The 72089-nt window shown below is 48.8% G+C and overlaps 1 protein-coding gene across 1 annotated transcript; it reads right to left on the bottom strand.

Moving 5' to 3' along the window:
• Window positions 1-23572: 23572 nt before the first annotated feature.
• Window positions 23573-67984, bottom strand: LOC144487201 (uncharacterized; the record flags this gene model as incomplete). The annotated part of the gene is made up of 5 exons (XM_078205256.1): window positions 67734-67984; window positions 64085-64161; window positions 61675-61760; window positions 61398-61456; window positions 23573-23740 (listed from the first exon to the last, which is right to left on the bottom strand). Coding segments are annotated over exons 2-5 (333 nt in total), but the record flags the coding sequence as incomplete, so codon positions are not given.
• Between the last annotated feature and the right edge of the window lie 4105 nt (window positions 67985-72089).

Genomic DNA, 72089 nt, shown 5'->3' with positions numbered 1-72089 from the left:
ACATATTTCCCCTGCTAGTCCCCCTGACACTAAGTGGTGATTTATCATGGTCGATCCACCTAACCTGCAGATCTTTGGACTGCGGGAGGAAACCGGAGCACCCGGAGGAAACCCACACAGACACGGAGGGAATGTGCAAACTCCACACAGACAGAAGAGAGAATCGAGACAACGCTTTGAGTCTGACGAAGGGTCATCCAGAGTTGAAACATTTGCTCTATTCTCTCCCCACAGATGCTGTCGGACCTGCTGAGTTTTTCCAGCGTTTCCTGTTTTAATTTCAGATTCCAGCATCCGCGGTATTTTGCTTTTATCTTACTCTTCATCAAAGATGGCACCGTTTACAGATTAAAGTTTATGTATTGGTCACAAGTAGGCTTATATTAACGCTGCAATTAAGTTAATTTTGTTGAAACGTCACTTATTGCAAACGAGCTGCCAGAGGCAGTAGTGGAGACGGGTACAATTTTGACTTTCAAAAAGCATTTAGACAGTTACATGGGTAAGATGGGCTGCACGGTGGCACAGTGGTTGGCACTGCTGCCTCACAGCGGCAGGGACCCGTGTTCAATTCCAGCCTCAGGTCTCTGTCTGTGTGGAGTCTGCACATTCTCCCCGTGTCTGCGTGGGTTTCCTCCGGGTGCTCCAGTTCCCTTCCACAGTCCAAAGGTGAGCAGGTTAGGTTGATTGGCCATAGTAAATTGCCCCTTTGTGTCAGGTGGACGAGCATGATAAATGGGTGGGGTTACAGGGATAGGGTCTGGGTGGCATTGTGATTGGTGCAGACACGATGGGCCAAATGGCCTCCTTCTGCACATTAGGGATTCTATGATTTCTATGGGTATAAAGGGATATGGGCCAAATGCGGGCAATTGGGGCGAGCTTATTGGTGAAAACGGGGATGTGTGGACAAGTTGGGCCAAAGAGCCTGTTTCCATGCTGTAAATCTCTATGAATCGCCTGTGAAAATCCCCGAGTCGCCACACTCCGGCACCTGTTCGCATGTACTCAGGGAGAATTTAGCATGGCCAATGCACCTGACCAGCATGTCTTTGGACACTAAGGGGCAATTCAGCATGGCTAATCCACCCAACCTGCACATCTTTGGACACTACACAACCTGCTGTTCTGAGGCTTTATCCCGCTGGCAAATCAGACCATGAGGCCCTTAGTGTGGTGTAACATAACCGGTGTGTCGTGCCAAAATCAGTATTGTTCATTCTCAGTGTGTGGGCATTGCTGACTTTAGTGTCCATCCTTGGAAATTCATGGTTGGAGCTTTCTTACAACCACAGGGCTGACTCAGTCACTTCAGAGGACAGTTGAGTCAGCCACATTGGTGTGGGGCTGGAGTCACGTAGAGCTGAGCCTGGGTAAGGACCTCTCCCGAAGTACATCAGTGAACTGGTCAGGTTTTTACAACAACCCATCAACTTCACCGTTATTTTCACTGACTTATTTCCAGATTTTACAAACTGAATTCAAATATTTAAAGCCCCGTTCTCTGACCCAGCTCAACACGAAGGTGCCCGAAAATCTTCTTATTCTGCTCACACTCTGTACCCCCAACATTAATAAATCTTGATATTCAGAAACAGATTGATCCTTCGTGGGGTGTCACAGCGCCAGGGAACCGGGTTCGATTCCTGGCCTTGGGTCACTGTCTGTGTGGAGTTTGCACGTTCTCCCCGTGTCTGCGTGGGTTTCCTCCGGGTGCTCCGGTTTCCTCCCAAACTCCAAATATATGCAGGTTAGGTGGATTGGCGATGCTAAATTGCCCCTTAGTGTCTGGGAGACGAGCTCGGGTAAATGCATGGGGTTACAGGGACAGGGCCGTGCAGACTCGATGGGCTGAATGGCCTCCTTCTGCACTGGAATTCTATGATTCATCGTGGCATGAGTGCTAAATTTAGCATGACCAATTCACCTAACCTGCAAATCTTTGGACAGTAAGGGGCAATTAGCATGGCCAATCCACCTAACCCGCACATCTGTGGACACTAAGGGGCAATTAGCATGGCCAATCCACCTAACCCGCACATCTGTGGACACTAAGGGGCAATTAGCATGGCCAATCCACCTAACCCGCACATCTGTGGACACTAAGGGGCAATTAGCATGTCCAATCCACCTAACCCGCACATCTGTGGACACTAAGGGGCAATTAGCATGGCCAATCCACCTAACCCGCACATCTGTGGACACGAAGGGGCAATGTAGAATGGCCAATCCACCTAACCCGCACATCTGTGGACACTAGGGGGCATTGTGGAATGGCCAATCCACCGATCCAGTACATCTGTGGACACTAAGGGGCAATGTAGAATGGCCAATCCACCTATCCTGTACATCTGTGGACACTAAGGACACTTTAGCATTGCCAATCCACCTAACAGCACGTTTTTCAGACTGTGGGAGGAAACCGGAGCAGCCGGAGGAAACCCACGCAGACATGGGGAGAACATGCAGACTCCGCACAGACAGTGACCCAAGCCGGGAATCGAACCTGTGTCCCTGGTGCTGTGAGGCAGCAGAGCTAATCCAATTAGCCAGGCAGCAGGTTATATTAGTCTTGGCATTCTGCAATGTGATCGGATTCATTGAACTGTCATGATTTTTTCACTATCTGTTTAAATTTCCAAGGATTATCACATTAAAAGCATCTTAGGGAAATGTCTGAGTGAATAACCCATCGCCCCCATGACTGTTTTGGAGGAGTTGAATAACAGGAACTGAACTGAAGGATGTTTTTCTTACCATAGAAGTCAGATCCATAACCTGATGTGAAGAAGACAGATTTATGTTAAATCTTGGATAAAATTATTTCAAAATCAACATGCTGAAAGATATTTATGCCTTAAGAACAAAGAAAAGTGCTGCAGAGGAACAGGCTCTTCGATGTTCACTTTCCCATGTATCTCTTGGAATGGGATTGTTTTTGCTGTGTAAACAAGAGCTGATTGTATCGGGATGTTTAACACTCAAGCATCAGTCAATAAGTATAAAGGTTATTTATTCGTGTCAAAAGTAGGCTTACATCAACACTGCAATGAAGTTACTGTGAAAATCCCACAGTTGCTACACTCCGGCGCCTGTTGGGTTAACACTGAGGGAGTATTTAGCATGGCCAATGTATCTAACCAGCACTTCTATGGGACTTTGGAAGGAAACCGGAGCACCCGGAGAAAACTCATGCAGACACGGGGAGAACGTGCAGACTCCACACAGACAGTGAGGCAAGCCGGGAATCGAACCCAGGTCCCTGTGGCTGTGAGGCAGCAGTGCTAACCACTGTGCCACTGTAGTGGGAGTGGTATAAAGCAGCCTATCAGGAATCACAGTGTAGAACAATGTAGGGCATCTTACGGGAAAGGGGCAGCAGATTTAAAACAGACATGGGGAGAAATTACTTCTCTCAATGGGTGGTGAATCTGTGGAATTCATTACCTCGGAGTGCGGTGGATGCTGGGACATGGTAAATTTGAGGAGACAGACAGAGTTTTAATTAGTAATGGATTGGAGCATGGGCTGGAGGAGGGGGGGGGCTGTCTGGTAATGGGAAGGGGGGGGCTGCGTATTATCGTACTTGTTGCGCCCCTGATAGTTAAGGGTTTACCCGGCGATTGTCCAGAAGGCCTATTCTACTGGAGAATTGTGCTGTGCCTGCTACCATCTGACAAACTGATTTCAATCACTGACATCAGATCATAGTTACAATGAAAACATTAGGAGGGGGAAAAAAAACTCTTGTAACTTTGGATTTGATTTTAAAGGCGCAGACGGTGCCCCGGATGGGACAGCCCCACACGCCCTACCCTCACCCCCACCCCAAATAAACACCCCACTCCCCTCGGTATTCCATGTTCATCCAGCAGAAGGGACTCTTCAGTTCTGGGCAATAAAATGAAACAAAACTTACTCCAACTTGTAAATCAGACAAAACGTTTCAATAATGAAACTTCATTCCTCCAACACTCGAGGCCTCACCCTGGGCCATTCCCACAAACCCCAGCAGCTTCTGACTGATACTGAGTCAGCTGGTCAGCTGACCACCACATTATTTTTCTCATTGGTTACATAGTTTACTGGGTCAGCTGACCCTTACAGCTTGTTCCCATTGGTCACTGCAACAGATCCAATGTGGTTCTATTGGTTGTTACATTGGTTCCATTCTAACATGGAAGCGGCACGGTAGCACAGTGGTTAGCACTGCTGCTTCACAGCTCCAGGGACCTGGGTTCGATTCCCGGCTTGGGTCACTGTCTGTGTGGAGTTTGCACATTCTCCTTGTGTCTGCGTGGGTTTCCTCCGGGTGCTCCGGTTTCCTCCCACAGTCCAAAGATGTGCGGGTTAGGTTGATTGGACATGATAAACGTGTCCTGGGATGCATAGATTAGAGGGATTAGTGGGTAAAAATGTAGGGGTATGGGGGTAGGGCCTGGGTGGGATTGTGGTCGGTGCAGACTCGATCGGCCGAATGGCCTCTTTCTGTACTGTAGGGTTTCTTTAATCTTCTATGATTCCACTCAAACCCGCCTGTCCCACCACCTGATCCCCACCAACCCAACCAGCCTGAACCCATCACTTCCCGGTCACTCCATGACCTCAGCAACACTCAGAGAATCATAGAATCACACGGCGCAGAGGAGGCCCTTCGGCCCATCGAGTCTGCACCGATGCATGAAATGCCTTGACCTGCCCACCTAATCCCGCTTGCCAGCACCTGGTCCATAGCCCTGAATGTTATGGCTGTGCCAAGTGCTCATCCAGGCACTTTTTAGAGGATGTGAGGCAACCCACCTCCACCACCCTCCCAGGCAGCGCATTCCAGACCGGCACCACCCTCTGGGTAAACGGATTTTTCCTCACATTCCCCCCTAAACCTCCTGCCCCTCACCTTGAACCCATGTCCCTCGTAACTGACCCTTCAACTAAGGGAAACAGCTGCTCAAAGAACAAAGAACAACACAGCACAGGAACAGGCCCTTCGGCCCTCCAAGCCCGCGCCACTCCCTGGTCCAAACTAGACCATTATTTTGTATCCCTCCATTCCCACTCCGTTCATGTGGCTATCTCGATAAGTTTTAAACATTCCCAGTGTGTCCGCCTTCAGCACCTTGCCCGGCAGCGCATTCCAGGCCCCCACCACCCTCTGTGTAAAATACGTCCTTCTGATATCCGTGTTAAACCTCCCCCACCTCACCTTGAACCTATGACCCCTCGTGAACGTCACCTCCGACCTGGGAAAAAGCTTCCCACCGTTCACCCTATCTATACCTTTCATAATTTTATACACCTCTATTAGGTCACCCCTCATCCTCCGTCTTTCCAGTGAGAACAGCCCCAGTTTATCCCTGCTCCTTATCCACTCTGTCCATGTTCCTCATAATCTTGAACATCTCGATCAGGTTGCCCCTCAGTCTTCTCTGCTCCAACGAAAACTGCTCAAGCCTATCCAACCTCTCTTTATAAAACCTTGAGATAGAGGAACAGATTTCGGCCATTCGGCCCATCGAGTCTGCTCCGCCATTCAATCATGGCTGATATGATTCTCATCCCCATTCTCCTGCCTTCTCCCCTTAACCCTTGATTCCTTTATTGATCAAAAACCTATCTATCTCTGTCTTAAAGACACTCAATGACCTGGCCTCCACAGCCCTTTGTGGCAACGAATTCCACAGATTCACCACTCTCTGGCTGAAGAAATTCCTCCTTATCTCCATTTTGAAGGATCGTCCCTTTAGCCTGAGGTTATGCCCTCTGGTTCTAGTTTTTCCTACGAGTGGAAAAATCATCTCCACGTCCACTCTATCCAGGCCCCGCAGTATCCTGTAAGTTTCAATAAGATCCCCCTGATCCTTGTAAACTCCAACGAGTACAGATCCAGAGTCTTCAACCGTTCCTCATACGACAAGCTCTTCATTCCAGGGATCATTCTTGTTAACTTCCTCTGGATCCTTTCCTAGGCCAGCACATCCTTCCTTAGATACTGGGCCCAAAACCACTCACAATGCTCCAAATAGAGCCTTATACAGCCTCAGAAGTCCATCCCAGCTCTTGTATTCCAGCCCTCTCGACATGAATGCTAACATTGCATTTGTCTTCCTGACTGCTAACTGAACATGTAAGAAAAGCTTGGACGGGTTCATGGATGAGAGGGTGTGGAGGGATATGGTCCAAGTGCAGGTCAGTGGGACTAGGCAAAAAATGGTTCGCCACAGACAAGAAGGGTCAAAAGGCCTGTTTCTGAGCTGTAATTTTCTATGGTTCTATGAACCTACACGTTAACCTTAAGAGAATCTTGAACAAGGACTCCCTAGTCACTTTGTGCTTCTGATTGCCGAAGCATTTCCCCAATTAGAAAATAGTCTATGCCTCCATTTCTCCTTCCAATGTTTATAATCTCACATTTTTCCACGTTATATTCCATCTGCCACTTCTTTGCCCACTCTCCGAGCCTATCCAAGTCCTTGTGCAGTCCCCCTGCTTCCTCAATACTATCTGTCCCTCTGCATATCTTTCCATCATCTGCAAACTTGGCAACAGTGGCTTCATTTCGTTCTTCCAAATCGTTAATGTGTATTGTGAAAAGTTGTGGTCCCAGTACCGACCCCTGAGGCACACCACTAGTCACCGGCTGCCATCCTGAAAAAGACCCGTTTATCCCCACTCTCTGCCTTCTGCCAGTCAACCAATCCTCTATCCATGCCAGGATCTTATACTTAACACCACGGGCACCTAACTTATTTAAAAGTCTCCGATGTGGCACCTTGTCAAAGGCCTTTTGGAAATCCAAATAAATCAGGTCCACTGGCTCTCCTTTATCTAACTTCCTTGTTACCTCTTCAAAGAACTCTAACAGATTTGTCAGACATGATCTCCCCTTGACAAAGCCGTGCTGACTCAGTCCTACTTTATCATGCACTTCCAAGTACTCTGCGATCTCATCTTTAATAATGGACTATAAAATCTTGCCAATGAACGAAGTCAGTCGAACCGGCCTATAATTTCCCATCTGCTGCCTCTCTCCCTTCTTAAACAGCGGTGTTACATCAGCTAATGTCCAGTCCTCTGGTACCCTCCCTGCCTCCAGTGATTCTTTTGCTTTGATGTTGTCCTTTGCTTTCCTCGTCAGCCATGGAAGCTTCGTCCTCTCTTTAGCAGGTTTCCTCCTCCTTGGGATGAATTTCTGTTGTGCCTCCCGAATAACCCCCACCCCCCCCCCCCCCGAAAACTCCTGTAATTGCCGTTCCACTGTCTCCCCTGCTCGGCTCCCTTTCCAATCAACTCTGACCAGCTCCTCCCTCATGTCCTTGTAGTTATCTTTATTTAATTCAAATACCTTTACATCTGAATCCAGTTTCTCCCTCTCAGACTGCAGGGTAAATTCTATCATATTGTGGTCACTGCTCTCTCAGGGTCACTTCACCTTCAGTTCCCTAATCAAATCTGCCTCATTACACATCACCAACTCCGGAATTCCCGTTTCCCCAGTGGGCTCTGTCACAAGCTGCTCCAAAAAAGCATCTCTTCGACATTCCACAAATTCATTTTCTTGGGACCCACTACCTCCCGGATTTTCCCAGGCCACCTGCATATTGAAGTCCCCCATAATTATTGTAATATTGCCTTTTTATGTGCCTTTTCTACATCCAGATTTATTTTCTGCCCCTCATCCTGACTACTGCTTGGAGGCCTGTACATAACTCCCATCAGGGTCTTTTTACCATTGTTTCTCCTCAACTCTACCCACAGAGTTTCTGTGCCTTCTGATCCTGTACCGCTTCTTGCTATTGATTTCACGCCATTCCTTACGAACAATGCAACCCCGCCCCCTTTGCCCATCTGCCTGTCCTTCCAATAAGACACCTATCCTTGGATATTTAGATGCCAGCCCTGATCCCCTTGCAGCCACGTCTCTGTGATGCCCACAACATCGGAGCGGCCAATTTCAATGTGCGCAACAAGCTCATTTACCTTGATTGATATACTGCACGCATTGAGGTACAACAGCCTCTGTCCCGCATTGAGGTCCAACACCCTCAGTCCCGCATTGAGGTACAACACCCTCAGTCCCGCATTGAGGTACAACACCCTCAGTCCCGCATTGAGGTCCAACAGCCTCAGTCCCGCATTGAGGTCCAACAGCCTCAGTCCCGCATTGAGGTCCAACACCCTCAGTCCCGCATTGAGGTACAACACCCTCAGTCCCGCATTGAGGTACAACACCCTCAGTCCCGCATTGAGGGACAACACCCTCAGTCCCGCATTGAGGTACAACACCCTCAGTCCCGCATTGAGGTACAAAACCCTCAGTCCCGCATTGAGGTACAACACCCTCAGTCCCGCATTGAGGTCCAACACCCTCAGTCCCGCATTGAGGTACAACACCCTCAGTCCCGCATTGAGGTACAACACCCTCAGTCCCGCATTGAGGTCCAACACCCTCAGTCCCGCATTGAGGTACAACACCCTCAGTCCCGCATTGAGGTCCAACACCCTCAGTCCCGCATTGAGGTCCAACACCCTCAGTCCCGCATTGAGGTACAACACCCTCAGTCCCGCATTGAGGTCCAGCACCCTCAGTCCCGCATTGAGTTCCAACACCCTGAGTCCCGCATTGACCACCTCCCTTCTCATTCCTGTCACCTTTCTTTTGCTCTGCCTGAGGTTAGATTCCTGCCACCTTCTATACTCTCTGTTCTATTATGTGGGAGGCCAGGGAGGCCTGTTATCAACAGCTCCTCCGCTGATGGAGGGGACAGGGAACTCGACATTGGTTACTGATGACCGGCGGGAAGACGATCAAACGTTGGTGGGTTCATCAAGGCTTCACTCACCAGAGAGGATCTTAAAACTGGCTCCAGCCCCCAAGCATCAACCCCCAAGGGGTTGTCACTCCCCCTGATCAGGTCTATGTGAGATGGACATAAGGATCAGGAATGAACTATGGGATGTATTATATTGTAAATAAGCTGTGGATTCTGCACCAAGACTGGATGAAGTGAATCGAGAAAAATGTTCGCAAATGGTTTCAAATTCTGTTGCTGTACCGGGGGGTGTGGGGGTGGGTTGGGGAGGTGTTACTTACAGGGGAGAGTGTTATATCTGTTGGGGCTTTCTTTCAGGGAACGGGCCATGTGATCACAGGTGTGGGGTGAGCTATTGGGATCCTCCCAGATTGGGCAGTCAATATTTGGAGTGTTGTGTGAACAGACGGAATAAAGAGTTGTGTCCCTGACACCTGACTGTGGAGTCGATATTGAAGAGAATCCTCAGAACCACAGGACATAAACAAACAGTCTCGATCCCAGTGCTGTACAACTCTACCAGTAGCTTCAATCCTCTATGTCCCCATCTCACACTCTCCTCAAGGTGCTGCTGACTCTGTCCCGATGTCCCGTGTCCCCCTCTCACACTCTCCTCAAGGTGCTGACTGTCAGTCCCAGTGTCCCTCTCACACTCTCCTCAAGGTGCTGACTGTCTGTCCCGATGTCCCGTGTCCCCCTCTCACACTCTCGTCAAGGTGCTGCTGACTCTGTCCCGATGTCCCGTGTCCCCCTCTCACACTCTCCTCAAGGTGCTGCTGACCCTGTTCAGGTGTCCCGGTGTCCTTCTCCCACACACTCCTCAACTCACCCTTGCCTCCTTCCAACCTCACAAGAGAAAACGCTGAGAAAGTTTGATGTGAAGCTTCTTGATCAGGTTCTTCTGTTCATAACACTGAGAGATAGTTCGATCTGAAGCCTCAGATTGTACTGTACATAACGCTGAGAGATAGTTCTATCTGATGCCTCAGATTGTACTGTACATAACGCTGAGAGATAGTTCTATCTGAAGCCTCAGATTGTACTGTACATAACACTGAGAGATAGTTCTATCTGAAGCCTCAGATTGTACTGTACATAACACTGAGAGATAGTTCTATCTGAAGCCTCAGATTGTACTGTACATAACACTGAGAGACAGTTCTATCTGAAGCGTCAGATTGTACTGTACATAACACTGAGAGATAGTTCTATCTGAAGCGTCAGATTGTACTGTACATAACACTGAGAGATAGTTCTATCTGATGACTCGAGCTAAGACTGTACCGTCCGTAATGCTGAGAGATTGATCCGTGTGAAGTCCTATACTAAGATTTTTCTGTCCATGAGCTGTACATAAGATCTACTACAACCTGGATTAAGCAGACTATATCAACCCTGATTGACGTTAACTTCATCTAATAACCACGGCCATGATACCCATCAGACAATAAGATATAAGAGCAGAATGAGGCCATTGGGCCCGTCGAGCCGGCTCCATCATTCAATTCTGGTTGATAAGTTTCTCAAACCCATTCTCCTGCTTTCTCCCCGTAACCCTTGATCACTGTACCAGTCAAGAACCTATTTATCTCTTTATTAAATACATTCAATGATCTGGCCTCCACAGCCTTGTGTGGCAATGAATTCCACAGATTCACCACCCTCTGGCTGAAGAAATTCCTCCTCGTCTCAGTTCAGAAGTAAGAAGTCTCACGGTAGCAGGTTAAAGTCCCACAGCTTTATTTGGAATCACGAGCTTTCGGAACGCTGCTCCTTCATCAGGTGAGTGGGAAACTGGTGTTGTGAGACTTCTTACTGCGCACACCCCAGTCCAACACCGCCACCTCCACATCACATTTCTAAAGGGCCATCCCTTTCCTCTGAGTCTGTGCCCTCGGGTCCAAGTCTCCCCAACTAATGGAAACATCTTCCCCAAGTGCACTCTATCCAGGCCTTTCATTATTCTGTAAGTTTCAATGTTATCCCCTTCCTCATACTTCCAAACTGCATCGAGTATGGACCCCCAGTCCTCAGACGCTCCTCATGCGTCAAGTCTTTCATTCCCCGGATCATTCTTGTGAACCTGCTCTGTACCCTCTCCAAGGCCAGCACATCCTTCCTTAGATACGGGGACCACAATTGCTGACAATATTGTGAATGCGGTCAGACCAGTGTCTTATAAACCCTCAGCAGTACACCCCTGCTTTTGTATTCTCGTCGTCTCGAAATTAACACGAGCAGAGTGATCTCTGCTATATCGAATTAATATTGACCCTACATTATTTCCAACTTTCCATCCCTCCCTGACCCTCAACACCCCATCGAGGCTGTAACTGTTCTACGTTGGGTATAAAAAGTGTTGGATTGAAGGGGGTTAAGTGAAGCTGTTTGTTTAGTGACTGGAATTGATGTGAGTCTCCATGGATCTGATTAGTGTGCCTGGAGGGATTCCCCTCTTCTATTAATAAGGGATTCCGTTCAATGTGTTGTCCCATTGAGTCAGCGGGAGCGGCAACTCCGACAGCAACAGAGATCAGCGGCTGTGGAGAGAGAGGGAGGGAGAGGAGAGATCAGAATCTGGGAGCAATGGATTGGAGTCTTCCAACAATGGATCAGAATCTGGGAACAATGGATTGGAATGTTACGACAATGGATCAGAATCTGGGAACAATGGATTGGAATCTTGCAACAATGGATCGGAATCTGGGAACAATGAACCGGAATGTTCCAACCAAGGACAGGAGTTTATTCTATTGGATTTCTTGGTTTACTGATTATTATTGGTGGTTGACATCAGCTGATCGGATTCAATATCTACTGTACGCGATTCAATGTATTTACTATCCCCTCCTGGCGATTGTTGGTGTTCCGGGTAAGTCTCTGGCTGGAATTGGACCGGCCCGACCGCCACGGGAATCGGAGCAGGCGAGGGGCGGAGAATGGGAAGGTCTGTTGAACACGGGTGGGATTTTGCAGCTTGGGGAAGAGTGAGGCTGGAAAGGCCCGTCCCCTGTGTCCAGTTCCTAATTCTAGAAAGGCTGTTTAACTGTATTGATTTTCTTGTCATTTCCTGTACTGGGTTTGCTGCTCTTGTTGAATCTCTGTATCCGGTTATTAATTCTTTCAGCCACTGACAATTGTCTCAGGGTCTATGGGCTGGGATGTCTTCTGAGTGCTGTGACTTTCCATAGACATGTGACCTCAAACACTATTCCTTCGTGTGTAAAAGATTGAGACAGAATCCTTTTCACCCTCTGCATATAACACCAGTTCACCCACCCAATCACCAGGCCACAGAATTAATTTTATTGGTCATATCTGCACAGCAGGATCTCACAGAGAGAAAACATATTTCATTAAATTTGAAATTTATTCATCAGTGTCACAAGTATGCGAACATTAACATTGCAATGAAGTTACTATAAAAATCCCCGAATCACCACACTCCAGCGCCTGTTCAGGTACACTGAGGGAAAATTTAGCACGGCCAATGCACCCAACCAGCACAACTTTCAGATAGTGGGAGGAAACTGGAGCACTCGGAGGAAACTCACGCAGACATGGGGAGAACATGCAGAATCTGCACAGACAGTGGCCAAACCTGCAATTGAACCCGGACCTCTGCTGCTGTGAGGCAGCAATGCTATCCCCTGTGCCACCACAAGCTCTCCGAGAGCAACAGGAATACAAACACACAGACACACCCAAACACACATACATTAATACACACATTTGTTGATAGAAGCAATCAGATTTAGATACTCCCACTCACACACAAATTCAAGAACCAAAATTGCTGCAACACTCCAGAATAACGCACACTTAGGAACACTCGTCAGGTACTCTGTTGCTCACACACAAACACGCACACACACACATGCATACTGGTACAGACAATATAGACACACGCAACACACACACGATAGGGGGGCAGGATAACAGCTACTCCCTGTCCATTGATGGTGGGGTGATCAAGTAAAACCGCGTGACAGCCTGGAACTCAGGTCCACGTCCCATTTCTCACCTCTTGCAACCTTCACCGGCAATGGATAAACAGTGGATTCAGTCTCCTGCCCATTTCCGGCAAGAGGCTGAATAAATTATTTCAATCTATTTTAAAACAAATTTAAATGAAATTAGTGAGCCTGGGATGGAATTGTGCGCCACACTTGCCTTTGCAGCCTCACCGGGAGAGGTTGGGTCCGGTGAGGAAAACAGCTGGCCACATGTATGAGGACGAGTCATGATGACCTCGCCGGGAGAACTGAAGGCCATTGAGGACACCGGGCAAGGTCGAGGGCAAAGGTAGGTGCCCCTTGGGCAATGCCCACCGGGCAGTACCAGGGAGTGGGGCATGAGGTGGTGGGGTCTACAGGGGCGGAGCCTGAAGGTAGCGGGGCCGACTCTGAACGTAGTTGCAGGGTCGGAGAGGGTCCCGTTACCACACTGCCCGCTGTCTGTGGGGTGGGGTGGTCCCCGCTGCCACTCTGCACGTGATTGGTGTTGGTAAGGAGGGGGGCATCACTGCCTCTCTGCATGCACATTGGGGTAGGGAGGGGGTCTCGCTGCCACACCGAACGTGATTGGTGGAGGCAGGGAGGGGGGCATCACTGCCTCTTTGCATGCACAGTGGGGTAGGGATGGGGTTTCGCTGCCTCTCTGCATGCACAGTGGGGTAGGGAGGGGGTCTCGCTGCCTCTCTGCATGCACAGTGGGGGTAGTGTGGGGTCTCGCTGCCTCTCTGCATGCACAGTGGGGTAGGGAGGGGGTCTCACTGCCTCACTGCATGCACAGTGGGGTAGGGAGGGGGTCTCGCTGCCTCTCTACATACACAGTGGGGTGGGGAGGGGGTCTGGTTGCCTCTCTGCATGCACAGTGGGGTAGGGAGGGGGGCATCACTGCCTCTCTGCATGCACAGTGGGGTAGGGAGGGGTCTCGCTGCCTCTCTGCATGCACAGTGGGGTAGGGAGGGGGTCTTGCTGCCTCTCTGCCTGCACAGTGGGGTAGGGAGGGGGATCTTGCTGCCTCTCTGCCTGCACAGTGGGTTAAGGAGGCGTGCCCTGCTGACACTCTGCATGCAATTGGTGTGGGGGAAGGGGCGGTGATTGGTCCAGGTGGTGGGGAGGGGGCTGGGTCTATATCTGGTCGGGGGCTGCTCAGAAAGAGCTGAGGACCCCCGGACTACCTGGGGGCAGCTGCTGTGCTGAAGCGAGCTGCAGCAGCAGAGAGCTGACAGATGTCTCTCTCAGACCAGGCAGCTCACTGCTGGCTGCAATTGCGCATTTGCAACCAGATAGGTTTGGGAGGTGGTGGGTATCCCAGCCAGCGCTGTGAGAGCTGCAAGTGATGGGGCCACTGCTGTGGGTGGTCCAACAGCCATCGAGTTTTAACAGCACAAAATGAGGCCCTTCGACCATTATGTCTGAATAGGTCATCAAACACCTATCCAATCCAATCCCATTTTCCAGCACTCGATCCATAGCCTTGTCATAGAGTTTACAGAATGGAAACAGGCCCTTCGGCCCATCTTATCCATGCTGCCCTTTCTTTTTAAACCCCTAAACTAATCCCAATTGCCCACATTTGCCCCATATCCCTCTATACCCATCGTGCCCATTTAACTATCTAAACGCTTTTAAAAAATAAAATTGTACCCGCCTCTACTACTGCCTCTGGCAGCTCGTTCCAGACACTCACCACCCTCTGTGTGATAAAATTGCCCCTCTGGACACTTTTGTATCTTTCCCCTCTCTCCTTAAACCTGTGCCATCTAGTTTTAGACTCCCCTACCTTTAGGAAAAGATATTGACTATTGAGCTGATCTGTGCCCCTCATTATTTTATAGACCTCTAGAAGATCACCCCTCAGCCTCCTACGCTCCAGAGAAAAAAGTCCCAGTCTATTCAGCCTATCCTTATAACTCAATCCATCAAGTCCCAGTCGCATCCTCGGAAATCTTTTCTGCACTCTTTCTAGTTTAATAATTATATGCTCTGGCGTTTGAGTTGCTGATCTAAATGCCTCTTGTGGTTTTTCCCGCTTCTACCATCCTTTCAGGCCGTGAGCTGCAGATCCCATCACCCTGTGGATGAAAACATTTTCCCTCAAATCCACACAAACACCTGCCCTTTACCTTAACTCCACGCCCCTCTGGTTATTGACACCTCTACTAAAGGGAAAAGGTTTCTTCCTATCCGTGTGCCACATAATTGTGTTCATATCACTCAGCTCCCCCCCCACCCCCCGCCCCCACCTGAAAGCATTCCCCACCACCACCCACTACACCCACTCCACCTCCAGCCGTCTCTGCTCTAAGGTAAAAAACCCAGCCTAACCAGCCTCTCCTCATAGCTGAAACTCTCCAGCCCAGGCAGCATCCTGGTGAATCTCCTCTCCACCGTCTCCAGTATAATCACATCCTTCCTGTAGTGTGATGACCAGAGCTGTGCACAGTTCTCTTGCTCTGGTCCAACCAGCATTTTATACACTTCCATCATCACCTCCCAGCTCTTATAGTCTATGCTGCGGCTGCTAAAGGCAAGTATCCTACATGTCGTCTTAACCACCTCATCTACCTGTCTTGCTGCTTTTGGAGATCCACATATCTGCAGCCCAAATTCATTCTGGTCCTCTGCACTTCCTCAGACTCGACCGGACATGGTACATTTCCTTGCCCGGATAGTCGTCCCAAATGCATGGCCTCACATTCGTCAGGTGTAAATTACATTTGCCCATTTGCCCAGCCTTTCAGTTTCCTCAGCACGGTGGCACAGTGGTTAGCACTGCTGCCCCACAGCGCCAGGGACGTGTGTTCCATTTCTGGCTTGGACCACATCTGTGTGGAGTTTGCACATTCTCCCCGTGTCTGCATGGGTTTCCTCTGGGTGCTCCAGTTTCCGCCCACAGTCGGAAGACTTGTGGGTTAGGTGGATTGGCCAGGATATACTGGACTTACTGTCAGGGAGAATTGCTTGGGTAAATGCATGGGGTTCAGGGGATATCGCCTGGGTGGGATTGTGCTCAGTCCAGACTCGATGGGCTGAATGGCCTCCTTCTGCACTGTAGGATTCTATGATTCCTGTCATCTAAGGCTTTCCTCCTCAATATTTACCACACCACCAATTTTTGTATCATCTGCAAACTTACTGATCACACCTCACACATTCAAGTCCAGACCATCAATGTACACTACAAACAGCAAGGGACCCAGCATCGATCCCTGTGGAACCCCACTGAACACAGGCTTGCAGTCACAAAAACAACCTTCCACCATCACCCTCTGCCACTCAGCCATTTTGAATATAATTTACCAAATTGACCTGGTTCCAATCGGAATCACTTCCTTGTTCAGTCTTCCATATTTGTCAAAAGCTTTTCTGAAGAACACGTAGACTACATCGACTGCACTTCCCTCATCTCCTCATCCAGTCACCTCCTCAATATATTCCAGCGAATTGTCAGACATGATCTCCCCCTGTCAAAGGCACGCTGACTATTGTTCATAAATCCTTACCTCTCGAAGTGGAGATTAATTCTGTCCCTCAGGTTGTTTCCCAATCATTTCCCGAACACGGATATGGTGATGGTGGTGTCCTGGCCGTGATCTTGGATATCTCCAGGGCACCTTGCAGGATGGCAGTATGGCACAGTGGTTAGCACTGCTGCCTCACAGCATCAGGGATCCCATTTCAATTCCTGGGATTCCATCAGCACCAGTGAAGCTTCTTTTTAAAACTTTGTTCCATTCTCACATCTCGCCTGTTGGGATTTCTCCTATTACAAGAACGTGTGGTGTTCCTCTGGAAAGAATCCACTGTGAGCAAGTCCAGTTTCTCGCAGCTCCCCAATGTCCACATTCAGCCTTGTAAATTCAGTCTCGGTCACAGCCGTCCCGTGTACATCATCAACCTGCATAAGTTCATTGGTAAGGTCAGGGCACATCGTGCTGATGTTTCAGCTTGAGATGCAAAAGACTGATTTGATTTGAATTGATTTGGTTTATTATTTTCACATATAATAAATATGTGATCCAAGCCGGGAATCGAACTCAGGTCCCTGTGAGACAGCAGTGCTAACCATTGTGCCACCATGCTGCCGACTCAGGAACAGCTTCTTCTCTGCTGCCATCTGACGTTTTAATGGGCCCACATCGCATTCAGATGATCTTATTCTACACCCTCGCTCTGAGTCCAACATTACATTCTGCACTCTCTCCTTCTCCATGTTCAGGGTTACAGTGTTACAGAGTTCAGTGTTGGGCCAGGGAGATGGTGTCTGTGGACCTGTTGGGGAGGTTGGTGAACTGTAGTGTATCCAGGCAATCTGGGAGGCCGGAATTGATTCATGCCATGACTAACCTTTTGATGCATTTCATAACATTGGATATAAAGTGAAAAGTGTTGTTGCTTGAGTGCCATACAGACAAAGCATACTGTACATAGAGAAGGAGAGAGGGCAGAATGTAATGTTGCAGTCATAGCTAGGATGTAGTAAAAGATCATCTTAATGCAATGTGGGTCCATTCAAACGTCTGATGGCAGCAGAGAAGCTGTTCCTGAGTCGGCAGCATGGTGGCACAATGGTTAGCGCTGCTGTCTCACAGGAACCTGAGTTCGATTCCCGGCTTGGATCACTGTCTGTGTGGAATTTGCACATTCCACCCGTATGCGCATGGGTTTGCTCCGGATGCTCCAGTTTTCCCCCACAGTCCAAAATGTGCAGGTTAGGTTGATTGGCCATGTTAACTGCCCATTAGCGTCCTGGGATATGTATGTTTGGGGGATTAGCAGGGTGCATATGTGGGATTTCGGGGATAGGACCTGGGTGGGATTGTTGTCGGCGTAGACCCGATGGGTCAAATGGCCCCCTTCTGCACTGTAGTGATTCTATGATTCTATGAGTCGGTTGGTCCATGTCCTCACACATTTTTTATCTTTTTCTCTGATGGAACAAGTGGGAAAAGTTGATGTCCGTGGTGCGCTATTCCTGAATTAGGCTGGTTGCTTTTGTGAGGTAACGGGAGGTTGAGACAGAGTTAATGAGTGGGAGGTTGGTTTGAGTGATGGACTGGTCTGCATTCACCAAGAACAAAGAACAAAGAACAAAGAACAATACAGCACAGGAACAGGCCCTTCGGCCCTCCAAGCCCGCGCCGCTCCCCGGTCCAGGATTGAATCCCGAATCCAGGATCCCCGCCCAATTTTCCAGCCTATCTACATACCAATATCCTATCCACCGAGCTGTCCCTCACAGCTACGATGCTTTGTTCATTACAACCTATTAACTTACCCCCACCCCCCCATTCCAGACCATGTGATCTCCAGGGAGAGGCGAAAACCCAGAGTGAAAAACCCCAGGGCCAATATGGGGAAAAAAAATCTGGGAAATTCCTCTCCGACCCCCTGAGGCGATCGAAACGAGTCCAGGAGATCACAATGGCCCCGATCGGAAAATGCTTCCCAACCCTAGTCATTTCCACTTCCACGAACACCATATGAATTCCCTGCCCCCGAGACAGGTTCCCAACTATCCGCAGTCTCACTCTGTACTGGCACCAGCAAGATGATCGTAGAATGAAGCCTTGAAACGAGAAACCAGGAACAATTAGCCCGCGCCGCTCCCTGGTCCAAACTAGACCACTCTTTTGTATCCCTCCATTCCCACTCCGTTCATATAGCTGTCTAGATAAGTCTTAAACGTTCCCAGTGTGTCCGCCTCCACCACCTTGCCCGGCAACACATTCCAGGCCCCCACGACCCTCTGTGTGAAATATGTCCTTCTGATATCTGTGTTAAACCTCCCCCCCTTCACCTTGAACCTATGACCCCTCGTGAACGTCACCACCGACCCGGGGAAAAGCTTCCCACCGTTCACCCTATCTATGCCTTTCATAATTTTATACACCTCTATTAAGTCTCCCCTCATCCTCCGTCTTTCCAAGGAGAACAACCCCAATTTCCCCAATCTCTCCTCATAACCAAGCCCCTCCATACCAGGCAACATCCTGGTAAACCTCCTCTGTACTCTCTCCAAAGCCTCCACGTCCTTCTGGTAGTGTGGCGACCAGAACTGGACGCAGTATTCCAAATGCGGCCGAACCAACGTTCTATACATCTGCAACATCAGACCCCAACTTTTATACTCTATGCCCCGTCCTATAAAGGCAAGCATGCCATATGCCTTCTTCACCACCTTCTCCACCTGTGACGTCACCTTCAAAGATCTGTGGACTTGCACACCCAGGTCCCTCTGCGTCTCTACACCCTTTATGGTTCTTCCATTTATCGTGTAGCTCCTCCCTACATTATTCCCACCAAAATGCATCACTTCGCATTTATCAGGATTGAACTCCATCTGCCATTTCCTTGCCCAAATTTCCAGCCTATCTATATCCTTCTGTAGCCTCTGACAATGTTCCTCACTATCTGCAAGTCCTGCCAGTTTTGTGTCGTCCGCAAACTTACTGATCACCCCAGTTACTCCTTCTTCCAGATCATTTATATAAATCACAAACAGCAGAGGTCCCAATACAGAGCCCTGCGGTACACCACTAGTCACAGGCCTCCAGCCGGAAAAAGACCCTTCCACTACCACCCTCTGTCTTCTATGACCAAGCCAGTTCTCCACCCATCTAGCCACCTCCCCCTTTATCCCATGGGATCCAACCTTTTTCACTAGCCTACCATGAGGGACTTTGTCAAATGCTTTACTAAAGTCCATATAGACAACATCCACGGCCCTTCCTTCGTCAACCATTTTGGTCACTTCTTCAAAAAACACCACCAGGTTCGTGAGGCATGACCTCCCTCTCACAAAACCATGTTGACTATCGTTAATGAGTTTATTCCTTTCTATATGCGCATACACCCTATCTTTAAGAATCTTCTCCAACAACTTCCCCACCACGGACGTCAAGCTCACCGGCCTATAATTACCCGGGTTATCCTTCCTACCCTTCTTAAATAACGGGACCACATTGGCTATCCTCCAATCCTCTGGGACCTCACCTGTGTCCAGTGACGAGACAAAGATTTGCGTCAGAGGCCCAACTATTTCACCTCTCGTCTCCCTGAGCAGCCTTGGATAGATTCCATCAGGCCCTGGGGATTTGTCAGTCTTTATATTCTCTAACAAACCTAACACTTCCTCCTTTGTAATGGAGATTTTCTCCAACGGTTCAACACTCCCCTCCGAGACACTCCCAGTCAACACATCCCTCTCCTTAGTGAATACCGACGCAAAGTATTCATTTAGGATCTCCCCTACCTCTTTGGGCTCCAAGCATAAGTCCCCACTTTTGTCCCTGAGAGGTCCGATTTTTTCCCTTACAACCCTTTTGTTCCTAACGTATGAATAAAATGCCTTGGGATTCTCCTTAATCCTGTCTGCCAAGAACATTTCGTGACCCCTTTTTGCTCTTCTAATTCCCCGTTTGAGTATTTTCCTACTTTCATTATACTCCTCCAGAGCTCCCTCCGTTTTTAGCTGCTTGGACCTAACATACGCCTCTCTTTTCCTTTTGACCAGTCCCTCAATTTCCCTGGTTATCCACGGTTCTCTAATCCTACCCTTCCTATCCTTCTTTTTTACAGGCACATGCTTGTCCTGTAGCCCTAACAACCGTTCCTTAAAAGACTGCCACATACCAGATGTGGATTTACCCTCAAACAGCCTCTCCCAATCAAGAGCTGCCAATTTCTGCCTGATCCCAATAAGGTTAGCCTTCCCCCAATCCAACACCTTACCCTTGGGACACCACTCATCCTTTTCCATCACTATCCTAAAGCTAACAGAATTGTGGTCACTATTTGCCACATGTTCCCCGACCAAAACTTTGAAGACCTGACCGGGCTCATTCCCCAGCACCAGGTCCAGTATAGCCCCCTCTCTAGTTGGGCTGTCCACATATTGTTCCAACGAACCCTCCTGTACACATTTTACAAATGCCTCACCATCCAGAGTCCCTGCCCTCAGCGATTTCCAGTCTATACCAGGGAAATTGAAGTCTCCCACTACAACAACCCTATATTTCCTGCACCTATCCAGTATCTCCTGACATATCCATTCTTCCACTTCCCTTGGGCTGTTGGGGGGCCTGTAGTACACCCCCAACATAGTGACTGCGCCTTTCCTGTTTCTAAGCTCCACCCAGAGTGACTCGCTACACGACTCCTCCGAATTGTCCTCCCTCTGCACCGCTGTAATATGCTCTCCAACCAATACCGCTACTCCCCCACCTCTTTTGGCCCCTCCTCTGTCTCGCCTAAAACACTTGTACCCTGGAATATTCAGCTGCCAGTCCTGTCCCTCTTTCAACCAAGTCTCTGTCACCGCAACCACATCCAAATTCCTCGTGCGCATTAAGGCCCCAAGTTCGTCTGTTTTACCTGCTACGCTCCTTGCATTGAAGTATAAGCACTCCAGACCCCCAGGCTCAGTGAGGTCGTCCTCCCCCAGAGTGCTCTTCTTCTTTGCCAGCCTTGTCCCAGCCCCAAGCTCGTCCCCAGCCACCACACTTATAGACCTAATAGTTTGATCCCCACCCCCCTGCCATACTAGTTTAAACCCCCCCGAACTGCATTAGCAAAGCTCCCAGCCAGGATATTTGTGCCCTTCCAACTTAGTTGTGACCCCTCCCTCTTGTACAGGTGCCATCCTCTCCTGAAAACCTCCCATTGGTCTATGAAAATAAAGCCCTCCCTCCTGGACCAGTCCTTTAGCCAGGCATTCATTTGAACCAACTCCCTATTCTTATCCTCAGTGGCACGAGGCATTGGGAGCAGCCCAGAGATGGCCACCCTAGTGACCCTACTTTTTAACCTATTTCCCAACTCCCTGAATTGCTCCCTTAGGACCCCCCTACTCTTCCTATCTACGTCATTTCCACCAATGTGTATAATGACATCCGTTTCTTTATCTTCCCCTTTTGAAGTTTCTCGCAGTCTTGGACAGAGCAGGAGCCATACCAAGCTAGAATGTTATTTATGGTGCATCTGTAAAAGTTGATGAGAGTCGCAGCTGACATGCCAAATGTCCCTAAACCTCTGAGAAAATAGAGGCGTTCGGAGACTTTTTTAATTATAGGGACGTCATGGAGGAACCAGGAAAGGTTTTTCGTGATGTGGACCCTAAAACGTGAAGCTCTCGACTATTTCAACTTCATCCCATTGATGTAGATCGGGGCATGTACTCCACTAGGCTTCCAGAAGTCGATTTGCTTTGTTGACATTGAGGAAGAGATTATTGTTGTCGCCCCAGTTCACCAGATTCTCTGTCTCTTCCTCCGACCCACTGCAGGTGTCATCAGCAAACTTGGGAACCGAGTTGCAGGGGAATTTGGCCACACAGTCACCAGTGTATAAGGAGTATAGTAAGGGGCTGAGGACGCAGCCTTACGGGGCACCGCTGTTCAGGATGATTGTGAAGGAGATGTTGTTGATTGTCCTTAATTTTGCTCTCTATGGATTAGGAAGTTGAGGATCCAATTGCAGAGGCAGGAGCCAAGCCCAGCGCCACGAACTTTGGACATGAGTTTCGTAGGACTAATGGTGTTGCAGGCTGAGCTGTAGTTGATAAACACGAGTCTGTGTTCCAGGGTTCACTGTCGGGCCCGGGAGATGGCATTGTGGACCTGTTGTGGATGTCGGTGAACTGTCGTGGATCCAGGCAATCTGGGAAGCCGGAACTGATTCATGCCATGACTAACCTTTTGATGCATTTCATAATATTGGACATCAGAGTCACCGGACGATAGGCATTAAGGCAGCCTGCTTGGCTTTTCCTTTGGTACTGGCCTTTGTTTGAGTTTTACCTGGTGCATAGATTGGCAACCTTCCTGCCGAGAGACGACTGCAGCTGCACTGGTCCAGTAGACCAACGTGGGACAGCAGTAATCGCACTGAGCATTATGGACGATAGCGATTCGCTGAACCCTGAAACTTTCTCCCACTCTTGAAAGAAACACTGGAAGTTGTGTTCTGTGCCAATCGAGTGTGAGATTACTATTTTTTCCTGTGTTGTGCTAACAGTGGCCACAATGCTGTGATCTCCTCTCCAGGGTACAGTTCTGTGTAAGTATAATAGAGATTCTGTGCTGTCAAGGCATCAGGATCTCCCTCTGCCAATTGTTAGTATTGTCCAGAGGCAAGGGTCAAACCAGCCCTCTTTGGTACCAGCTCTGTTGCAGGGGTTGTCAGTAAACTGTCTGAGAGACGACAGATTACCATCTACAGGATTCCAGTCTGGATTTTCTGTCAGGGTTTACTCCCTCACCCTTGGAGCTGAGTGAGGGTCAATGTTGTGGACTCTCCGGAAAGCTCTCTCCCAAATGTATACCAGTGTGTTGCTACCATGGACTGCACGGTGACACAGTAGTTAGCACTGCTGATTCACAGCGTCAGGGAGCTGGGTTCAATTCCAGGCTTGGGTCACTGTCTGTGTGGAGTTTGGACCTTCTCCCCGTGTCTGTGTGGGTTTCCTCCGGATGCTCCACTTTCCTCTCACACTGCAAAAGACGTGCTGGTTTAAAAAAAAGATTTAAGTCATTTTATGTGTATACATTCTTTTTTATTTTAACCCATCCTCAGTCCAAATGGTAACTTCTTTCCCTGAATCCTGTCTAATTTTATTCTTTATTTCCCTTCCTGACAGTGAACATAATCACAATTGTGACACTGACGAGCAGAAACTGTGGTCTGTCCAAATGTGTGACTCGTTACCTGGTGGCCATGTCAGCGGGGGATCTGCTGGTCGTTATCCTCGACCTGATATTCAGACACATTCCCATTCTTTATCCGGAACAGTTTGATTTCCTGCGCTGGGTTCCCGTGTGTAACATCCACGCCGTCCTGCTTTTTGCAGCCACTGACTGTTCTGTCTGGTTCACCGTCACTTTCACCTTTGATCGATTTGTGGCCATTTGCTGCCCCAAGCTGAAGAGTAAATATTGCAGTGAGAAACCGGCGGCTGTGGTTCTGGGAACAGTGACGGTGCTGAGCTGTTTAAAGAACATCTTCTGGTATTTTATGTTATTAAATAGATATCGGCTGGGGAACGAACCCTGGTTTTGTGAGGTCACAATGGATGTTCTGTACTCTCCGGTCTGGGGAACAATCGAGTTCCTCCACAACATTCTAACCCCGACTGTCCCGTTCGTCCTGATTCTGCTGCTCAACGTTTTCACCGTCAGACACATTTTAATGAGCAGCAGAGCCCGCAGGAGACTCCGGACTCACAGCAGTGGGGAGAATCCCAGAGACCCAGAGATGGAGAGTCGCAGGAAATCCATCATTTTACTGTTTGTTATCTCAGCCAATTTCATCCTCTTATGGTCGACATTAATGGTTTATTCTATATGGAGTCGGATGGATTATTTGGGCTATAAGTCGGTCTGGTTAGATTTCTATGTTCTGCAATTTGGTTTCATGTTGCAACTCACAAGTTGTTGTACAAACACTGCCATTTATGCTGTGACACAGACTCACTTCAGGCAGCAGCTAATCAATCTGCTGAAAGCTCCCCTTACTTCAATTCTTCAACTCATTAGACCCTGAGAGGAAACTACAACTACAAGACCCCTGACTCTTTCTATTGGACTTTCAAATATAAATAACAAACAGTTGCCATGTCTGGTGGCCAGGTATGGATACGAATATTTGCCCGTGGGTCAGTGTTGACAATATCAACAAGGGCAGAAGTACCACCAATCACTACTCTTCACACTTGGGAATGGCCAGGACATCCGGAGACGTGGCTGCACACGGAGAGTGCCGGTCCGTTCATGGGGTCTATGTTCCTGAAATGGTAGATGCTGATTCAAAATGGATGGCCGTTCACAGGGTGAGTTACTCAAACACAAGGACAAGAGTGGAGAAACTTCACACCTCTTTCATGACACCCGGGATCCCGGAAATGTTAGTTCCTGAAAATAAACCACTCTTCATCAGCCAGGAATTTGTGCATTCGATGAAGTTGGACAGAATTTGACACGTTTGGGCAGTGTCATATTATGATGTGGAGATGCCGGCGTTGGACTGGGGTAAACACAGTAAGAAGTTTACAACACCAGGTTAAAGTCCAACAGGTTTATTTGGTAGCAAAAGCCACTTTTGCTACCAAATAAACCTGTTGGACTTTAACCTGGTGTTGTTAAACTTCTTACAGTGTCATATTACCCATCATCCAATGGCCTGGCAGAAAGAGCGGCCCAAACAGTAAAAGCAGGTTCAAAATACCATCCCTCAGTCTCTTTGGACACCAAACCATCCAGATTTCATCTTCAATTACAGAATGACACCCTCCAACCTCCCCCCGACCTCCCCTCTTCAACAACTGGAATAGCCCCAGCAGAGTTGGTCATGGGAAGTTCACTCCGCCCAATGTTAAGTCTGACCTTCTGAAGGTGGGAGCTAACACCCAGTGCCGTTCCCACCAGCCGGGAGAGGCACCTAAAGGCAGGTGATAGGTTATTGGTAAAGAATCATGGCAATGGATCCACGTGGTTATGAGGCACGGTCGAGTCTGGAACAGGGCCAGTTTCCTATCAAGTCCGCTTGGGAGATACCATCCTATGGGAATGCTTCAATCATCTACAAGCCATGAAGCCCCAAGCCGTGCAGGAAAAAGCAATTCCCAGCAGACCGGGAACTTTGGAAAGAATTCCAGGCACTCCGGCTCCTGTTCCCCATCTCCGCCAGTGGGAACCTCGGAGTCTGAAATGGACACAGTGGGTTTAGCCTCTCGACCACATTGTCACCCGATAAAGGGAACTCGGGCCACACGCTCATGGTGGAAGAGGCGAGCTCCGGTCTGCTGAACCCCACTCACTTCCGAGGCTGAGCAGCAGGAACCGGACCCAGCATTGAAACTCCAAAAAATGCTTCCAAGGTGGTCAGCCCTCGGCGGTTACTCAGACCTAGAGGGGGAGGGGGGGCAGTGACTTCAATCAGGTTCATGAGTTGGACACGGGCAAATATAAACTACCAAACTGAGGCCTGTGAAATGTGCCCACTCAGGGAGCTCCACAGAGTGCAAGCTGCAGAGAGTGAAGCACTGAGAGCTGGGGTAAGTGTGGGAGTTTAGGGAAGTGGGTGGAGAGGTATTGCTGTGTCTTGTGTCCCTTACTGCCCGGTCCCTTACGGCCAGGTCCAGTGTGGGTAGGTGTCCCCCAGACATTACTGTTCAGAAAGTGACGTGAGCAGATGTGTTTATTGAGACTTTCAGAAGGCTTTCGACAAGGTCTCACATCGCAGACTGCCATGTAAAGTGAAAGCACATGGGATTACAGGCAATGTTTTGAGACGGATAGAAAGCTGGTTCACTGATAGAAAGCAAAGAGTTGGCAATAAATGGGCCTTTTTCTGATTAGCAGTCAGTGTCTAGTGGGGTTCTGCAGGAATCTGTGCACGGACCCCAACTGCTCACATTATATATTAATTATTTTGAAAATGGAACTAGATGTATCATCTCCAAATTTGCAGATGATAAAAGGTGTGTGAGGGTGAGCTATGAGAAACATGCAGACATGCTTCAGTGTGATTTGAACAGGCTCAATGTGTGGGGATGTGCAAAGCAGTTGCAGTAAAATGTGGATCAATGTGAAGTTATCCAATTTAGCAGCAATAATAGGAAGACAGATTATTATTTGAATGGGTGTAAATTGAGAGAGGTGGATACTCAGCGAGGCCTTGGTGTCCGTATGCATCAGTAAGTGAAAGTCAGCGCGCATGTACAACAGGCAGTAAAGAAGACAACTGTAATGCTGCCCTTCATAGGGATAAGATTGGAGTACAGGAAGAGAGATGTGTCATTGCAGTTGTACAGGGCATTGCTGAGGCCACATTTCGAGTATTGTGTGCAGTTTTGGTGTCCTTATCTGAGGAAGGATATCCTCGCTATAGAGGGAGTACAGCGAATGTTTACCAGGCTGATTCCTGGGATGGCAAGTCTGTGATATGAAGAGAGACTAAGTCGGTTAGGGCTTTATTCATTGGAGTTCATTCGAGTGAAACATATAATATTGGACCATGTTTAGACAGGGTAGATTCAGAAAGAATGTTCCTGATGCTCAGGGAGTTGAGGACGAGTGTTCATGGTTTGAGGATAAGCATCAACCTTTTAGAACAGAGGTGAGGAGAAATTTCTCCACTCTGATGACCTATGGACTTCGCTACCACAGAAAGTAGCTGAGGCCAAAACCTTTCGTGATTTCAGGAAGAAATTATGTATCGCTCTTGGGGCTAAAGTGATCACGGGATATGGGAGCAAGGGATGGTCAGGATATTGAAGTTGATGATGATCCCTGATCAAACTGAATGTCGGAGCTGGGTCGAAGGGCCGAATGGCCTGCTCCTGCTGTTCCTATATTTCAATGTTTCTATGATTGTGAAGCTGAGGTGAGTCTGTACACGGTGTGAATCTGAACATGATCCGAGTCCGAACCTTGTGTGAATCTGAACAGCGTCTCTGTCTGAACCTGGGTGGGTCTGAACCTGGTGCGGGGCCTCTCGACATGATTGCCAGTATTCCACTTGCCTTCCTAACTGCCGATTGAACCTGCAGGTTAACCTTTAGAGAATCTTGAACAAGGCCTCCCAAATTCCTTTGTGCATCTGATTTTCTAAGCATTTCCCCATTTCGAAAATAGTCTCTGCCTCCATTCCTCCTTCCAAAGTGCATAACCTCACACTTTTCCTCCTTGTATTCCATCTGCCCCCTCTTTATCCACTGTCCTAACCTGTCCAAGTCCTTCTGCAGCCCTCCTCCTCCCCCTCCCCCCTCCCACTTCCGCAATACTCCCTGTCCCTCTGCATATAATTGTATCATCACCAAACTTAGCAACAGCGCCTTCATTTCGTTTTTCCAAATTATTAATGTGTATTGTGAAAGGTTGTGGTCCCAGGACCGACCCCCGAGGCACACCACTTGTCACCGGCTGCCATCCTGAGAGAAGATCCCTTCATCCCCACTCTCTGCCTTCTGCCAGTCAGCCAATCCTCTATCCATGCCAGGATCTTACCCTCAACACCATTGGCACTTAACTTATATAACAGTCTCCTATGCTGCGCCTTATCAAAGAAAGATCACCACCAATGCCACCACAATTTCCTCAGCTATGTCTTTTAGAAACCTGGGGTGTACTCCATCCGGTCCAGGTGATTTACCACCCACAGACCTTTCAGTTTCCCCAGAACCTTCTCCTGAGTGATGGCCACTACACCCACCTGTGTCCCCCGACTCTCCTGGAGCTCTGGCATCCCACTGGTGTCTTCCACCGTGAAGACTGATGCAAACTATTCAGTTCCTCTGCCATTTCTTTGTTTCCTATTATTCCTTCTCCAGCCTCATTTTTTAGTGATCCAATGGCTATTTTTGCCTCTCTCTTAACTTATATTGGAAAACCTTCTCCTCTCCTCTTTTATAATACAAGCTTGCTTACACTCATATTTCATCTTCTCCCCTCTTATTGCTTTTTTAAGTTGTCCTCTGCTTGCTTTCAAAAGCTTCTCAATCTTCTGCCTTCCCACTAATCCTTGCCACTAAGGATGCTTTCCCTTTTGTGTTTTTGCTGCCCTTGGCTTCCCCGTCAGCCATGGATTCCTCGTCCTCCCTGTGGCATGTTTCCTCCTCCTTGGGATGAATTTCTGTTGTGCCTCGCAAATAACTCTCAAGAACTCCTGTCATTGCTGTTCCACTTTCTCCCCTGCTCGGCTCCCTTTACAATCAACTCTGGCCAGCTCCACCTTCATGTCCTTGTAGTTATCTTTATTTAATTCAAATACCTTTACATCTGATTCCAGGTTCTTCCTCTCAAACTGCAGGGTAAATTCTATCATATTGTGGTCACTCCTCCCTAAGGGTTCCTTCACCTTAAGTTCCCTAATCAAGTCTGCCTCATTACACATCGCCAAATCCAGAATTGCCTGTTCCGTAGTAGGCTCTGTCACAAGCTGCTCCAAAAACCCTCTCTTAGACATTCCACAAATTCCTTTTCTTGGGATCCACGACCTATCTGATTTTCCCAGTCCACCTTAGAATCTTAGAAACCTACATATTGAAGTCCCCCATGATGATTGTAACATTGCCTTTTCTATCTCCTGATGTATTTTCTGCCCCTCATTCTCTCACTATCCTCATCCCTACCCTCAGACTGTACTTTACCCTTTACCTCCGCCAATCAGACACGATGTTTACATTTGAAGGCCAGTTTCCAATATTCAAAGTCTCTCTATTTTTCCCTTGCCTCCTTTTTCCCTTTTGCCTGTAATTCAGATTGATTCAATTATTTTGCTTGCTGTTCCTCCCTTTCCTTTTCTTTTCCCTGTAATTCAAATAGTTTTAATTATTTTTTATATTGAGTCACTTTCATTTGTAACTGAATTTCCAACGATTCTGACTGAGCTTCTGACAATTCCAAATGTTGTGCTATTGCCACAATTATCTCTCCTTTCTGTACTCTGTCAGGCAATGTCAACTGGAATGTGTTTCCAATTCCAAAAGCTTTGCTTTCGTCACTATCTGTCAGGTAACTTGCGTGACTTCCTCCACCCGCAGAAACTTCTGAGCCTCTGAAAGAGACATTAATCCAAACCACACTCCCTATTTAAACTGGAATACAACACCTGAAAAGGAAACACAAATCTGCTCACCGCTCACTGTCTTTGAGTTCACTAATCCAAAATCAATCAAGAAATACAGGTTTCAATCCCGGAGCCCCCAGTTGTTCTCAGTCAGGTTGGATACTCCCAGTTGTTCCATGAAGCTCGAGTGACCTGTAACTCTTTACCTTGAATCTGGCTCGAAGGAGCACGAGAGGTTTCACTTCAGGTGGGAGTGAACTGACCCACGAGGAACTCTTATTCAATACAAAGTTTAATTGAGAATATTGTTGACATGTATAGTAAGACAATTAGCAAGAACATTTAACAATTACAAACAAGAAACACAACAACCACGATAATGTACATCTCTGAAGGAAATATCTCTGGTGTGTTCCAACCAAAGCCAACATCCAATCCACAAAACCCTCCAAATCACCACAATACGGCAGAGGTTAATGCCGAATTATTACACGTGTCCAGCCTCCTGGGCTGAATGCTCAAAATCCCTTGAGAAACTCAGCAGAGGTTGCAGTCGAGTCTGTTCCACAAAACACAGCCTTTTCAAAAGAGAAGGACAGGGAGAGGGAGAGAGATTGCTTCTGAGCTTGCTGCTAAACTGCTTCCCAAAACTAAACTAAAAGACCAAAAAAAAACCACCACCTGACTGCCACAGCTTAGCTCCACCTCCATGTAAGCTGCATGATTTAAACAAAATTGCTGAAAGGTCCACTCACATGACAACATTAACACCCTCACTCTCAACTCAGCACTCCCCATTACCCCAACACTCTCTCTCTCTCACCAACACTATCCTGTCACGTCAACACACCCCCTCACCTCAACACACCCCCGCTCACCTCAATACTCCCCTTCCCCTCTCTGCACAATCTCTATCACACAGACATTACACCCTTTCTCCTCAACACTAGCCGTCTCGCTTCTAAGTTCCCCCTCTCACATTTACATTGTCCCATAGAGGGTTAACATCAATTCCTCTCACCAGAACACGCGCTCTCAATTCAACACTCCCCCAATCAACACAACTCTCCCCCTCTCACCTTAACATGTTCCCCCCCTCACATCAATCCTCCCACTCACTTCTACATTCCCCCACGCACCACAACACTACCCATCTCATCTCGACGCTCCTCACCTCAAGATCCCCAAGATATGAATTTCCCGTCCCACACCGCATGGGAGTCGGAGCAGATGGGCACAGACCGTGTCAAGATCCAATTACCTCTGGTGGGATTATCCGAATTTGGGGAGAGCGCGGGGCCAAATCCGACACTCTGTCTCACATCAACATTCTCCCTCTCTCATATCAGCTCTCTCTTCCCATCTCAGCACTCTGTCTCGCCTCAGCTCCCGCCATCTCCTTTTAACTTTCCCCCTCACCTCAACAAACTCCCCCTCATCTCAATACACCGCCTCTCAACTCATCACTCTCCCCCTCACTTCCATAATAAACTTTCACTCCACACACAGCCCCCCACTCCACACAACTCAAACATCCGCACGCTGTCCCTGCACTGGGTGTGTTTGCTGGGGAAATTGCAGATGGAGTTTTATCTTGTGTTTCCCCGATGCTACACCTGTCCCTGCAGATGCAGAAATAACCTGATTCTTATTGGAACCAGGTATTTAGGAACAGCAGTGACCGCACTCTCCTTTCACAACCTGCACAGATACATTACTGAATTGCTCTGATTGTCAATACACATCCAGGTGCATGGCTAACCTCATCCCTACTGTCTTTACCTTCCAGGTGTATCACCGACTTCATTCTTATTACCAACTGACAAACAGATACATCACTGACCTCACTCTTATTGTCGCTACTGATTCCCTGCGACCCCCGCGTTACAAAACGAATAAAGGCAACACAGCAGCAGCGTCACACAAACTGTCTCAAAAACCTTCAGCTCCTTCAATCATTCTGATCCTGGGCTGATCTCAACAACATAAAGTTTGAATGCAGAATGTAAGTTTGTTCCTCCACGAATACACTTGGATTAAATAATTGCGGAACAGAGCATCTATTTCAGGTCAAGCAGAGGTGGCAGTGTGGGAGCATGGTGCTAAATATCAGAATTATCTGTATCAATATCTGACTGCTCAGAGACCGGAATTAAAATAAATATATTCACTGCATGTGAAACATGTATAAAATGATATGCATTACAAAGTTACTGCTGGTGTTCAGTGACTGGAACTAATGTTATTCACCTTGAGATCTCTATAAATGTACCTCTTCTGTTCTGTACAGTCAGTTGGAGAAACGGATTTCGAAATGTTTTTCAATTAGATTGTATAAGATCTCCACATGCATTTTCACAAATTCCCTCAATAAATCCCCAGCTGAATTTAACAAGGCAATCCCCACCAATTGAATTCTGGTTTTCACTCTGCGTGAGATGTCAGCACCACCGGGAATGTCACCCCGCTTGGTTAACGCTGACACACAGACTCACTGTTACTGGGAGATATTGCAAAGTGTTCTTGTGTTGGATCGGGTCATCTCACTGTCCCAATACTGCAAACAATCACAATATGGAACGGGTTCTCACTTCTACACGGGACAATTATTCCCCATTTGGCATTGATTGCAATCAGTTGATCAATCTGATTTACTTAACTGGGGCAGTTTTCACCTGGCCTTCATCAATCGAGAGATTGAGTTTAGGAGTCCGGGGATAATGATGCAGCTAATATAAGACCCTCGTCAGACCCCACTTGGAGTACTGTGCTCAGTTCTGGTCGCCTCATTACAGGAGGGACGTGGAAATTATTGAAAGGGTGCAGAGAAGATTTACAAGGATGTTGCCTGGATTGGTTGGCATGCCTCATGAGGATATGTTGAGAGAGCTCGGTCTTTTCTCCTTGGAGAGATGAAGGATGAGAGGTGACCTGATAGAGGTATAAAAGATGTTGAGTGGTATAGATCAGGTGGACTCACAGAGGCTTTTTCCCAGGGCTGAAATGGCTGCTACGAGAGGACACAGGTTAAAGGTGCTGGGGAATAGCTACAGAGGAGATGTGAGGGGTAGGTTTTGCACTCAGAGGGTGGTGGGTGAGTGGAATCGGCTGCCGCCAGTGGTGGTGGAGGCAAACTCGATGGTGTCTTTTAAGAGACTCCTGGATGAGTACATGGGACTTAATAGGATTGAGGGTTCTAGGTAAGCCTGTATATAAGCCGAGGTAGGTAGGGACATGACCGGCGCAACTTGTGGGCCGAAGGGCCTGTTTGTGCTGTAGCTTTTCTATGTTCTTTACAACAGAAAATGTTTGCAATTCATTCATTCGAATTCCCAAGTGTCTGAACTGTATTTAGGAAAGGTCTGAAGGAGTATTTCACAAAACTATAACAACAAATTAACAGAAGACAGTTATTATGAAAGCACGTGTGGAAAATATCATTATCAGTGAGGCTGCCCTGGGATTACTTCATGGACAGTGATGGAAACGTGTTTGATACAGAAGATACACGTCCCTTTTATCAGCCTGTTTGAATTGGCAGTGCAGCAAGACCATACACTTTACCCAGTGCTGTCCCTATCCTTGGAAATGTTCAATGGAAGCACAATTTACAGGAACCCAATGGCAAATACAGAAACATGGTTCAGAATGGGGTTCGACACAGAGTAAACACCCTTTGCAGTCAACTATTCAATGGGACACTGCAGAGTGAGCTTTGCTCTGTCTGCAATCCCGTGTGTAACTGTTCTGGGAGGGTTTCAGAGGTCAGTATCAAGAGGAGATGTATCTGTATTGAACTTTTCTTTACCCATACATGGGATTTTTTTCTGGCAATATACAGGGAGAGCAGAACTATATGTATCTCTGTGTCCACCTGCGCTCGAGTTCCTGATAGGACAGTGTGGAGAGATTTTCTGTGGACCTTACCCTGTTCTGCTCTTGCTCAGGTCTTTAGTGTTTGGACAGTCTATGCAGACATTTTTTGTGCATCTCACCCTTGCTACCCCTTCACTGGAGTTCTTGGTGAAACAGTGTGATGGGAGGTTTCTGGAAATCTCAGCCTGAGCTGCATCTGAACTCTCACTAGTTGCATCTGTCTTTGGAGAGTTTGATGGGGACATTATAGAGGGAGATTTATTCTACATTTAACGACGTACTGTCCCTATCCTGGGTATCCTGGGAGTGCTTGATGAGGACACTGGAGAGAGAGGTTTATTATGTATCTACCCCCCCATCCCGGCCAATGCTGTAGCCGTTCTGGGTGGTGCAGAGGGAATTTTACCGTGTGAATGTTTGATGGGCACAGTCTTAAATTTACTCTGTGTCTATCCCCATGCTGTACACGTCCTGGGAGTGTTTGATGGGGACATTGATGAGGGAAATTTACTCTGTATCTAACCCCGTCCAGTACCTGTCCTGTACGTTGCCCGTCTCCCAAGTTAGCATGGCTAATCCAACTAACTCCCACATCTTTGGAGTGTGGGAGGAAATGAGAGCACACAGAGGATTCCCACGCAGACAGGGGAGAACGTGCGCACTCCACACAGAGAGTGAGCCGAGGCTGGAATCAAACCCGGGTCTTTGGGGCCATGAGGCAGCAGCGCCAACCAGTGTGTTACAGAACCTCACCCACACCACAAAATTCCCTTCTCACCTCCACACTCCCACTGTCACCTCCACACTCCCACTGTCACCTCAACACTCCCCCTCTCGCCTCCACGCTCCCCCCCGCTCGCCTCCGCGCTCCCCCCCGCTCGCCTCCGCGCTCCCCCCCTCTCGCCTCCGCGCTCCCCCCCTCTCGCCTCAGCGCTCCCCCCTCTCGCCGCAGCGCTCCCCCCCTCTCCCCCTCTCGCCTCAACGCTCTCCCCCTCTCGCCACAACGCTCTCCCCCTCTCGCCTCAGCGCTCCCCCCCTCTCGCCTCCGCGCCCCCCCCCCCTCTCGCCTCAGCGCTCCCCCCCTCTCGCCTCAACGCTCTCCCCCTCTCGCCTCAACGCTCTCCCCCTCTCGCCTCAACGCTCTCCCCTCAAAGCTCTCCCCCTCTCGCCTCAACGCTCTCCCCCTCTCGCCTCAACGCTCTCCCCCTCTCGCCTCAACACTCTCCCCCTCTCGCCTCAACGCTCTCCCCCTCTCGCCTCAACGCTCTCCCCCTCTCGCCTCAAAGCTCTCCCCCTCTCGCCTCAACGCTCTCCCCCTCTCGCCTCAACACTCTCCCCCTCTCGCCTCAACGCTCTCCCCCTCTCGCCTCAACGCTCTCCCCCTCTCGCCTCAAAGCTCTCCCCCTCTCGCCTCAACGCTCTCCCCCTCTCGCCTCAACGCTCTCCCCCTCTCGCCTCAACGCTCTCCACCTCTCGCCTCAACGCTCTCCACCTCTCGCCTCAACGCTCTCCCCCTCTCGCCTCAACGCTCTCCCCCTCTCGCCTCAACGCTCTTCGCCTCAACGCTCTCCCCCTCTCGCCTCAACGCTCTCCACCTCTCGCCTCAACGCTCCCCCCTCTCGCCTCAACGCTCCCCCCCTCTCGCCTCAACGCTCTCCCCCCTCTCGCCTCAACACTCTCCCCCTCTCGCCTCAACATCCACCCCTCTCGCCTCAACGCTCCCCCCCTCTCGCCTCAACGCTCTCCCCGTCTCGCCTCAACGCTCTCCCCCTCTCGCCTCAACGCTCTCCCCCTCTCGCCTCAACGCTCTCCCCCTCTCGCCTCAACACTCTCACCCTCTCGCCTCAACACGCTCCCCCTCTCGTCTCAACGCTCCCCCCCTCTCACCTGTCCACACTGTCTATCTCACCCTCTGCTATACCTGCACTGGAGATTCGTGTTTGGACAGTGTAGAGGGAGACAGTTTGTGTATCTGGGCCTGTGCTGCATCTACAATGAGGGTATTTGATGGGAGTGTAGAGGCAGCTTATCCTTGTAAATGTCTGATGGGCGCAAGCTGACGGATATCGAGCCTGAAGGTTGCCTGACTAAGTTGAACCTTCACTTTAGCAGCCATGAGACCGCCTGGTCACACAGTTAAGATGGGGTGGGAGTGACACTGGACCTCTGTAGCTGACATTGGAGTGTTTGATGGGATGTTGCAGATGATGTTTGCTCCGTGTTTAAGGGCTGTCACCGTTCCCTCCGCACTCTGGCTGGCAGCGTGAGGGGACAGACTGACTTCACACCTAATCCCTGCAGTAAATATCCTGGGAGTGTTTGTTGGATCAGTGTGTATTGATATAACACCATGTTGTTCCCCTCTCATCTGAAAGCTCCCTCCTCACATCAACACACTCCCTCTCACCTCAGTAACCGCCTCTCACCTCAACTCCCACCGTCCACAGCAACACCCCTCACCTCAACACTGAACCTCTCACCTCAAAATTCCCCTTCACCTCAACACTCTCTCTCTCACCCCACTCACATCAAAAATAGGATTGACCTTGTGAGTTCCTTCAATCTTTCTGATTCTAGGCTGCCATCAACAGCATAACGTTTCACTGTGCACCGTCCGTCTGTTCCTCCAGAACAAAGAACAATACAGCACAGGAACAGGCCCTTCGGCCCTCCAAGCCCGTGCCACTCCCTGGTCCAAACTAGACCATTCTTTTGTATCCCTCCATTCCCACTCCGTTCATGTGGCTGTCTAGATAAGTCTTCAACGTTCCCAGTGTGTCCGCCTCCACCACCTTGCCTGGCAGCGCATTAGAGGCCCCCAGCACCCTCTGTGTAAAATATGTCCTTCTGATATCTGTGTTAAACCTCCCCCCCCCTTCACATTGAACCTATGACCCCTCGTGAACATCACCACCGACCTGGGGAAAAGCTTCCCACCGTTCACCCTATCTATGCCTTTCATAATTTTATACACCTCTATTAAGTCTCCCCTCATCCTCCGTCTTTCCAGGGAGAACAACCCCAGTTTACCCAATCTCTCCTCATAACTAAGCCCCTCCATACCAGGCAACATCCTGGTAAACCTCCTCTGTACTCTCTCCAAAGCCTCCAGTAGTGTGGCGACCAGAATTGGACACAGTAATCCAAATGCGGCCGAACCAACGTTCTATACATCTGCAACATCAGACCCCAACTTTTATACTCTATGCCCCGTCCTATAAAGGCAAGCATGCCATGTGCCTTCTTCACCACCTTCTCCACCTGTGACGTCACCTTCAAGGATCTGTGGACTTGCACACCCAGGTCCCTCTGCGTGTCTACACCCTTTATGGTTCTGCCATTTATGTATAGCTCCTCCCTACATTATTTCTACCAAAATGCATCACTTCATATTTATCAGGATTGAACCCAATCTGCCATTTCTTTACCCAAATTTCCAGCCTATCTATATCCTTCTGTAGCCTCTGACAATGCACCTCACTTTCTGCAAGTCCTGCCAATTTTGTGTCGTCCGCAAACTTACTGATCACCCCAGTTACACCTTCTTCCAGATCGTTTGCATAAATCACAAACAGCAGAGGTCCCAATACAGAGCCCTGCGGAACTCCACTAGTCACAGGCCTCCAGCCGGAAAAAGACCCTTCCACTACCACCCTCTGTCTTCTGTGACCAAGCTAGTTCTCCACCCATCTAGCCACCTCCCCCTTTATCCCATGAGATCCAACCTTTTTCACCAGCCTACCATGAGGGACTTTGTCAAACGCTTTACTAAAGTCCATATAGACGACATCCACGGCCCTTCCCTCGTCAACCATTCTGGTCACTTCTTCAAAAAACTCCACCAGGTTAGTGAGGCATGACCTCCCTCTCACAAAACCATGCTGACTATCGTTAATGAGTTTATTCCTTTCTAAATGCGCATACATCCTATCTCTAAGAATCTTCAACAACTTGCCCACCACGGACGTCAAGCTCACCGGCCTATAATTTCCCAGGTTATTCTTCCTACCCTTCTTAAATAACGGGACCACATTAGCTATCCTCCAATCCTCTGGGACCTCACCTGCGTCCAGTGACGAGACAAAGCTTTGCGTCAGAGGCCCAGCGATTTCATCTCTCGTCTCCCTGAGCAGCCTTGGATAGATTCCATCAGGCCCTGGGGATTTGGCAGTCTTTATATTCTCTAACAAACCTAACACTTCCTCCCTTGTAATGGAGATTTTCTCCAACGGTTCAACACTCCCCTCCGAGACACTCCCAGTCAACACATCCCTCTCCTTTGTGAATACCGACGCAAAGTATTCATTTAGGATCTCCCCTACTTCTTTGGGCTCCAAGCATAATTCCCCACTTTTGTCCCTGAGAGGTCCGATTTTTTCCCTGACAACCCGTTTGTTCCTAACGTATGAATAAAATGCCTTGGGATTCTCCTTAATCCTGTCTGCCAAGGACATTTCGTGACCCCTTTTTGCCCTTCGAATTCCCCATTTCAGTTCCTTGCTACTTTCTTTGTACTCCTCCAGAGCTCCCTCTGTTTTTAGCTGCCTGGACCTAACATATGCCTCTCTTTTCTTTTTGACCAGTCCCTCAATTTCCCTGGTTATCCACGGTTCTCGAATCCTATCCTTCTTTTTTACAGGCACATGCCTGTCCTGTCGCCCTAACAACTGTCCCTTAAAATACTCCCACATGCCAGATGTGGATTTACCCTCAAAGAGCCTCTCCCAATCAAGAGCTGCCAATTTCTGCCTAATCCCACGAAAGTTAGCCTTCCCCCAATCCAACACCTTACCCTTGGGACACCACTCATCCTTTCCCATCACTATCCTAAAGCTAATAGAATTGTGGTCACGATTTGCTACATGTTCCCCTACCGAAACTTTGAAGACCTGACCGGGCTCATTCCCCAGTACTAGGTCCAGTATAGCCCCCTCTCTAGTCGGGCTATCTGCATATTGTTCCAAAGAACCCTCCTGTACGCATTTTACAAATTCCTCCCCATTTCAGAGTCCCAGCTCTCAGCGATTTCCACTCTATACCAGGGAAATTGAAGTCTCCCACTACAACAACCCTATTTTTCCTGCACCTATCCAGTATCTCCTGACATATCCGTTCTTCCACTTCCCTCGGGTTGTTAGGGGGCCTGTAGTATAGCCCCAACATAGTGACTGCGCCCTTCATGTTTCTAAGCTCCACCCAGAGTGACTCGTTACACGACCCCTCTGAATTGTCCTCCCTCTGCACCGCTGTAATATGCTCTCCAACTAATACTGCTACTCCCCCACCTCTTTTGGCCCCTCCTCTGTCTCGCCTAAAACACTTGTACCCCGGAATATTCAGCTGCCAGTCCTGTCCCTCTTTCAACCAAGTCTCTGTCACGGCAACCACATCCAAATCCCTCGTGAGCATTAAGGCCCTAAGTTCGTCTGTCTTACCTGCTACGCTCCTTGCATTGAAGTATAAGCACTCCAGACCTCCAGGCTCAGTGAGGTCGTCCTCCCCCAGAGTGCTCTTCTTCTTTGCCAGCTTTGTCCCAGTCCCAAGCTCGTCCCCAGCCTCTACACTTGTAGACCTAATATTTTGATCCCCACCCCCCTGCCATACTAGTTTAAACCCCCCCGAACTGCACTAGCAAAACTCCCAGCCAGGATATTCGTGCCCTTTCAACATAGTTGTGACCCGTCCTTCTTGTACAGGTTCCATCCTCTCCTGAAAACTTCCCATTGATCTAGGAAAATGAAGACCTCCCTCCTGAAGCAGTCCTTTAGCCAAGCATTCAATTGTACTAACTCCCTATTCTTAGCCTCACTGGCACCAGGCATCGGGAGCAGCCCGAAGATGGCCACCCTGGAGGCCCTACTTTTTAGTCCATTTCCCAACTCCCTGAATTGCTCTCGTAGGATCCCCCTGCTCTTCCTATCTACGTCATTTGCATCAATGTGTACAATGATATCCGTTTCTTTATCTTCCCCTTTTAAGATGCCTCCTATCCGCTCGGTGACATCCATTTCCCCAGCACCAGGTAGGCAGACTACCATCCTGGAGTCCCGTTCGCAACCACAGAATCGCCTGTCTGTGCCTCTAACCGACGCATCCCCCACCACTATTGCTCTCCTAACCCCTCTCTTTCCTTTCCAGGCCACAGAACCTGACTCTGTGCCAGTGACCTGGTCAGAAATACCCGAGTGTTAAATAATTTCTGAATAGGGCACGAATATCCTGAATAGGGGCGGCACGGTAGCACAGTGGGGGGCGGCATGGTAGCACAGTGGTTAGCACTGCTGCTTCACAGCTCCAGGGTTCGATTCCCGGCTCAGGTCACTGTCTGTGTGGAGTTTGCACATTCTCTTCGTGTCTGCGTGGGTTTCCTCCGGGTGCTCCGGTTTCCTCCCACAGTCCAAAGATGTGCGGGTTAGGTTGATTGGCCATGCTAAAAATTGCCCTTAGTGTCCTGAGATGCGTAGGTTAGAGGGATTAGCGGTTAAAGATGTGGGGATATGGGGGTAGGGCCTGGGTGGGATTGTGGTCGGTGCAGACTCGATGGGCCGAATGGCCTCTTTCTGTACTGTAGGGTTTCTATGATTTCTATGATTTCTATAGCATCTATTTCAGGTCAGGGAAAGGTAGCGGCGTTGAAGCATGATGCTAAATACCAGCATTAACTATACCAATGTCTGATTTCTCCATGTCCCGTGTTATATTGAATTGGATGAGAATTTAGGAGGCATGGTTAGTAAGTTTGGAGATGACATCAGAATTGGTGGCATAGTGGACAGTGAAGGTTATCTCCGATTGCAATCGGATCTTGATCAATTGGGCCAGCGGGTTGACAAATGGCAGATGAAGTTTAATTTAGATAAATGCAAGGTGATGCATTTTGGTTGATCGAATCAGGGCAGGATTTACTGAGTTAATGGTAGAGCGTTGGGGAGAGTTACAGAACAAAGAAATCGAGAGCGGGGGTGAGGGAAAAACAGACATTGACAGCAAAACAGAGGTGTGGGTTGAAGTGAGGAGGTGGGATGAGACACAGGTTCTGGGGGGTGTCCAGTGTGGGGTCAGTGCCCAGCTCCCTGTCTCTGGAGAAAAGCCTCAGTCACAGCCCTCTGGGATTCCCAATTTACAGAAATAAACAACTAAATAAACAAATAAATAAATGTTGGGAGGCTGATTTTAAAAAGTCTCCAAGGAATGGACACAGCTTGTTCCCAGTTTAAAGAGGGGAGTTTATCTCTTTCTGTGACTGAGATGTTGTCCATTCAGACTCGGAATATACGTGGCGTTCAGCGTCTGGGTGGGAGGATTACACCAGGCATGAAGCTGGGAGAATTACATTTCTCCCCTTTGTCCCGTCCGGATATCGTCAAATTATTGCCCATGGGATCTGGCTGTGCATCAATAACCAGCTGCCTTTCCTGAACTCCAACTTGTAAACACGCAAATTTAAAATGGAACTGACTGTAAAACATGTGAGGGACGAGGGAGGGAATCGTTCCCAATTCCAGAGTCCTGACTGTGTTTTTAGAAGGGGTGGTGCCAGGGGCAGGGGCTCAGGACAGGGGATTACTATCACTGCCTCTGTCACTCCAGCTTTCCGGGCTGGAGAGAATTGTTGTGTTTCACTGGAGTGGAGCGAATCCTGCTCTTTGCCCCAAGGTTTAATGCAGCCTCTGTGACTAGGCCACAATTCAAGCCCGAAATGCAGCAGAAACAGATGGAGAGAGAGACAGACAGAGTGAGGGGAGAAATGAGGGGGACATAAAACAGCTGGATGTGGTGGGTTAAACTGAGGCGGTTCGTGGGAGCAGGGCTTCAATGAGGGATAGACTCTGCATTTTAATTCTGAGGGCCCGTTGGGGCGTGTCTCAGTCTCTTTGCCTCTGCCTCCATCTCTGCCTGTTGCAGTCTCTTTGTCTCATTCTCTCTCTCTCTCTGTCGCTGCCTGTAAACATTTACTCAATTGTAAAATCTTTGCAAACTAGATGCCTGTCAGTTTCGACATTACAATCATGCAGGAATTGAGAGAGAGAGCTCCACAATGAGAAAGGCTGCACTGAAATTTAAAATTCCCATTATTTTTGGGATCTTCGTATGCACAGGGTGAAAACTCCACACAGAGTGACCAAAGGTGGGAATGGAACGTGATTCACTGGCGCTGTGAGGCAGCAGTGCGAACCATGTGGCACCGTGCCCTTGAACGAAATGGCTTGCTCGGCCATTTGGGAGGACAGCTGAGAGTCAGCCACGTTGCTGTGGCTCTGGAATGACATGTAGACCAGACCAGGTAAGGACGGCAGATTTCCTTCTCTATGGACATTACTGAAGCAGGGGGAGGGTGAATGGGTGCAGAGAGAAATGGAGAGTGAGAGGGAGTGAGAGTGACAGGGAGAAAGAGGGAGACAGCGAGTTCCAGGCTCCCACCACCCTCTGTGTAAAACAACTTGCCTCGGACAACTCCTTTAAACCTTCCCCCTCCACCTTAAACCTATTCCCCCGAGTAATTCACTCTTCCACCCTGCGAAAAAGCTTCTGACTATCCACTCTGTCCATGCCCCTCATAATCCTGTAGACTTCTATCAGGTCTCCCCTCAACCTCCGTCGTTCCAGTGAGAACAAACCAAGTTTCTCCAACCTCTCCTCATAGCTAATGCCCTCCATACCAGGCAACATTCAGAAAAAACTTTTCTGTACTCTCTCCAAAGCCTCCACATCCTTCTGTTAGTGTGGTGACCAGAATTGAACACTATATTCTACATGCGGCCTGACTAAGATTCTATAAATCTGCAACATGATTTGCCAATTTTTAAACTCAATGCCCCGGCCGATGAAGGCGACCATGCCGTATGCCTTCTTGACGACCTTCTCCACCTGCGTTGCCACACAGTGACCTGTGTACCTGTCAAATTCAACAATAAACTAAAATGTAAAAAAGACAAACAAATTCAACAACAACAAACCCAACATTGAAAACCACGAATAAATTCAACAACAACCCCAACATTGAAATCCCAAATGCCTTCTTGACTACCTTCTCCACCTGCGTTGCCACTTTCAGTGACCTGTGCACCTGTACACCCAGATCCCTCTGCCTTTCAATACTCTTAAGGGTTCTGCCATTTACTCTATATTTCCGATCTGTACTGGACCTTCCAAAATGCATTCCCTCACATTTGTCCGGATTAAACTCCATCTGCCACCTCTCTGCCCAAGTCTTCAACCAATCTATTGAAGATAGATCGCCCCCTGCAATCCCTCACCCGCATCCCCTCCCCGAGCCCCACCGCTTCCTCCACCTCTGCCCCACCCCCCCACGCCTGCAAACCCTCCCCCATGCAACCGCTGCCCCGCAACGCCTTATTCCCTCCCCTACAACCCTTCTTCCGCAACCCCTTTCCCCAACCCCCGCAAACCCTCCCCACTCCAACCACTCTCCTGCCACCCCTGCCCCGCAACCCCTCACCCCCTGCCCCTCACTCCCACAACTACTCACCCCATCCCCCCAACACCTCGCCCGCTTCTCCGCAACCCCTCACTCCACAACCTCTCCACCCGCAACCCCTCACCCCCTGCCCCTCACCCCCATCCCCCGCAACTACTCACCCCATCCCCCCCAACACCTCGCCCGCTTCTCCGCAACCCCTCACTCCACAACCTCTCCACCCGCAACCCCTCACTGCCTGCCCCTCACCCCCATCCCCCGCAACTACTCACCCCAACCTCTCTCCCCCGCCCCCTCAATACCAATTGAGTCTAATCAATGTACTTGGACTATCAGCGACCATACCTTGTGTATTGATGTGTTTGTCCAGAAGCTTCTTCAATCAGAGAGTCCCTGCCTCCAGCAGCCACTCAGGCAGCGAGGTCCAGATTTCCAACACAGTCTGCTCAACATTCTGTCCCCACATCCCCTCTGAAACACACTCACCTTTAACCTCTGCCCTTTGGTCAAACCCAGACCAAGATGGCACTGGGCATGCGCTCTCCCCACATTGCCCCTCACAAAGATGGCACTGAACATGCGCTCTCCCCACATTGCCCCTCACAAAGATGGCACTGAACATGCGCTCTCCTCACATTGCTCCTCACAAAGACGGCGGCGGTGCAGGCGCACAGCCCCGCTGTAAACATGGCGGCGGTGAACTCGGGGCAGAAACGGGGAACAATACTGGGCTCCCGCTGGGTACAAACGGGGAACCGGCGATTTCATTCTCTGAGTTTCCGCTGCACACAAACCTGGTTATGAATCCTCTCCGCCCACCCGCCGGATCCATCGCTCCCCCGAGCCGCCATTCCACTCACTGACATCAAATCACCCATTGCCATCCCGCACACTGCGCATGCTCCACTCCCAGCCCCGCCCCTCATTCACTCCGATTGGTTGGAGGACCAGCCCCTCCCGCTCGGTAATCCAGTCCCGCCCCCTTCTCCTCCTATTGGTCCGGAGCTGCCGTCAATCAGCCGGGCATTGTGACGGTGTGAGATGGTGGGCGGGGCAACAGCACCAGGTTAAAGGTCAACAGGTCGATTTGGCAGCACAAGACACGAGCTTTCGGAGCACTGCTCCTTGATCAGGGGAGTGGGAGATGTGTTCACAAACAGGGCCAACAGAGACAATAACTCAATTTACACAATAATGGTTGGAATGTGAGTCTTCGGGGAAGCGTTCTCCAAGGCTGCCTTCACCACACACGACAGCGCAGAGTCACTGCGCAGAGACTGATAGTCAAGTTCCACACACATGAGGACGGCCCCAACCGCCATCTTGGGTTCATGTCACACTATCTGGATGACCTGGATGAGGAAGTGGAGGGATGGGTTGGTAAGTTTGCCGACGACACGAAGGTTGGTGGGGTTGTGGATAGTCTGGAGGGATGTCAGAAGTTACAGAGGGACATAGATAGGATGCAAGACTGGGCGGACAAGTGGCAGATGGACTTCAACCCAGATAAATGCGTCGTGGTCCATTTTAGCAGGTCGAATGGGATGAAGGAGTACAATATTAAGGGAAAGACTCTTAGTACTGTAGAGGATCAGAAGGACCTTGGGGTCCGGGTCCATAGGACTCTAAAATTGGCCCTGCAGGTGGAGGAGGTGGTTAAGAAGGCGTATGGTGTGCTGGCCTTTATCAATCGAGGGATTGAGTTCAGGAGTCCGGGGATAATGATGCAGCTATATAAGACCCTCGTCAGACCCCACTTGGAGTACTGTGCTCAGTTCTGGTCGCCTCATTACACGAAGGATGTGGAAAAGATTGAAAGGGTGCAGAGGAGATTTACAAGGATGTTGCCTGGATTGAGTGGCATGCCTTATGAGGATAGGCTGAGGGAGCTCGGTCTTTTCTCCTTGGAGAGACGTAGGATGAGAGAAGACCTAATAGAGGTATATAAGATGTTGAGAGGCTTTTTCCCAGGGTGGAAATGGCTGCTATGAGAGGACACAGGTTTAAGTTGCGGGGGGGGGGGGGGGGGGGTAGGTACTGGGGAAATGTTAGGGGGAAGTTTTTCACACAGAGGGTGGTGGGTGAGTGGAATCGGCTGCCGTCAGTGGTGATGGAGGCAAACTCAATAGGGTCTTTTAAGAGACTCCTGGTTGAGTCCATGGGACTTAATAGGATGGAGGGTTATAGGTAGGCCTAAAAGGTAGGGTTATGTTCGGCAAAACTTGTGGGGCCGAAGGGCCTGTTTTGTGCTGTAGTTTTCTATGTTTCTATCTGTAACCCCCACGACTTGCCTGGCCTTGCAGAATCTCACTAACTGTCCTGTCTGGAGACAATACACATCTTTCACCGCTGCTCTACCCTCTCTCCACTCACATTGTCTGTACCTTTCAGACTTGCTTACCTGTAAAGACTCGCATTCCAACCGTTATAATGCACTGGCTAAAGCCAAACACAGTAAGAAGTTTAACAACACCAGGTTAAAGTCCAACAGGTTTATTTGGTAGCAAAAGCCACACAAGCTTTCGGAGCTCCAAGCCCCTTCTTCAGGTGAGTGGGAATTCTGTTCACAGACAGGGCTTATAAAGACACAGACTCTATTTACATGAATAATGGTTGGAATGCGAATACTTACAGCTAATCAAGTCTTTAAGATACAAAGAACGAGAGTGGAGAGAGCATTAAGACAGGCTAAAAAGATGTGTATTGTCTCCAGACAAGACAGCCAGTGAAACGTTGCAGGTCCAGGCAAGCTGTGGGGGTTACAAATAGTGTGACATGAACCCAATATCCCGGTTGAGACCGTCCTCGTGTGAGCGGAACTTGGCTATCGTTTTCTGCTCAGCGACTCTGCGCTGTCGTGTGTCGTGAAGGCCGCCTTGGAGAACGCTAACCTGAAGATCCAAGGCTGAATGCCCGTGACTGCTGAAGTGCATAAACATGAGGAGAGAAACAGTCAGTAACACAGGGTGCTGGGGGGAGAGGGGTTACTGAATGACAGTGTGAGGGAGCTGCATTAACATCAGTGCAGATTCAGTCAGTAACACAGGGTGCTGGGGGAGAGGGGATACTGAGTGACAGTGTAAGGGAGCTGGTTTAACATCAGTGCCGATACAGTCAGTAACACAGGGTGCTGGGGGGAGAGGGGTTACTGAGTGACAATGTGTGGGAGCTGGATTAACATCATTAGAGACACAGTCAGTAACACAGGTGCTGGGGGAGAGGGGTGACTGGGTGACAGTGTGAGGGAGCTCTACTAACATCAGCAGAGATACAGTCAGTAACACAGGGTGCTGGGAAAAGGGGTTACTGAGTGACAGTGTGAGGGAGCTGGACTAACATCAGTACAGACACAGTCAGTAACACAGGGTGCTGGGGGAGAGGGGTTACTGAGTGACAGTGTGAGGGAGCTGGATTAACATTAGTACAGATACAGTCAGTAACACAGGGTGCTGGGGGAGAGGGGTTACAGAGTGCCAGTGTGAGGGAGCTGGATTAACATCAGTACAGATACAGTCAGGAACACAGGGTGCTGGCGGAGAGGGGTTACAGAGTGACAGTGTGAGGGAGCTGGATTAACATCAGTGAAGACACAGTCAGTAACACAGGGTGCTGGGGGAGAGGGGTTACTGAGTGACAGTGTGAGGGAGCTGGATTAACATCAGTACAGATACAGTCAGTAACACAGTGTGCTGGGGGCGAGGGGTTACTGAGTGACAGTGTGAGGGAGCTGGTTTAACATCAGTGCAGATACAGTCAGTAACACAGGGTGCTGGGGGGAGAGGGGTTGCTGAGTGACAGTGTGAGGGAGCTGGTTTAACATCAGTGCAGATACAGTCAGTAACACAGGGTGCTGGGGGGAGAGGGGTTGCTGAGTGACAGTGTGAGGGCGCTGGATTAACATCAATAGAGACACAGTCAGTAACACAGGTGCTGGGGGGAGAGGGGTGACTGAGTGACAGTGTGAGGGAGCTGGATTAACATTAGTACAGATACAGTCAGTAACACAGGGTGCTGGGGGAGAGGGGTTACTGAGTGACAGTGTGAGGGAGCTGGATTAACATCAGTACAGATACAGTCAGTAACACAGGGGCTGGAGTAGGGGGGCGACTGAGTGTCAGTGTGAGGGAGCTGGATTAACATTAGTACAGACACAGTCAGGAACACAGGGTGCTGGGGGAGATGGGTTACAGAGTGACAGTGTGAGGGAGCTGGATTAACATCAGTACAGACACAGTCAGTAACACAGGGTGCTGGGGGAGAGGGGTTACTGAGTGACAGTGTGAGGGAGCTGGATTAACATCAGTACAGACACAGTCAGTAACACAGGGTGCTGGGGGAGATGGGTTACAGAGTGACAGTGTGTGGGAGCTGGATTAACATCAGTACAGACACAGTCAGTAACACAGGGTGCTGGGGGAGAGGGGTTACTGAGTGACAGTGTGAGGGAGCTGGATTAACATCAGTATAGATACAGTCAGTAACACAGGGTGCTGGGGGAGAGGGGTTACTGAGTGACAGTGTGAGGGAGCTGGATTAACATCAGTACAGACACAGTCAGTAACACAGGGTGCTGGGGGAGATGGGTTACAGAGTGACAGTGTGTGGGAGCTGGATTAACATCAGTACAGACACAGTCAGTAACACAGGGTGCTGGGGGAGAGGGGTTACTGAGTGACAGTGTGAGGGAGCTGGATTAACATCAGTATAGATACAGTCAGTAACACAGGGTGCTGGGGGAGAGGGGTTACTGAGTGACAGTGTGAGGGAGCTGGATTCTCATCAGTACAGACACAGTCAGTAACACAGGGTGCTGGGGGAGATGGGATACTGAGTGACGGTGTGAGGGAGCTGCATTAACATCAGTACAGACACAGTCAGTAACACAGGGTGCTGGGGGGAGAGTGGTTACTGAATTACAGTGTGAGGGAGCTGCATTATCATCAGTACAGATTCAGTCAGTAACACAGGGTGCTGGGGGAGAGGGGATACTGAGTGACAGTGTGAGGGAGCTGGTTTAACATCAGTGCAGATACAGTCAGCAACACAGGGTGCTGGGGGGAGAGGGGTTACTGAGTGACAATGTGTTGGAGCTGGATTAACATCATTAGAGACACAGTCAGTAACACAGGTGCTGGGGGGAGCGGGGTGACTGAGTGACAGTGTGAGGGAGCTGTACTAACATCAGTAGAGATACAGTCAGTAACACAGGGTGCTGGGAAAAGGGGTTACTGAGTGACAATGTGAGGGAGCTGGACTAACATCAGTCAAGATACAGTCAGTAACATAGGGTGCTGGGGGGAGGGGTTACTGAGTGACAGTGTGAGGGAGCTGCATTAACATCAGTACAGATACAGGCAGTAACACAGGGTGCTGGGGAAGAGGGTTACTCAATGACAGTGTGAGGGAGCTGGATTGACATCAGTCGAGATACAGTCAGGAACACAGGGTGCTGGGGGAGAGGGATTACTCAGTCACAGTGTGAGGGATCTGGATTAACATCAGTGCAGATTCAGTCAGTAACACAGGGTGCTGGGGGAGAGGGGATACTGAGTGACAGTGTGAGGGAGCTGGTTTAACATCAGTGCAGATACAGTCAGTAACACAGGGTGCTGGGGGGAGAGGGGTTACTGAGTGAGTGTGAGGGAGCTGGTTTAACATCAGTGCAGATACAGTCAGTAAGACAGGGTGCTGGGGGGGAGAGGGGTTACTGAGTGACAATGTGTGGGAGCTGGATTAACATCAATAGAGACACAGTCAGTAACACAGGTGCTGGGGGGAGAGGGGTGACTGAGTGACAGTGTGAGGGCGCTGGATTAACATGAGTACAGATACAGACAGTAACACAGGGTGCTGGGGGAGAGGGGTTACAGAGTGACAGTGTGAGGGAGCTGGATTAACATTAGCACAGATACAGTCAGTAACACAGGGTGCTGGGGGAGAGGGGTTACAGAGTGACAGTGTGAGGGAGCTGGATTAACATCAGTACAGATACAGTCAGTAACACAGAGTGCTGGGGGAGAGGGGTTACTGAGTGACAGTGTGAGGGAGCTGGACTAACATCAGTCAAGATACAGTCAGTAACACAGGGTGCTGGGGGAGAGGGGTTACTGAGTGACAGTGTGAGGGAGCTGGATTAACATCAGTACAGACACAGTCAGTAACACAGGGTGCTGGGGGAGAGGGGTTACTGAGTGACAGTGTGAGGGAGCTGGATTAACATTAGTACAGATACAGTCAGTAACACAGGGTGCTGGGGGAGATGGGTAACAGAGTGACAGTGTGAGGGAGCTGGATTAACATCAGTACAGATACAGTCAGTAACACAGTGTGCTGGGGGAGAGGGGTTAATGAGTGACAGTGTGAGGGAGCTGGATTAACATCAGTACAGACACAGTCAGGAACACAGGGTGCTGGGGGAGAGGGGTTACAGAGTGACAGTGTGAGGGAGCTGGATTAACATCAGTACAGACACAGGCAGTAACACAGGGTGCTGGGGGAGAGGGGTTACTGAGTGACAGTGTGAGGGAGCTGGATTAACATCAGTACAGATACAGTCAGTAACACAGTGTGCTGGGGGAGAGGGGTTACTGAGTGACAGTGTGAGGGAGCTGGATTAACATCAGTACAGACACAGTCAGGAACACAGGGTGCTGGGGAGAGGGGTTACAGAGTGACAGTGTGAGGGAGCTGGATTAACATCAGTACAGACACAGTCAGTAACACAGGGTGCTGGGGGAGAGGGGTTACTGAATGACAGTGTGAGGGAGCTGGATTAACATCAGTACAGATACAGTCAGTAACACAGTGTGCTGGGGGAGAGGGGTTACTGAGTGACAGTGTGAGGGAGCTGGATTAACATCAGTACAGACACAGTCAGTAACACAGGGTGCTGGGGGAGAGGGGTTACTGAGTGACAGTGTGAGGGAGCTGGATTAACATCAGTACAGACACAGTCAGTAACACAGGGTGCTGGGGGAGAGGGGTTACTGAGTGACAGTGTGAGGGAGCTGGATTAACATCAGTACAGATACAGTCAGTAACACAGGGTGCTGGGGGAGAGGGTTTACTCAGTCACAGTGTGAGGGAGCTGGATTAACATCAGTACAGATACAGTCAGTAACACAGGGTGCTGGGGAAGAGGGTTACAGAGTGACAGTGTGAGGGAGCTGGATTAACATCAGTAGAGATACAGTCAGTAACACAGGGTGCTGGGGGAGAGGGATTACTCAGTCACAGCGTGAGGGAGCTGGATTAACATCAGTACCGATTCAGTCAGTAACACAGGGGTCTGGGGAGATGGGATACTGAGTGACAGTGTGAGGGAGCTGCATTAACATCAGTACAGATACAGTCAGTAACACAGGGTGCTGGGGGGAGAGGGGTTACTGAATTACAGTGTGAGGGAGTTGCATTAGCATCAGTACAGACTCAGTCAGTAACACAGGGTGCTGGGGGAGAGGGGTTACTGAATGACAGTGTGAGGGAGCTGCATTAACATCAGTACAGATTCAGTCAGTAACACAGGGTGCTGGGGGAGAGGGGTTACTGAATGACAGTGTGAGGGAGCTGCATTAACAACAGTACAGATTCAGTCAGTAACACAGGGTGCTGGGGGGGAGAGGGGATACTGAGTGACAGTGTGAGGGAGCTGGATTAACATCAGTGCAGATACAGTCAGTAACACAGGGTGCTGGGGGGAGAGGGGTTGCTGAGTGACAGTGTGAGGGAGCTGGTTTAACATCAGTGCAGATACAGTCAGTAACACTGGGTGCTGGGGGGAGAGGGGTTACTGAGTGACAATGTGTTGGAGCTGGATTAACATCATTAGAGACACAGTCAGTAACACAGGTGCTGGAGGGGAGCGGGGTGACTGAGTGACAGTGTGAGGGAGCTGTACTAACATCAGTAGAGATACAGTCAGTAACACAGGGTGCTGGGAAAAGGGGTTACTGAGTGACAGTGTGAGGGAGCTGGACTAACATCAGTCAAGATACAGTCAGTAACACAGGGTGCTGGGGGAGAGGGGTTACTGAGTGAAAATGTGTTGGAGCTGGATTAACATCATTAGAGACACAGTCAGTAACACAGGTGCTGGCGGGGAGAGGGGTGACTGAGTGACAGTGTGAGGGAGCTGTACTAACATCAGTAGAGATACAGTCAGTAACACAGGGTGCTGGGAAAAGGGGTTACTGAGTGACAGTGTGAGGGAGCTGGACTAACATCAGTCAAGATACAGTCAGTAACACAGGGTGCTGGGGGAGAGGGGTTACTGAGTGACAGTGTGAGGGAGTTGGATTAACATCAGTACAGACACAGTCAGTAACACAGGGTTCTGGGGGAGAGGGGTTACTGAGTGACAGTGTGAGGGAGCTGGATTAACATTAGTACAGATACAGTCAGTAACACAGGGTGCTGGGGGAGAGGGGTTACAGAGTGACAGTGTGAGGGAGCTGGATTAACATCAGTACAGATACAGTCAGGAACACAGGGTGCTGGGGGAGAGGGGTTACAGAGTGACAGTGTGAGGGAGCTGGATTAACATCAGTACAGACACAGTCAGTAACACAGGGTGCTGGGGGAGAGAAGTTACTGACTGACAGTGTGAGGGAGCTGGATTAACATCAGTACAGATACAGTCAGTAACACAGTGTGCTGGGTGAGACGGGTTACTGAGTGACAGTGTGAGGGAGCTGGATTAACATCAGTACAGATACAGTCAGTAACACAGGGTGCTGGGGGAGAGGGGATACAGAATGACAGTGTGAGGGAGCTGCATTAACATCAGTACAGACACAGTCAGGAACACAGGGTGCTGGGGGGGAGAGGGATTACTGCGTGACAGTGTGAGGGAGCTGGACTAACATCAGTACAGATACAGTCAGTCACACAGGGTGCTGGGGAAGAGGGTTACTCAGTGACAGTGTGAGGGAGCTGGATTAACATCAGTCGAGATACAGTCAGGAACACAGGGTGCTGGGGGAGAGGGATTACTCAGTCACAGTGTGAGGGATCTGGATTAACATCAGTACAGATTCAGTCAGTAACACAGGGTGCTGGGGGAGAGGGGATGCTGAGTGACAGTGTGAGGGAGCTGGTTTAACATCAGTGCAGATACAGTCGGTAACACAGGGTGCTGGGGGGAGAGGGGTTACTGAGTGACAGTGTGAGGGATCTGGTTTAACATCAGTGCAGATACAGTCAGTAACACAGGGTGCTGGGGGCAGAGGGGTTACAGAGTGACAGTGTGAGGGAGCGGGATTAACATCAATAGAGACACAGTCAGTAACACAGGTGCTGGGGGGAGAGGGGTGACTGAGTGTCAGTGTGAGGGAGCTGGATTAACATTAGTACAGATACAGTCAGTAACACAGGGTGCTGGGGGAGAGGGGTTACAGAGTGACAGTGTGAGGGAGCGGGATTAACATCAGTACAGATACAGTCAGTAACACAGGGTGCTGGGGGAGAGGGGTTACTGAGTGACAGTGTGAGGGAGCTGGAATAACATCAGTACAGATACAGTCAGTAACACAGGGGCTGGAGTATGGGGGCGACTGAGTGTCAGTGTGAGGGAGCTGTACTAACATCAGTAGAGATACAGTCAGTAACACAGGGTGCTGGGGGAGAGGGGTTACTGAGTGACAGTGTGAGGGAACTGGATTAACATCAGTACAGACACAGTCAGTAACACAGGGTGCTGGGGGAGAGGGGTTACTGAGTGACAGTGTGAGGGAGCTGGATTAACATTAGTACAGATACAGTCAGTAACCCAGGGTCTGGGGGAGATGGGTTACAGAGTGACAGTGTGAGGGAGCTGGATTAACATCAGTACAGATACAGTCAGGAACACAGGGTGCTGGGGGAGAGGGGTTACATAGTGACAGTGTGAGGGAGCTGGATTAACATCAGTACAGACACAGTCAGTAACACAGGGTGCTGGTGGAGAGGCGTTACTGAGTGACAGTGTGAGGGAGCTGGATTAACATCAGTACAGATACAGTCAGTAACACAGTGTGCTGGGGGAGAGGGGTTACTGAGTGACAGTGTGAGGGAGCTGGATTAACATCAGTACAGACACAGTCAATAACACAGGGTGCTGGGGGAGAGGGGTTACTGAGTGACAGTGTGAGGGAGCTGGATTAACATCAGTACAGATTCAGTCAGTAACACAGGGTGCTGGGGGAGAGGGGTTACAGAGTGACAGTGTGAGGGAGCTGGATTAACATCAGTACAGATACAGTCAGGAACACAGGGTGCTGGGGGGAGAGGGATTACTGAGTGACAGTGTGAGGGAGCTGGATTAACATCAGTACAGATACAGTCAGTAACACAGGGTGCTGGGGAAGAGGGTTACTGAGTGACAGTGTGAGGGAGCTGGATTAACATCAGTCGAGATACAGTCAGGAACACAGGGTGCTGGGGGAGAGGGATTACTCAGTCACAGTGTGAGGGAGCTGGATTAACATCAGTACAGATTCAGTCAGTAACACAGGGTGCTGGGGGAGAGGGGATACTGAGTGACAGCGTGAGGGAGCTGGTTTAACATCAGTGCAGATACAGTCAGTAACACAGGGTGCTGGGGGGAGAGGGGTTACTGAGTGACAATGTGTGGGAGCTGGATTAACATCATTAGAGACACAGTCAGTAACACAGTTGCTGGGGGGAGAGGGGTGACTGAGTGACAGTGTGAGGGAGCTGTACTAACATCAGTAGAGATACAGTCAGTAGCACAGGGTGCTGGGAAGTGGCGTTACAGAGTGACATTGTGAGGGAGCTGAACTAACATCAGTCAAGATACAGTCAGTAACACAGGGTGCTGGGGGAGAGGGGTTACTGAGTGACAGTGTGAGGGAGCTGGATTAACATCAGTACAGACACAGTCAGTAACACAGGGTGCTGGGGGAGAGGGGTTACAGAGTGACAGTGTGAGGGAGCTGGATTAACATCAGTACAGTCACAGTCAGTAACACAGGGTGCTGGGGGAGAGGGGTTACTGAGTGACAGTGTGAGGGAGCTGGATTAACATCAGTACAGACACAGTCAGTAACACAGGGTGTTGGGGGAGAGCGGTTACTGAGTGACAGTGTGAGGGAGTTGGATTAACATCAGTGCAGATACAGTCAGTAACACAGGGTGCTGGGGGAGAGGGTTTACTCAGTCACAGTGTGAGGGAGCTGGATTAACATCAGTACAGATAGTCAGTAACATAGGGTGTTGGGGGAGAGGGGTTACTGAGTGACAGTGTGAGGGAGCTGGATTAACATCAGTACAGATGCAGTCAGTAACACAGGGTGCTGGGGGAGAGGGGTTACAGCGTAACAGTGTGAGAGAGTTGAATTGACATCAGTGCAGATACAGTCAGTAACACAGTGTGCTGGGGGAGAGGGATTACTGAGTGACAGTGTGAGGGAGTTGGACTAACATCAGTACAGATACAGTCAGTAACACAGGGTGCTGCGGGGAGAGGGGTTACTGAGTGACAGTGTGAGGGAGCTGGATTAACATCAGTACAGATACAGTCAGTAACACTGGGTGCTGCGGGGAGAGGGGTGACTCAGAGACTGTGCGAGGGTGCTGAATTAACATTAGTAGAGATACCGTCAGTAACACACGGTGTTATGGGGAGAGATTGAGCAGATTGGGTTTGTACTCGTTGGAGTTTAGAAGGCTGAGGGATGATCTTATAGAGGCCTATAAGATAATGAAAGGGCTGGATATGGTAGAAGTGGAGGGAATGTGGTGATATAAACAGGGCCTAGTTTTAAGGCTGATTAAATTGGATATCCTAAATTAAAGAATTGGGCACATTGAAATCAAACACAGTCAAACCGCAGGCAGGCCAATTGTACAATACACAAATGTGTCTGGGCCTGACCCATCAACCACCCATCAAAGGTCGTTACACTCTACTTGAGACTTAGCAGGAGATCATGGCACCTCATTGAAATGCATCGGTCTATTGTTAGAAGCCCAGATCGGGCCAGACTTTCTGTCACCAAGAGATCCTGTAGAAAGCTTACCTGATAACAAGTTTAACAACATGGAGATGGACACCTGGGGGGCGGACCCTGGTGTCCTGTCAGGCAGACATCAAGAAACCCACTGGGTATTGGAACCCCCTCCTGGGACCTCAGAGTAGTGTGAGGTAACGCATTTAGAAAAGGCAAATAAGCCGATGAAATACACAATAAATGGATGGATTGGGGAAAGAGAGGCCAAAGAAACAGAGATATGTTGGAATCCAGGACAAGCTGCATATACAGAATATTGGTCAAGGCATTAAATGTAAGAAGTTACATTAATCTTATCTTCTGTCTGCAAAAAATCCCTGTCTCTTCATTTCTGTGTCGTCTGTGTAATTTCTATCCCTGATCCTCTGCATCAATGAGATAGAAATTTCTTGCAACTTGCTGAAATGAAACAAATTGGAAATGTGATTGTCTCCCTTTTCAGTGAGGCTCACAGCTTTACCCTCTGTGTGAAAGCTGCTGCCCATCCTCAGCATGGAATTCAATTTAAACATTCCCCACTTACTGCAGAGAAGGGAGCGGCCCCATTCCAGGCATCAAATTCAACCAGTTTGACAACCTGCGGCTAATTCAACTGTCAACAAGTTTCATTCGAAATTTTACTTTAACTCTTCTTGTTCCAGAGATGTTCAGTAAATCCGTCAAATGATCAGAAACAAATTCCAACTGGGACTTCGGAATTTTGAGCAAACATTGATTTCCTGATATTTGTGGTTTCACCCCAGAGCCCAGGAGCCAGTTCCTTGTCAATGAGCTGAGAGAAGGACTGTTTCTATACATGGAGATTAACCGTTTAACTTCCAAACTGAATGATCTCTGAGCAACAATGGCTGCAGCTGTTGGGCAGTGAGCACGAACACTCCAGTTACATTTATTATTGTAAACCAGCAACAGAGACACCAAACACGGTGGATTCTGACCCAATGGAGTTATTCAAGAAGATGCTCAGAATTTCATTCACTCAGGATGACAAGTGAAGTGAATCTATGGCAGGTCATCGTCAACTGTCCTTATCGAGGATGACATCTACTCAGGGTAAATGGAGTTAAGATGCAGATGAGGCAAAATATAATTAATTAGAGGAATAGGCTCAAGGGGCAGAATAATTGCCTCCTGTAACTGTATTTAAATGTTGGTTGAATAATGAAGTGTGAAACTTCTGGAGGATTTGCACCTCCCTTTTAATCAGTTGATCTTGGATTGTTTATTTCAGATGGTGCAACATTTTTATTCAGAGAATGATCAGATAATCGGTTTCAAAGGTCAAACTTTAGAAACCATAGTTTGGCAAAAACACTTGCAATGTTCCATCCTGTGCCATTTATAGAATCAAGCCCCTAAACTTACTGATAGTTTTATTCTGGGTTCAACCAAAATCTCTGAACAAGAGATTTGCTGTCGATTGGTTTTATATATACATATTTGGAAATTACTGATTTATAACCTGACCCAATATGCTGAAGATTCTAGATCGGATCCACAAGGTTAAATATCAATTTTAATGTCAAATTGATAACAGTAAGACAGGTGAGAGCAGTGTGCTCTCTAACACTGCTTCCAACTCTCCATCTCTGTTGGGCGAGTCCCACTGGTTCTCCTGCACCCACCTGGCAGGACAAGACAACAACTCAGGTTGTTGTTTTACTGTGTGTAAATTACAGACAGTGTGGGCCTCCAAATGAAAAGAGAGAATCGAGCCAAAGTTTTGAGTCAGGATGACCCTTCATCAGAACTTTTATTTTAGCTCATACTTTAACATCCTAAGGCGTTCTATAAATATGTGAAGAGTAAAAGGATGAGACATAAAGGAATAGGGCCTATAAAACGTGAAGGCGGGAAAATCAGTACGGAACCAGTATAAATGGCAGAGGTGCTTAATGAGAATTTTGTCTCGGTTTTCACAGAGGAGAAGGACATGGGTGGATGTACTGTGGGCATGCGATGGACTGAAAAGATTGAGTATGTGGACTTTAACAAAGAGGTTGTGCTGGAATCTTTGAATGGCATCAAGAAAGATAAGTCGCCGGGTCCGGATGGGATGTACCCCAGGTTACTGTGGGAGGCGAGGGAAGAGATTGCAGAGCCTCTGGCGATAATCTTTGCATCGTCGATGGAGATGGGAGAGGTGCCGGAGGATTGGAGGATTGCGGATGTGGTTCCTATTTTCAAGAAGGGGAATAGGGATAGCCCAGGAAATTACCGACCGGTGAGTCTAACCTCAGTGGTTGGTAAGCTGATGGAGAAGATCCTGAGGGACAAGATTTATGAGCATTTGGAGAGGTTTAGTATGCTCAGGAATACTCAGCATGGCTTTGTAAAAGGCAGATCGTGCCTTACGAGCCTGGCGGAGTTCTTCGAAAATGTGACTAAACACATTGACAAAGGGAAAGCGGTAGATGTGGTTTATATGGATTTTAGCAAGGCGTTTGATAAGGTCCCCCATGCAAGGCTTCTAGAAAAAGTGAGAGGGCATGGGATCCAAGGGGCTGCTGCCCTGTGGATCCAGAACTGGTTTGCCCAAAGGAGGCAGAGAGTGTGTATGGATGGGTCTTTTTCTAAATGGAGGTCGGTCACCAGTGGTGTGCCCCAGGGATCTGTTCTGGGACCCTTGCTGTTTGACATTTTCATAAATGACCTGGATGAGGAAGTGGACGGATGGGTTGGTAAGTTTGCCGACGACACGAAGGTTGGTGGGGTTGTGGATAGTCTGGAGGGATGTCAGAGGTTACAGAGGGACATAGATAGGATGCAAGACTGGGCGGAGAAGTGGCAGATGGACTTCAACCCAGATAAATGCATCGTGGTCCATTTTGGCAATTCAAATTGGATGAAGGAGTACAATATTAAGGGAAAGACTCTTAGTACTGTGGAGGATCAGAAGGACCTTGGGGTCCGGGTCCATAGGACTCTAAAATCGGCCCCGCAGATGGAGGAGGTGGTTAAGAAGACGTATGGTGTGCTGGCCTTTATCAATCGAGGGATTGAGTTTAGGAGCCCGGGGATAATGATGCAGCTCTATAAGACCCTTGTCAGACCCCACTTGGAGTACTGTGCTCAATTCTGGTCGCCTCACTATGGGAAGGATGTGGAAAAGATTGAAAGGGTGCAGAGGCGATTTACAAGGATGTTGCCTGGATTGAGTGGCATGTCTTATGAGGATAGGCTGAGGGAGCTCAGTCTTTTCTCCTTGGAGAGACTTAGGATGAGAGGAGACCTAATAGAGGTATATAAGATGTTGAGAGGCATAGATCGGGTGAACTCTCAGAGGCTTTTTCCCAGGGTGGAAATGTCTGCTACGAGAGGACACAGGTTATAGGTGCTGGGGGGTAGGTACAGGGGAAATGTTAGGCGGAAGTTTTTCACACAGAGGGTGGTGGGCGAGTGGAATCGGCTGCCGTCAGTGGTAGTGGAGGCAAACTCAATAGGGTATTTTAAGAAACTCCTGGATGAGTACATGGGACTTAATAGGATGGAGGGTTATAGGTAGGCCTAAAAGGTAGGGATATGTTCGGCACAACTTGTGGGGCCGAAGGGCCTGTTTTGTGCTGTAGTTTTCTATGTTTCTATGTTTAAGTTTCCTGACCTACTAGCTGTAATTGAATTAGAATTTGACTGTATTTAATTCTTAGAAATCAGGAACACAGAGAGACTAAGTGAGTTGGTAAAGCTACAGCACAAAAAAACCCTGCAAATCTATGAATAGTCAGTGTGAGGCCATCCACTTCAGTTCTGATGTTCTAGTAACAGCTAACTGCATTCTGATGTTCCAGTGCACAGTTAGCTGCGTTCTAATTCAGTAGTTCCAGTGCACTTAGTTACAGGAGCTAAGTTCAGACATAATTGCCCCACTCCCATGAAGCACCTCAGCACAGCTCTGTGCAGTCAGGGTCAAGTGTGGGTCAAGACTGGCAGGCCCCTGTCACATTAGGATCTTCTTTGGGGTATGGATTTCTGGGGACACTATCCCCAGGGGGCACCGCAGGGGTGATCAGTGCCAGTAATAGGAATTTCTTCAAATGTGGACTTACCATCTTAGGAAACAACACCCTCCAAGCACTGGGTGCAATTGACCAAGAACTCGCAGAACTCAGACTATACACACAGCAAGCGAGATATGCAGTAGACTATCAGCTAGCCAGACAAGGAGGGGTATGCACCATCATCAAAGGAAAATGCATCACATATGTACACGACGAGACATTAAACATAACAGCAGCCATGTCCGGGATACAAAAGCAATTGGATAGCTTTAAACAGGGATTTACAGGGACTGATGGGTGGTTAGGGTGGCTGTTTAACACAGTTTGGGGAGCATACATTATGACGGGATTAATTTTAGTAGTAGCCATCCTGTTCACACTCTGCCTGGGCCTAACCTGTATTAAAGTGATATGTGCAAATATTGCATCAAGAATGCTACCCACTGCCAGTATCCAGATGCAAGAATTTAACCACACCACAGAGGAAGAGGAACAACGGCAAGGACGACATCTGTACAAGTCACTGTACCTCTCAAGATCGTCCATGGGGGGTCAGCCATGAATGGGACCCCCTGGACGAGAGGAGGGACTGAAGTAGGCCATTTTCCAAAAGCCATATTTTTATTATCTCATCAATATTCACCTCATTAAACATATTCATTTATTGGACTGATTGGCACCATTTATAACGTGCCCACAATGCAGAGGGGAACACCCGAATGGACATTCGTTTAAATCCCCCTCTGCACAGCTGAGAGACCTTTCATTTCAAAGCCGACAAAAGCTTTGCCCAGCAACAGCACGAAGCTGCATTTTAAACCGGCCTTTGGCCAGAAGATCGGGATATCTGCGAGTCAAGGCCTGGAGTGGGTTATATGGCATAACCGGACTGTCAATAAAATATTACAGGAATAAAATGGCCAAGGCAGGCAAAGAAACTTAATAAACTAGGATAAAAAGAATAAGAGATTAGATTAAATCCCCCTACACACAGCAGGACAAAATGACATTAACACCTAATCTCGCAAGCATAGAATACAGACACAAAACAGTAGAGATCGATGTAGATAAGGGGACACATCGAGAGGATAATGGGAAACACATTAAAACACCGGGGCAAGAACAGGCAGTCCCATTAACACGGACACACACCATACAGATGCAAATTGACAAGTCTCTCCGGGAACTTCCTGACCAGACAGGCCATTTTATAAATATTGTAAAAATGTATGAGCAAATGTTCCCGCTCGAATTTGGATTCCTATAAATATCCAGAGCAAATGTATAACCATTGAGATCAACGTGGCCAAGCACTGTTTCTAAGCTGGCTACAGGGGTCTCCCTGGGTTCCCAGTAATTGTACATGAAAGAAAAACGCTTTGAACCTTGCCTTGCGACTCGACTTCCTTGAATGCACTGGTACAAGGGACTTTTCCCTACAACAAGATAGAGAGAGAGTAACAGAGAGAGGGAAGGAAAGGAATGGAGTGAGAGTCACAGAGAGGGAGAGGAAGTGATTGAGATAGAGTGTGTTCGGCAGAGTTCCTGCAATGCTGAGTACAATGGCCTTTTAAAGTACCACGCAGAACACAACAAATAGGAGCAGAAGTGGGCCATTCTGCTCCTCCCATTGATAAGATCATGGCTGATCTGACTGTGGCCTGAACTCTACTTTGCTGCGTGTCTCCCCATAATGCTCAACTCACTCTCTGGGGAAAGTGGTTAGCACTGCTGCTTCACAGCGCCGAGGACCTGGATTTGATACCCGGCTTGGGTCACTGTCTGTGCGGAGTTTGCATGTTCTCCCCGTGTCTGTGTAGGTTTCCTCCGGGTGCTCCGGTTTCCTCCCATATTCTGAAAGACGTGCTGGTTCGGTGCATTGATCCGAACAGGCGCCAACTAGAGGAATTTCACAGTAACTTCATTGCAGTGTTAATGTAAGACTGACTTGTGACCAATAAATGAATTTTAACTTTGACTTCTAAACACTAACCACCCCCTGAGAGAACAAATTATTCCTCCTCATCTCCATCTTTAATGGGAGCTGTATGAATTTTAAACTGTGCCCTCCCTGATACTAGATTCCCCCATGTTGGCCCTGTTCTGTGATAATACAGATGTTTAAAGATTATTCAGTAGTTCTTTAAGGATAGCAGACACAGGGAAAGAAGAAGTGACTCTGTACACAACAGATATATTTCAAGGGTATATATATGAGTGGGCAGTAATCTTCTCTCAGAATCAGACAGATTGTGGGTTCAGCTCAGAGCCTCAAATACTAGGCCCTCAGCATCGATCAGAGACTCCGAACACAGCATGATGGGAGAGCGGACAAAGGAAACTAGTGTTGAATTTGTGAGCCTTGCTTTGTGGGAAGCTTTAGTGCTTGGGGAGAATGTCAACTTCTGAATGGACCTACCATATATTAAGCTGATCTTTCACTACACACTATCGGTAACTGCAACACTATATTCTGCACCCTTTCCTCTCCTTCTCCCCTGTGTACTCTATGAACGGTATGTTTTGTCTGTATAGCGCACAAGAAACAATACTTTTCACTGCATCCCAATACAAATCAATCAAATCAAATCCAATTAACACGGTGAAGTTTGGACCCTGTGGGGTGACAGTTGTCTGAATACAGATTCTATCTTATTGTAACATTCAGGTACCACGTGTACTGAGCTCACCAGCGTTCTGTCTGTATTGTGTGAATCCAGTCTTGAAATATCCACTAATATTGCTAATTCTGCCAAAACAGAAACAGAAAGAGTGTTTGAATTCTCCGTGATTAGAGCCCTTAATGATAAACAACATGGTGGATGAGAGGGATAGAGAGAGAGAGGAAGAGATACAGAGTAACAGAGAGGTCGGGAGAATGAGAGAGAGCAATGCAGAGAGTAACAGTTGTCTGAATACAGATTCTATCTTATTGTAACATTAAGCTACCACATGTACTGAGCTCACCAGCATTTGCAGAAGCCATTATATAAATACTGTTCTGTCTGTATTGTGTGAATCCAATCTTGAAATTTGCACTCATGTTGCTAATTCTGCCAAGACAGAAACAGAAAGAGTGTTTGAATTCTCCGTGATTAGAGCCCTTAATGATAAACAACATGGTGGATGAGAGGGATAGAGAGAGAGAGGAAGAGAGAGAGAGATGGAGCGATGCAGAGTAACAGAGAGTTAGGGAGAGGGAGCAATGCAGAGAGTAACAGTTAGACAGTGAGGAATAGAGATTAATTCAGATGGATAGTGAGTGACAGGGGAGTCCGAGACACTCCATAAGCAAGGTAAAGATTTGAAAATGGAGGAGTGTTTCTTATCCACTTATAATAGATAATCCACACTCACACCACTCACATTTCACACTCTCTGCTCAGTCCTGTGTTGGGGGGTGTTGAGTGTCGGATCAGTGTTTGCTTTTCTCAAACCGCACTGATATTCCCAACAAGGGCAAGAGGTTTGTGTTTAAAAATGTAAACATTTAAAAGCAAAACTAGACCGGATTTGGTTAAATCTCATGGGATCCAGGATGAGGTGGCCAAATGGATACAAAATTGGTTGATGACAGAAGGTGGTTGTCGAGGGTTGTTCTATTTTCAAACTGGAGGCCTGTGACCAGCCTCAGGGATCGGTGCTGGGTCCCCTGCTATTTGTAATTTATATTAATAATTTAGATGAGAATTTAGGAGGCATGGTTAGTAATTTTGCAGATGACACCAGGATTTGTGGCATAGTGGACAGTGAAGAAAGTTGTCTCGGATTGCAACGGGATCTTGATCATTTGATCGAGTGGGCTGATGAATGGTGGATGGAGTTTAATTTAGATAAACGCAAGGTGATGCACTTTGGTAGATCGAACCAGCGCACTACTTAGTTAGTGGTAGGGCATTGGTGAGAGTTATAGAACAGAGATCTAGGCGTACAGATTCATAGCTCCTTGAAAGTGGAGTCACAATGGATAGAGTGGTGAAGAAGGCATTCCACATGCTTGGTTTCATTGGTCAGAATACTGAATGGGATTTGGGACATCATGTTGAAGTTGTACAAGACATTGGGTAAGGCCACACTTGGAATACTGTGTACTGTTCTGGTCACCCTATTATACCAAGGATATTACTAAACTAGGAAGTGTGCAGAAAAGAACTACTGGGATACTGCAGGGTCTTGATGGTTTGAGTTATAAGCAGAGGCTGCAAAGACTGGGACATTTTCTCCTGGAGCATAGGAGGCTTCGGGGTGGTCGAACAGTGGCCTCGCTGGATTCACTCTGTCCTTTCAGATTCAGTCTCACAGGCCTGGCTGTGTTCACTGTGTCCTTTGAGATTCAGTGTCACAAGCCTGGCTGGGATCACTCTATCCTTCGAGATTCAGTGTCACAGGCATTGCTGGGTTCTGCCTGTCGCTTGAGATACAGTCCCACAGGCCTGGCTGGATTCACTCTGTTCTTTAGGATTCAGTGTCACAGGCCTGGCTGGGTTCAGTGCCAGGTTCACAGGAGTGCCCGTGTCAATTAGTAGTTCCCTCTCGCTCGATTTGAAGTCCCAACTATCTCAATTTGGAGTGCCCCCTATCTCGATTGCGAGTGACCCTCTAACGATTAGGAGTGTCCCATCTTGATTTGGAGTGTCCTGATCTGCAATAAGGGAGCCTTCTATCTCGATTAGGAATGCCCCCCTGTTTAGATTTGGACCAGTGACTATTTCAGTGAGGTGTGCCCCCCGTCATTTCTGAGTGTCCCCGGTCAATTAGGATCGCTGCCTACCTCGATTAGGTCTGTCCCTCCCTCGATTAGGAGTGCCCCGTATCTCGAATGATGGAGCCTTCTTTATCAGTTCGGGGTGCCTCCTATTTAGATTTGGAGCAGCGACTAATTCAATTAGCAGTCCCCCCCCCATCGCCATTGGCAGTGCCCCCCTCCCCGTTGCCGTTAGCAGTGCCCCGCCGTCGCCGTTAGCAGTGCCCCCCTCCCCCCGTCACCGTTAGCAGTGTCCCCCCGTCACCGTTAGCAGTGCCCCCCCCGCCGCCGTTAGCAGTGCCCCCCCGCCCCTGTCACCGTTAGCAGTGACCCCTCCCCCCATCGCTGTTAGCAGTGCCCCCCCATCTCGATTGGGAGCACGCCGTATCTCGAATAAGAGAGACTTCTATCCCGATTAGGTGTGCTCCCATTTAGATTTAGAGCAGTGACAGTTTCAATTCTGAGTGCCCGCATATCAGCTCGCACTGCTCCTGTCAATGAGGAGTGCCCAGGTGAATCACAAGTGCCCCCAATTTCAGTTTGGAATGCCCCCATCTTGATTACATGCGCCCTTATCTCGATTAGAAGGCCATGGACCAAATCCTGAGTGGAATGACAAGAATCCAGACTTACCTGGATGAGATCTTGCTCATGGATTTGACTATTTTCCCAGTACTTGGAGAATACCTTAGAGGTTGCAGGAGCACGGCCTGCAAATCAAGAGAGAAATATGAGTTCTTCAAGGACTCCATTGAATGCCTGGGTCATGAAATGGATTGCACAAGGCCCAAGATGGAGGTCATCATGAAAGCCCCAAGACCAGACAATGTGTCCCAATTCAGGTGATTTTTGGGTCTAATTGTTGTACCTGTTAATCTCAGATACTTTCAACCAGTTTACTTACTCCAAGGTTTTACCCCGGTGCCCTTATTTGCAAGGTGGACAAGGACAAACATAAGTAAAGATTCAACAAGTTTATTAAATAACACTATTAACCCTTAAATTACCCACATAAAACAAGAGGATACCCCAGCAGATTCAAGTATACTACCCGTAAAGATGCTTTGGTTAAACTGCAGGCCCGATTCTCTGAGTCCCTCTGGTCTGTCGTCACGAAGGTGAGTCTCGATGGCCGCTTCTTCCTTCCTTCCTTCCTTCCTTCTCTGGTCAGTCTTCCGAATGGTCACGGCTGTCTCCCCTGTCGAGTCTTCGCTCCTTGTGCCTCTGAGTGTGTCCCTTTATCCCCAGCCTGCTTGCCTTTCCAGAAACTTCTCTGGCTTCTGGCCAATGAGGTCCCAGGAGGGGGTTCCAATACCCAGTGGGTTTCTTGATGTCTGCCTGACAGGACACCAGGGTCCGCCCCGCAGGTGTCCATCTCCATGTTGTTAAACTTGTTATCAGGTAAGCTTTCTACAGGATCTCTTGGTGACAGAAAGTCTGGCCCGATCTGGGCTTCTAACAATAGACCGATGCATTTCAATGAGGTGCCATGATCTCCTGCTAAGTCTCAAGTAGAGTGTAACGACCTTTGATGGGTGGTTGATGGGTCAGGCCCAGACACATTTGTGTATTGTACAATTGGCCTGCCTGCGGTGTGACTGTGATTGATTTCAATGTGCCCAATTCTTCAATTTAGGATATCCAATTTTATCAGCCTTAAAACTAGGCCCTGTTTATATCACCACATAATCAATTACTATGACAAGCTCATTCCGGATCTGGCGACAGCATTGAAACTGATGCTCCAGTTGCTGGTGAAAGGAGAGCCGTGGAAGTGAATTAAAAATAGGAGGCTTCTCTGGTGCTAAAGCAGGCTTTGAAGAGATTGGAAATGCGAGTTCAATTTAACCCAAAGTTACCGCTGCACCTTAAATGCGACGCCTCGCCCAATGGGATTGGGGTTGTCCTGTCTCACGTTATGTCAAACGGAGTGGAAGATCCATAGTATTCGCTTCTAGATCATTGACGAAAGCTGAGGAAAAGTTTGCTCGGGTGGAAAAAGGAGGCTGAGGCATCGTCTTTGCATCAAGAAATTAAAAGCTCTGCCATGATGATGTTGTGACGGAGCTCGAAGGGCTGAATTACTGACTCCCATTCATAATTCCTAAATTTTATCTTCCATCCTTGGACTATTCACTGGGATACCGTCCATGGCAGCAGTTTGATTGCAGAGGTGGGTGTTGGTGCTGTCAGTCAGAGAAACACGGCAATGCGGATGCTCTGTCAAGGCTGCCTTTGCCTGGAGATAAAGATGTTCCCGCTGGAATGTGCACACAATGCATTTCACACAAGAAGATAAAGTTCCGGTAACCGCTAAACAGTTACCCGGAATGATCCGGTTATGAGGCAGGGTGTGCAACTTGTCCAGAGAGGGACGACGAGTAGAAAGCACCTGGAGTTACAGCGGTAAATGTGCGGAAGCTGGGAGTTGTCGGTGTTGCTGGATGTTTATTCTGGGCTATGAGAGCCTCAATCCCCCATCATTAAGAGGAAAGGTGCTGGAACGGGAGCACCAAGAGCACCCGGGGGTGCTGCCAATGGAAGAAACAACAAGAAGCTGTATGTGGTGCTGGGGTTGAAAGTGGGATGGTGCGAATGCTGCGCTTGGGGACGGAAGGTGCCGCTCTTGCTGCCTCTTGCTGGCTGGAATGGCAGCGAATCCACAGCGAGTCGCTGCTTCATCACAATCTGCCCGACTCCACCCACACTGGCTGTCAATCATTCTGCTGGAGCGGCTTCCTATTGGCTGTGTTCAGCTGATGGACAGCAGAATGGACCAATGGAGAATGAGGGTGCAGTGATGGATTGTGCAATGAATCAATAAGGCTTTTGACAAGGTACCACATGGCAGGTTGTTGCACAACCTACATCATGGGACCCAGGGTGAGGTAGTTAAATGGATACAAAATTGGCTTGATGACAGAAGCCAGTGAATGGTTGTCCAGTGTTGTTTTTCAAACTGGAGGCCTGTGACCAGCGGTGTCCTCTGGGATCAGTGCTGGGTCCACTGTTATTTGTCATTTATATTAATGATTTGGATGAGAATATAGGAGGCATGGTTGGTAAGTTTGCAGATGACACCAAGATTGGTCGCACAGTGGACAGTGAAGAAGGTTATCTCGGATTGCAATGGGATCTTGATCAATTGGGCCAGTGGGCTGACGAATGGCAGATGGAGTTTAATTTGGACAAATGCGAGGTGATGCATTTTGGTAGATTGATCCAGGGCAGGACTTACTCAGTTAATGGTAGGGTGTTGGGGAGAGTTACAGAACAAAGAGATCTCGGGTACGGGTTCATGGCTCCTTGAAAGTGGAGTCACAGGTGGACAGAGTGGTGAGGAAGGCATTCGGCATGCCTGGTTTCATTGGTCAGAACATTGAATACAGGAGTTGGGACGTCTTGTTGAAGTTGTACAAGACATTGGTAAGGCCCCACTTGGAATACTGTGTACAGTTCTGGTCACCCTATTATAGAAAGGATATTATTAAACTAGAAAGAGTGCAGAAAAGATTTACTGGGATGCTACCGGGACTTGATGGATTGAGTTCGAAGGAGGAGTTGGATAGACTGGGACTTTTTTCTTTGGAGCGTAGGAGGCTGAGGGGTGATCTTATAGAGGTCTATAAAATAATGAGGGCACAGATCAGCTGGATAGTTCATGTCTTTTCCCAAAGGTCGGGGAGTCTGAACCTTAGAGGGCAGAGGTTGAAGGTGAGAGGGGCAATTATTTCACACAGAGGGTGGTGAGTGTCTGGAACGAGCTGCCAGAGGGAGTAGTAGAGGTGGGGACAATTTTGTCTTTTAAAAAGCATTTAGTTAGATGGGTATAGAGGGATATGGGCCAAATGTGGGCAATTGGGACGAGTTTAGAGGTTTAAAAACAGGGGCAGCCTGGACAAGTTGGGCTGAAGGGCCTGTTTTCATGCTGTATGTAAATCTGAATGATGACGCAATGAGGTGCCGCCCACTCAGTGACGTGGCTGGAAGCGGCCGTTAAACGGTTTCCGCGCGCGGCTGGAGGGGGCGTTCTGACGTCACTGCCGACGCACAGCACGTGACCTGGATCTGGCCAATCGGCGAGCGGACAAACAGCCGCCGCCGTCTCGAGTGCGGAGTTCAGGCGCCGCGCCGTTTCTCACTGCGTGTGCGGGGCTTTCCCAGCGGCGTTTCTCACTGCGTGTGCGGGGCTTTCCCAGCGGCGTTTCTCACTGCGTGTGCGGGGCTTTCCCAGCGGCGTTTCTCACTGCGTGTGCGGGGCTTTCCCAGCGGCGTTTCTCACTGCGTGTGCGGGGCTTTCCCAGCGGCGTTTCTCACTGCGTGTGCGGGGCTTTCCCAGCGGCGTTTCTCACTGCGTGTGCGGGGCTTTCCCAGCGGCGTTTCTCACTGCGTGTGCGGGGCTTTCCCAGTGACGTTCACACCGAATTTTTGAATAACGGTAAGGAATTAAATAAGAGAAAAAGTCTCCACTTCAGCGGCGCCGACTCTCGCTGACTGGGGTTGTCCCCAGTGGCAGCGAGTCGCTGCTTCATCACAAGCTGCCCGAGTGCGCCCCGCACTGGCTGCCAATCATTCTGCTGGAGCGGGTTCCTATTGGCTGTGTTCATTTGACGGACAGCAGAATGCACCAATGGGGAATGAGGGTGCGGTGAGGTCCCGCCCACTCTGAAAGCGGCTCGCGGTCACGTGGGAACGGCCGTTCACGGTTTCTGCGCGCGGCTGGAGAGGGGGGTCTGAAGTCACTGCCGCTCACAGCACGTGACCGGGATCTGACCAATCCACGAGCCGAAAAGCAGCGGCCGCCGACCGGAGTGAGCCTGCGCGAACTTCACTCCGGGAGGGTGCGGTCCGCTTCCTACTGCGCGCAGGCGCACTGCAGTTTTTTCACTGCGTATCCGGGTATTTCCGGGTCTGTGAATCACGGGGAGGAATTAACGGCCCAGAAAAAGTTTGAACTCCAACAACATTCAGCTTGAGGATTAAAATGTCGGTTTCCTGTGTAAATACAGCCTGTCTTTGTATCATATTAACAGAGCGGGGACGGTCAGTTACATTGTGGGCGGCGCGGTGGCTCAGTGGTTGGTGCTGCGGTCTCACAGCGCCAGGGAGCCGGCTTCAATTCCCGGCCTTGGCTCACTGTGTGGAGTCTGCACATTCTCCCCGTGTCTGCGGCCCTTTCCTCACACTCTCCAAACATCAGCAGCACAGGGGCACTGGCCAGGCTCAGTTGCTGCTCATTGTCAGGGGGATTAGCAGGGTAAACACGGGGATAGGGTCTGGGTGGGATTGTGGGCGGTACAGACTGGATGGACCAAATGGCCTCCTCCTGCACTGCAGCAATTGGATGATTAAATGTTTCACAGAAAGATCTGTTATTACAATTGAGGCCTTGTCTGTGTAAACACTGTACAGCACCATCTAAATTATTACAGTTCGATTAAGCAGACGCAGCATGGATTCTGCTTGACGAACTTGTTGGATTTTTATGAAGATGTGAATAGTGCCGTTGACGGAGGGGAACCGGTGGATGCCGTGTTTTTGGATTTCCAAAAGGCGTTTGATAAGGTGCCTCACAAAAGGTTGCTGAAGAAGATTGGGTCACATGGAGTTGGGGGTAGGATGTTAGCGTGGATTGGGGATTGACTATCCGACAGGAAGCAGAGAGTCGGAATAAATGGGTGCTTTTCTGGTTGGCAGTTGGTAACTAGTGGTGTGCCGCAGGGATTGGTACTGGGGCCTCAACTATTTACCATTTATATAGACGATCTGGAGGAGGGGGCTGAGTGTAGGGTAACGAAGTTTGCAGACGACACAAAGATAAGTGGAAAAGTGAATCGTGTGGACGGCGTAGAAGGTCTGCAGAGAGATTTGGACAGGCTGAGTGAGTGGGCGAGGATCTGGCAGATGGAGTATAACGTTAACAAATGCGAGGTTATTCACTTTGGAAGAAATAATAGCAAATTGGATTATTATCTAAATGGAAAGAAATTACAACATGCTGCTGTGCAGAGTGACCTGGGGGTCCTTGTGCATGAGACGCAAAAACCCAGTCTGCAGGTGCAACAGGTGATCAAGAAGGCAAATGGGATGTTGGCCTATATCGCAAGGGAGATAGAATATAAAAGCAGAGATGTCTTGCTGCATCTGTACAGGGCATTGGTGAGGCCGCAGCTGGAATACTGTGTGCAGCATTGGTCCCCTTATTTGCGGAAGGATATATTGGCCTTGGAGGGAGTGCAGAGAAGGTTCACCAGGTTGATACCAGAGATGAGGGGTGTTGATTATGAGGAGAGACTGAGCAGATTGGGTTTGTATTCGTTGGAATTTAGAAGGCTGAGGGGGGATCTTATCGAGACCTATAAGATAATGAAGGGGCTGGATAGGGTAGAGATGGAAAGATTCTTTCCACTTAGAAAGGAAACTAGAACTAGAGGGCACAGCCTCAAAATAAAGGGGGGTCAGTTTAGGACAGAGTTGAGGAGGAACTTCTTCTCTGAGGGTGGTGAATCTCTGGAATTCTCTGCTCACTGAAGTGGTGGAGGCTACCTCGTTGAATATGTTTAAATCACGGATAGATGGATGCCTGATCGGTAAGAGAATTAGGGGTTATAGGGATCAGGCGGGTAAGTGGAACTGATCCACTTCAGATCAGCCATGATCTTGTTGAATGGCGGGGCAGGCTCGAGGGGCTAGATGGCCTACTCCTGCTCCTATTTCTTATGTTCTTATGTTCTTACAATCTAGTGCTTGTATGAGTAAACGCAGCAACAGATCTCTTTTAGTGAATTCAGTCTGGGCCCTGTATGAGATCATGAAACTAAATTGCTTTTACAGCCGCACATTCAGCAAATGCACGGAAATTGACTGAGAGCTTGATTGAAAACGAGGATATGTGCACATTCAAAGTGCAACACGTGTATTGCCACAGCAGCCCCAAATCCCAAACTCTATCTCTAAAGAGAGAGAAAAGAACTGGTACCCACAATGTTTGTGCCTCATGGAAATCCCCTCCCTGCTCTTTTGCCCTGTCTGGGCTTCTACTGCGCAACTTTCACCTCACTGACTTTGTCGGCCTTGGCTCACTGTCTGTGTGGAGTCTGCACATTCTCCCCGTGTTTGCGGGGCTTTCCTCACACTCTCCAAACATCAGCTGCATAGGGGCACTGGCCATGCTAAGTTGCTCCTCAGTGTCAGGTGGATTAGCAGGGTAAACACGGGGATAGGGTCTGGGTGGGATTGTGGTTGGTGCAGACTGGATGGACCAAATGGCCTCCTCCTGCACTGCAGGAATTGGATGATTCTATATTTCATAGAAAGATCTGTTATTACAATCTCGGCCTTGTCCGTATAAATACCATTTAAATTGTATGAGTAAACACAGCAACGGATCTCTCTCAGTTAATTCGGTCTGGGCCCTGTATGAGCATTTGACAAGGTGATCCATAACAGGATGGCGCATCACGGTAAAGCTCATGGAATTGGAGGAAGTGCGTTAGCGTGGATTGAAAACTGACACGCAGAAAACAGAGTTGGAATAAATGGCTCCTTTTCAGACTGGAAAGGTATAACTAGTGCAGCACCGAAGGGATCAGTTCTTGGCTGACAATTGTTTTGTGACCTGGCAGAAGGAACAGAATGTCAGGTTTCCAAATTTGCCGATGATACCAAGTTAGTTGGAAGGGCATGTTGTGATGAGGATATTGTGATGCTGCAAACTGATACAGATAGACTGGGTGACTAGGTGAAAACTTGGCAAGTGGAATTTAATGTGGGCAAGTGTGAGGTCATGCACTTCAAGTAGGTGGAATCAAAAGGCAGATTGTTGTCTAAAAGGAGACAGACTGCAGGTGAGTAAAGTACAGAGAGATCCAGGTATTAGCTGGCATGTCCATCAAGGGGCAACAAGGTTTTGATTTGATTTATTATTGTCACATGTATTAAAATTGAAAAGTATTGTTTCTTGTGCACCATACAGACAAAGCATACCGTTCATAGAGAAGGAAATGAAAGGGTGCAGAATGCCGTGTTAAAGGCATAGCTTGGGTGCAGAGAAAGATCAATTTAAAGCAATGTCCATTCAAAAGTCATGGCAGCAGGGATGAAGCTGTTCTTGAGTCGGTTGGTGCATTACCTCAGTCTTTTGTATCTTTTTCCCGAGGGAAGAAGGTGGAAGAGAGAATGTCTGGGGTGCAGTGGGGTCCTTAATTGTGCTGGCTGCTTTGCCGAGGCAGCAGGAAGTGTAGGCAGAGTCAATGGATAGGAGGCTGGTTTGCGTGATGGATTCGGCTATATTCACGACCTTTTGAAGTTTCTTGTGGTCTTGGGCAGAGCAGGAGTCAAACCAAACTTTGATACAACCAGAAAGAATGCTTTCTGTGGTGCAATTGTAAAAGTTGGTGAGAATTGTAACTGACATGCCAAATTTCCTTCGTCTTCTGACGAGGCATTGGTGGACTTTCTTAACTATAGTGTCGGCAGAGGGAACCAGGACAGGTTGTTGCTGATCTGGACACATGAAAAATTGAACCTCAGGATCCTTTCTACTTGCCCAGGTTGCTGTAGACAGCGGCACGTTCTCCTCTACGCTTCCTGAAGTCAATGACAATCTCCTTCATTTTGTTGACATTGAGGGAGAGAT

The sequence above is a fragment of the Mustelus asterias genome, unplaced genomic scaffold, assembly GCF_964213995.1.
Source record: "Mustelus asterias unplaced genomic scaffold, sMusAst1.hap1.1 HAP1_SCAFFOLD_643, whole genome shotgun sequence".
NCBI lineage: Eukaryota > Metazoa > Chordata > Chondrichthyes > Carcharhiniformes > Triakidae > Mustelus > Mustelus asterias.
The sequence above is the reverse complement of the archived record's forward strand: the minus strand, read 5'-3'. Positions and strand labels throughout refer to the sequence as shown.